This window comes from Carica papaya, chromosome 5, assembly GCF_054855325.1.
Source record: "Carica papaya isolate Zhongbai chromosome 5, ASM5485532v1, whole genome shotgun sequence".
Lineage (NCBI taxonomy): Eukaryota > Viridiplantae > Streptophyta > Magnoliopsida > Brassicales > Caricaceae > Carica > Carica papaya.
In genome coordinates, this window is record NC_142313.1 from 13,381,058 (window position 1) to 13,453,146 (window position 72,089).

Here is a 72,089-nt window from a genome sequence, read left to right on the forward strand (position 1 = left end):
GGCAAGAACAACGTCCACATCATCGAACCTAACACCAATGCACAAAGGGCTCTTTACATAAGCCTCCCTTTTTGCTGCCTTCAATTCCTCCACTGACCTTAACATTGTGACCATCTCTGCATTTCCCCACGCATTTGCACCCAACAACGCCGCCTTCTACTCCAACCTTGTTCTTGAATTCTTTCAGGAGTAAATTTGCTCCCAGTATCTTGCACTTACCACCCATGCAAATTTGAATCATCTGCTTTACATCATCACTACAACTTTCAATCTTTTTCTCTGTAATTATATATTTTTCATCACTACAGCACCCATTTGAATTGCAACATTTACTCACTGTTCTAGAGCAAAAAACTTCTTTCCTAAACCCCCCATTTAAATTTTATTCTTCAAGAGGAGGAATGCTGGGTTGTTTAGAAGATGGTGATGCTATTGAGATTTTCTCTCATCAAATCTCTCTCTCCTTCTATCTTTCTTTCTTTCCTATATTAGAAATTGTACAATTATTATAAATCTTTTCTTATTTAATTTAGAGATAATTAGTCTTTTCTAATTAGTCTCCTTAGTTTTTCTTCGTTTTTTACCTCCTAGTTTCTAACTCAATTGTATTATAAATTCTCTTTGTATGCTGGTTAAATGATATATTTTTAAGAGGAATAAAACCTTTCTCTTTTCAAGTTGGTGTCAGAGCCAAACCTTTTAAATTCTGAAACAAAAAAAAATGAGTGAGAAAAGTGTTGCATCATCTGGAAATAAATCAATTCTTGTAATTGTGCAATTTAAAGGTGCTTTCAATGCATGAATAATTCTTGATGAATCGAACTATGATGTTTGGTCTCAGCTAATGGAGATGCATATTGCTGAAAGAGAAAAACTCTCTTACATTCGTGGCAAGATGAAACAACCAGTCGAGTTTGACGATGGATATGAAAAATGGTACGCTGAAAACTAAAAAGTGAAACGATGGTTATTGATGTCCATGAAGCCTGAAATCATGAAAATGTATTTACGTCTACCTACTACTCATGAGATATGGAATGCATTATCAAAAGCTTTTTATGATGGAAGTGATGAATTACAAGTATTTTCCTTGAACCAAAAGGTTTTTCCATCCAAATAAAATGGGAAATCTCTCTCTGCATACTATGGAGAACTAGTTGAGATTTTTCGAGAATTGGACCACCGTGATAAAGTGGTCATAAAAGATCCCAATGATGTAATAGCATATAAAAAATCTATTGAACGATTACGAGTGCATATATTTCTTACTGGCTTGGATAGCGATTTTGAACAAGTTTGTGGGGAAATTTTGCGCAAAGAGCCAGTTCTAGGTTTAGAAAACTGTTATTCATTAATTCGACAAAAAGCAGTACGTCGTGTGACATTTAACACCGAGATTGAAAACACTGAAGTTGCAGTAATGATAACTCGAAATCGACCCAAGACCACCAAAGGTACTGAAAAATCTAAATACAAGTGTACGCATTGTGATCAAATTGGACATATAAAGGAGCATTGCTATGAACTTGTGGGATACCCAGAATGGTGGGATCATAGTAGAGCATCTCGGAGAAAGAACCCCAAGAAATCAGTTACTACTATTGCTGGAACTAATGATGATACTACTAAAGTAGGTTCGGTGTTGATTACAACTACTGACACTCATGGTAAGGCCTTAAATGTTTCTGCACCTGTTTTTAATAATGCGTGGATAATTGATTCTGGTGCTTCGGATCATGTGACATTTGATTCAAGACAAATTACAAATCTTAGAACCTCTTCACAAAAAAATATTTTTACTGCTGATGGTAATGAATCCTCAGTTATTGGGGAAAGTTCTTTATCACTCACTAACACTTTAAACCTTAAGTCTGTGTTGGTTGTTCCATCTTTGAATTATAACCTCTTATTTGTTTCTCAAGTAACCAAAGTATTATCTTGTGTTGTAATTTTTTGGCCTGACCCTTGTGTGTTTAACGACATCCAAACAAAGCATATGATTGGTTGTGGTCTTAGGCGAGGAAAATTGTACTAATTAGACTTGATATCGAAAAGCTCTAACAAGTTGCATGAAGTTTTAGCAGTAGAAGGCAGTAAAGAGAAGAAAAATGAATATGAAATTCGGCTTTGGCATCGAAGCTTGGGGCATCCATCTTTTGGGTACCTTAAAAGATTATTCCCTAGTTTGTTTGAACATGTTGATCTTTCTAAATTTTGTTGTGATGTATGTGCACTTGCAAAAAGTCATCGCACTACATTTCCATTGAGATTAAATAAAAGTCCTTTCCCGTTTATGGTTGTTCACTCTGATGTGTGGGGTCCATCCAAAATTCCAACCTTAGGTGGTTCACGTTGGTTTGTTACTTTTATTGATGACTGTACTTGGATGACTTGGTTGTGGTTAATGAAGTCTAAAAGTGAAGTAAACTTGTTATTTCAGAAATTTCATAAAATGGTCAAAACTCAGTATAATTGACATATTCAGGGTCTGCGAAGTGATAATGGCGGGGAGTATCAAAGTTATGAACTTCAACAATTTTTAAAAGTGCAAGGAATTGTTAACCAAACAACTTGTGCTAATATCGCTCAACAAAACAGAGTTTCAGAGCAAAAAAGTTGTCATTTACTAGAAGTTGTTCGAGCTATTTTAATTGAAGTGCATATGCCATTGCTCTATTGGGGAGAAGCGCTCATGTTTGCAGTTCACTCAATTAATCAAACTCCTTCAAGCTCTATTAACTTTCACACACCATTTAAAGTGCTTACTGATGTTGTGGTTCCAAGAATTCCTGATTTACTTCCTCATGTTTTTGGGTGTGTTGTATTTATCCATTTTCACAAACATCAGCGAAATAAATTAGACCCACGAGCTTTACGTTGTGTTTTCCTCGGCTATGCCATGCATCAGAAAGGTTACAAGTGTTATCATCCTCCGACACAATGTATGTTTGTAATAATGGATGTTGTTTTTCATAAAGATTTAATGTATTTTTCTGCAGATTCTGAATTTCAGGGGGAATATCATAAAGAAATTCAGAATCTTGATTATCCTGATTATAGTAGTGATGTTGCTTTAGACTTGGAAGTTGTTGAATCACATAATACAGGTTCTCCAATTGAAGAGATTGAAGTTCCTGCTGATACACCACACCAATCACGTACCGAGGATGTTTCTATTCCTGAAGCTGAGTTACCCAGAAAACAACTACCAAATCGTATCAATAGAGGTATTCATAAACTCACATATGAACCTGAACTCTCTAGCAAAGTTAAATATCCTATGAGTCATTTTGTGTGTAACCAAAACCTATCTGAATCAAATCAGTCATTTGTGAATCAATTATCTACTGTATATATTCCTAACAGTGTGCAGGAAGCATTAGCTGATCCAAGATGGAAAGACGCTATGAATGAGGAAATGAGTTCTTTGTAAAAGAATAAAACTTGGGATTTGGTTGATTGCCCAAAAGGAAAGAAACCAGTGGGTTGTAAATGGATTTATACTGTGAAATATAAAGTATATGACACTGTTGAACGATTCAACGCGAGATTGGTGGCAAAGGGATATACACAAGCGTATGGTATTGATTATACAGAAACTTTTGCACCGGTAGCTAAAATCAATACTGTACGAGCATTGTTGTCTCTAGCTGCAAACTTGGATTGACCACTACAACAATTTGATGTCAAAAATGCCTTTTTACATGGAGAATTATCTGAAGAAGTTTATATGGAACTTCCCCAGGATGTATGATACCAGAAAGACATAGCAAAAGGGTGTGCAGATTGAAGAAATCATTATATAGGCTGAACAAACTCCAAGAGCATGGTTTGAAAGATTCATAAAGTTTATGAAAGCATTCGGATACCACCAATGCAACTCAGACCATACTTTGTTTTTGAAGAAACGACATGGCAAAATCACTGCCTTATTGTATATGTAGATGACATGATAGTCACTGGAAATGATGCAGAAGAAAGAAAGGCACTACAGGAATACTTGTAAAAAGAATTTGAAATGAAAGACCTTGGATCCTTGAAATATTTTCTTGGAATTAAAGTCTCTAGATATAAAAATGGTATTCTTTTATCTCAGAGAAAATATACATTAGATTTATTATAAGAAACTGGTATGTCAGCATGTCAACCAGTTAATTCTCCAGTAGAAGAAGGCTTGAAGTTATGTATTGAAACAGATTAAGTGCCAATTGACAAAGAAAAATATCAGAGACTTGTAGGACGGTTGATGTACTTAGCACACACGAGACCAGATCTTGTCAATGCATTGAGTGTTGTAAGTCAATATATGCACAATCTTAGTGAACAACATATGAATGCTGTCATGCATATTTTGAGATATATAAAATCTACTCCTGGAAAAGGAACATTGTTCACTAAAACTACGAACTATCAAGATATTGTGGTATACACAGACGCTGATTGGGCAGGAGTAAAAGATGATAGGAGATCGACTTCAGGTTACTTCACATTTGTATGAGGTAATCTAGTTACTTGGAGGAGTAAAAAATAAAACATTATTGCTCGCTCAAGTGCAGAAACTGAATGTAGGGGTATGGCATTTGGACTTTGTGAAGATTCGTGGCTGAAGCTCCTTCTACAAGAGTTGGGTTATTCGACTCAGTGACCAATTTAATTGTACTGTGACAATAGAGCTGCATGTGACATTGCTCACAATCAAGTCCAACATGACCGAACAAAATATGTTGAGGTGGATAGATTTTTCATCAAGGAGAAGTCAGAAGATAAAACTTTTGAATTGCCAAAGATTCGATCTGAAGATCAATTGGCTAATATTCTAACTAAGATGGTCTCAACTAAAGTATTCTCAAAATATCTGGACAAGTTGGGCATGTATGATATCTATGCACCAACTTGAGGGGGAGTGTTGAAATTTTCTCTCCTCAAATCTCTCTCTCCTTCCATCTTTCTTTCTTTCCTATGTTAGAGATTGTACAATTATTGTAAATCTTTTCTTATTTAGTTTATAGCTAATTAGTCTCTCTTAATTAGTCTCCTTATTTTTTCTTCCTTTTTTACCTTCTAGTTTCTAGCTCAATTGTATTATAAATTCTCTTTGTATACTGGTTGAATGATATATTTTTGAGAGGAATAAAACCTTTCTCTTTTCAAGTGATGCTTCATTGTTTCATGTCCATCACCTCCCCATCTTCACTGTCATATGAGGAGAAGCTCGAGGATGATGACGAGTCCGATGATTCTTCTTTTAAGTTGGCTTTCATCCTTCTCTTCAGTTCCTTTTGTTCTATTTTCATATTCTTCAACTGTGCAATGATAATATCTGCTGCTTCCTATATGGAAAAGAAAGATCAAGTCAGTCTTCTAATTAATTTCCTATTCTTTTCTTGGAACTCTTTTATCAGACAACAATTATTGACTACATTATTTACAAAGTTGAAAGATAAATCTCCATTAAGAACAGAACACAAAACTGTCTGGTAGTAAACCACATCAATTCAAATCCAAAAACAAATTCTCATAATAATAGTTAACTAAATTGGAAAAGAAAACACAAGAAGCAAGATCTAGTTTCTTACCAAAATCATCTTCACCCTAACTCCACCGACCAAACTATCACCAATCTTCTGGTCGTAAACCAAGTCAGAAATCGTGGATAGATTCTTGGACAACCTCTAAATAAGTTTCAAATTCTTCTTCACTCTTTTATTCTCCAAATTATTCTCTTCTCTTTTTTCTTGGTATCACATCTGGGTGATGCATAATACTGCACATGCGCAAAATCTAAGAATTGATGCCTTATTTCCCTAAAACAATTTATGGGTCTCATTGAAACTCTAAAATCTCTGACACCCACATGCACATTGTTGTTGGCGGTCTTGATTTTAGTGCCAGTGATGCGTATAAAAGACCAGCTAACAATTCTAGTGACTTCCATATATTAAATCTCGAGAGATGATGAACGGGATAAGAGATTTTACGGCTACAAAGTTGAGAGTTATTGAGGCAAAAAGATTATTTTTTCTTCAAAAACTTTGCAGAATACAGGAGAGTTGTTGAAGCAAATAGTAATTTTCTTTATATCTTGAACAGGGTAGCAATTTACATGCATTGCTCTCCCCTTCTGAGTAGGAAAGTTCAGTTTAGTAATCCTGGTACGAGGAGGAAGGAAAAAGTATCCATTTAGGACATGTGGCGGGTAAGTAGTGGTTGATGGATATCTAATGTTTACATGGAAGATTTTGAGGTTTTGATATTACAACCTCGTGGATGTTTACCATTATGCCAGAGTCCTCACGTCTTTGTCTCGCGTCAGTATTTTAATGAGAGACGTCTGATGATCTCTTCCTAAAGATGGACAGCTGAGATTAAGCCAAATAAACAAAGACCTCTTCCCACGTGGCTAGCCTTTTCAGCCTCCTATTTCCTTTCCCTTTCAATCCTTTGTTTTCCAAATTAAAGTAGAGATTAGAATCCATAATGAAGGTAAAACAAAATTGGAAACCATACGTTATATGCAATTCTTTAATCAAACAACTTTCCTGTAACGTAGAATAAAGGAAGAGAAATGGCGTCACCTCATGGCTGTGATAAGACTAGGTAATTGGGTAACTAATGCAACCAAATTGTAAGTTTTTTAAAAAGTAGTCAATATTTACTTTTTCTTAATTTTTTTCCAACAAATTATTTAAAATACAAGCAAAAAGTAGTGTATAAAAAAATATCATCATAAATATATAGATCAAAATATGTTTACTTAATCGTAAAAAAAATTGATTAGAATAATTGTTTATAAATTAAGTTGGTGTTTTTGGACTGTTATATTTTGTAAATGTATTGTTAAAATAATTATTTACTAAAAATAATTTTAATAAAAAAATATTTATTATTTAGTAAAAATAATTGTAAACAATATTATTAATATAAAAAATTGAAAATTGAATATCTAATGAAATTGATTTTTTAAATTTTAAGTATAAATTTTTAATAAAAATTAAAATTATTTTTTAAAAAACTACACGTTATAACTTCTGAATTTAAACTTATCAAAAATATATTTTGATACATACAACAATATAATTTTAAATTAAAAAATCGATATAAGGTAGCATCTGAGTTTTTTGAAGAAAAATAATAATAAAATTATAATTATTGAGTAAAAAGATAAATATTTGACAAAATTATTAGTAAAAAAGTTGTTGGACTTAAAAAGATCAACTAAATTGGTGGTTATAAATGAATTTATCATATAGGATACAAACAAGTTTCAATTCAAACCATTATGAAGAGGATCTACCACAAATTATAATATATTAAATGTTAAAAACTGTAAGACCATGAAACAAAAATATTTTACCTAATAGCAATATTAAGTGATAAAAATTGACTAGTGACTAATCATAATATTCTATTATGATAATAAAGACAGCCAATTTTTTATTACACTAAATATTTTAGATTCACCTATGGTAATTTTATGTTAGCAAAAAAATGTCATTATCTATTATATAATGAATATTTATCTAGAAATTTTAGTTATCTCTTATTATATTATAATTAAAAAAGTAAACAATTTTATTTTATTTTATAAGAAACAATAAAATTTACTTAATATGCAATTAATACACTCAATTCACAAAAAACTATAACGAATCATAAAATATATAATGGACGAAAATCTATGCGAGAAATAAATTAAAATATTATGAGACAATATCTAATATTTTGATTCATTATAATGGTTTCTAATAAAACTATATAGTAATAAAAATGTTATTATATGTAAGATGAACAGCTAAAGAGTACCACTTCATCATGATGTATATGACAATATCTATTTTTACTGTTTTATTTTGTACGTATGTGTGAGTGATGTTTTTATAAGTAAGTTTCAATGAATTTAAAAGTTGAATATTGTATTTTATTTTTTTTATATTATTAAAAAAATAAAAAATAATAATTATAGTAGTAACTGAGATTAAACCATTCAATGTAGGGGGGAATCCCAAATTTGTTAAAATATGGACTCTATTAATTTTAATTGGAAAGCTATTGTTATTAGTAGAAACTATTTCAAACGCAGGAGTTGCAGTCAAACAGCCCATTAAACTACCTTTTTGCATCAGAGCTAAAGGCTTGTGTTTACATGCCCAATAAAACACTATTAATCCACTTCTAGAAATCTCGTGATGGCCCAAGGCCCAGTTGGTGCAAATGCAATCTGATAATTTCGTCGTCCCCAAGCCAAAAATCCTGGCGTTCCGGACGCTGAAGGTGCAGCCCCGATGAGTAACATGCTTCCGCTCATGTACTATTTGATTTCCGTCTTGTTAATTAAAAGCAGTGATTAAAGACCCGTTTGATTTTGAGGCGTGAAAGTGCAGAGCAAAGATGGCTGAAGAATCAAGCCAGCCTATCAGGTTAATGAATTTCGTTTCCGAGGAGCAGGTAGTTCTTTCTTGACTGTTTTTTTACTTTTTATTTTCTCCCCTAATCGTTAAGCCCTAAATTTCAGTATATTTTAATTAATCTTGTTTTTAACGTCGTCCATGGCAGTTAGATGAAGCTAAGAGAACGAGAGGGGCGCGGGTAGAAGATGGCACTCTACAGAGGGATAGGACTCTCTATGAGGTTTTTGCCTCTCTTTTTTCTTTTTACTTGAAAAAATTAATCTTCTTTATCGTTCTTGGGTTTGAGCAAGTTTATCTGATGTTAATAACATTTTAGTCGAATGATGCTTCAACTCAATGTTTCCGCAATTCAATGTTCCCGCATGTTTCATTGAGACTTTTCCAATTTTATTGAATATCTCGTTCAGGTGCATTTTGCATTTACTGAGAATTAATTTTTTTGGCATATAGATGATTCTTTTGTCAGTTTTTTCACTCATCAGTAGCATGTGAATGTGAAGTAATACTATCGTTTTGTACTTCTTCAGTTAACTGAAGTTTAGGTTTTGCCCATTGAATTTCTAGAAAGTTTCCTTTTGATTCGTAAGATTTCAATAATTTTACTTCTTAAAAAGGTTTCCCCTCAATGCAGATTCTAAAGGAGAATAAAGACAAGAAGGATGCAGAATTTAATGAACGATTCAAGCACAGTGAGTTTTGAAATCTGTAGTATGACCAGTATTCTTTTGTTCCACTGTTCTTATATTGCAAAGTTTGTGGGGGGGGGGGGGGGGGGGGTATTGATGAGCGCCTTAGTTCATGGCACTTAATCATTATGGTACTTAATCTTGCTCACAAGGTGTTAAAAGATAACTGAAACTTCCACTTTTTCCTTCTTTCATAATGCATACAACAACCTGTTTCTAAGGATTAAAAGACACCTTTTCTATTATTTCTGCTTTGTTATCACGCCACACGATTGTGCTAGTTGTGCGCTGGGATTTCTTGCTGCAAAGGGACATTTTCACTGCTCATTTTTGGCTTGACTCAGTATAAAGGAATTTGCCTTCCCTGGTTACTAGTGGGGATAAATCATTGGTCACTTAAAAGACTTTTTGGACCACTTCCTTCATTGCAGGGCCACCAAAAGCTTTGGATGAAGATGAGACTGAGTTTCTCGATAAATTAGAGTTGGTGAGGCCATTATGATATAATTAAATATCTGACTTTATTTCTAGCATTTGAAACATTTTGAATTTGAGTTTAATTAACTAGATTTTTAAATGTCAATAGAATGTTTGTTGGGCACGTAATTCGTGTCAATTTTTAGTTTTTCTTTTCTTTTTTTTCCCTGATGTATCCTGAACTGCAAATATTTTTTGAGAAGAAATCAAACTGTTTTAGCACAACTGTTTAAATGCTTAAGGAAATAGTTGTGCCTTGTTTCTTCCGCCCTTTATGAAAAGAATGTTATTATTTGCTTGTGCTCATTATCAGAAATTGTTTATGTTACTCTCTTATCATGTTTTTGTTGTTCATTAGTCAAGGAGGGAATATGAACAACAAGTGGCAGATGAAGAAGCTGAACAGCTACGAAGTTTCCAGGTAACTTTTCTGTTGAATCTGGAAAAATTGAAATTTCTCTTAGATTGAAAATTTCATAACATGGGCTATTACTCCTTTCCTTTCCTCCAATAAGGTAAAAACTGATTGGTGAAACAGTTCTGAGTTTTTCTTTGACTTTGTAATTCACTTAATTGTTATTGTAGGTTTTGTAGTTTGCAATTTCTCAATGTATGCAATAGACTGTCTTGTTTGAATACTCTACGATATTAGAATGTGTCCCTTTGTGGTTTGAGAATCTTAAAAGAGCACTTGAAAAGGCTGCATTTGCTTCATCAAGAAAGAGACAGTAACAAGTTTGATCTTCTTTTTCTTTTTATTCTTGTATAGCAATTTAATCTTTGGTGAGAATATTGTGTGTTACGTATAACTGTATATGTTATCACTTTGTGTTATTGCTAAAACAATAAAATACTAGGTTCATTGCGTATGAAGTTATTTTCTACTTAGTGCTAGATTCTGCAGGGTACAGAGATGTCTTCATAGCAATAGGATATTACATAATTATGTTAAAAGTTACTTGTTCTCATGGTTCACTTTCTGATTTATATCTATTGGTATTTGTGGGGTTTTCTTCTTCAGGCAGCAGTGACAGCACAGTCAACTATTGTGCAAGAACTGAAGGAAAACCCGGCACCTCCTGCAGTCAAGGTGAGTTTCCTATTAAGCTTATTTATATTCTTGTACTTAGAAAAAATTCATGTATGTCCTGTTTCCAGACCTTGTGATCTACGTTAAGTCCATGTTTGTTGAGTTCGTACACTAATCCTATATTGTCTTCGGGAAGCTTGGCAGGGAGGATAGTGAACTACCCTACAAAATGTGGATTCCATATCAAATAGGGTAGTTGATGTAGGAAAAGAGAGTTGTGTACAAACTCAGGAAAGGTTAACAAGGAACCCAAAGCAGTGATCTTGAATCTTTGTATCAACATAATATCTCGATAACAATCATAACAGTCTTTGAGTTTTGTGAGTTTCTCTTTCTTATCTGCGGGCATTTCTTTCTTCTGCTCTTCGTGGTGTTTATAGGACAAAGAAGGTTAAGTCTTTTTGGTGCAAAGCTTTTTCTGTTGGGTTGTGGGTGAATTGGTTGGAGAGGAAGTCTAGACTTTTAGGGACCATTTCTCTCCCTTTTGCTTCTTTTGGATAGATTGTTTTTTTTTTTGGCATGTCTTTGGGCTAAGACACACGGGCACTTTGAAGATTATTTTTTGTGATCTAGAAAAAAGTATGGTTAATTTTCCAACTTTAAAATTTGAAGATAATCCTAGATATCACACGTAAGAACTCTTAAACATGATACTTGAGAATTTGATTGTAGCACACAACCAGAAAGATCAAGAAGTTCTTAAGAAGTTGAAACTAATGGAAGTTCTAAAACAATAAAGAAAGTGTTGACATGTTCTTAGCTGCTGTTTATTTTTAGGATAAATTATTAGTTTTATTCTTCAATTATTGCTTATGTTGTAGTTAAGTTCAGAAATTTTTTTTTTTTTGTTACAGTTTGGACATTGAAGTTGTGAAATCATTTTAAAACTTGATTTTTCAATGAAACTTTTTAATAGAGACAATCAAAGTTATTTCCATCTTGAGTGACGGAAGGCCCTACTTTTCTTGTAATAATTCTCTTGCTTTAATAAAATTGTCCAAGTCACCCTTCAAAAAAATGTATTTAACATGAAATTTTGAAAAAAGAATTTCTAGAAAATGGTTGCAGGCATTCTCTTTTTCCTTATTGTCTATTATCATCACTAGTATGTTTAAAATAAAACAAAATTAGTTTCTTATTGAGTTTATCAAGGCCTCAATTGTTATAACTTTTAAACTTTACAGAAATAAAATACTGGCAAACAAAAGCAAATTTTGTCAATATTTTTACAATTGTAGTAAAAAATTGAATTAATTTTTTTTTTCAAAATAAGTAAACAATTGGATTAAAATAGTTTTACAAGTTCAAAGACCAAAATATAATGAAAAAGTTTTTGGGACCTCTTTGTGATATAATCAATGATTAAAATAGTAATTTTTCTTATTTTTCTTATAGCCCATAGCATATTTCTCTCCTTTAAAATGTGCTTGTCCTCCTCAAGTGTCTATTGGAAAACGTGACTGAATTTTTAGGCTTGATTTGCTGTTAATCTTCGAATCGGCCAATTCCTCCAACAAAAGCAGCTTCTTTATTCATTGATGTCCAACCATCTAGCTTCATCACAGTGAAAGCACAATCCTTCAGTCTACAATCTCCCATCAATACCCTAGACAACATTTTCACAAGCTGACATGGGTTAGAAGAGAATCTAGGTAAAGAGTGCCAAAAACTCGTTGAATTGTGAATGCTGCGATCTCCCATGCTCAAATGCAGATGCACCAACCTCACATTGCTGGTTAGATGCGGAGGATGACCTTTACTGTGAACCAATCCTGCAACCCACTCAAGAAAATCTTAACTTGATCAGGAATGAGAGACCTAGCCACCAACTGCTTAAATTGCTGCCTGTATTTTTCCACGACCCATTCTGTCTTGTCTTCGCCAACTCTTTTGATTTGGTGCTCCAGATGGATGGGCCAAACCTTAAAGTGCGTTACCGTTGAAATGTTTCCATGGAATATTCGTCAATCTCCTCCTGGAGAAGAGTTGACATATCAAGCGACAACTCCATATGACATGATAATTTGTGATACTACACTGAGCATTGCAATCTTTCCCTCTTTTTAGATGGTCTTGCACTGTGTCAGCCTAATACAATTTGAGGAAGACTCAAATCGTTTTCGAAAAGAACGCAAAGCACCCAGAGCCAGACACTGCTACCATTTTGTTTGTTCCTTAGTTCTGGATCTGGTTATAGGTTTGAAACTGAAAAATCATAAAGATATTTGTAGAATACTGCATCTGGAGTTTTCTTTTTGGTTTGGGCTTGTTGTGGGAGCATGCAACATTATCTTTGAGTAAGAATACTTGAAAATTTAATAATTTTTCATAATGCTTTTATTGCCTGAACTGATTATAATGCATTTTCAGCATAAGATAAGAGTATAAAACTACTCCTAAGGTTTCTCATAAATGAACAACTCCATATAAAACTAAATATAAAATAGAGACTTCCTTGTAGCCAATTAGACTTTATTCTAACTGAATCTTTCATATGTCTAATTTCTTGATCTGTTTGATATGTCTGATCTGTTTTTGTAACTCAAAACTTACAGAGTACAAAAATACTCATGATGTCTAAATTTTGTTATAGTCTATAACATTGATCCTTGTTGGCTCCTACCTACTCTTGATTGGGCTTACCTCAGGCCACCACAAACTAATATCATTCTACCAGTCATTGCCCAGCTCTGGGCAAATCTCTGGCTACCTCTATCATTGTCCACTAAACACTGCTGGTCACTGTCGGCGCCTGCTGAGGGCTACCCTGCAGTTGACCACCTCTGTTATCACATTGACTACCATTATCCTATTGACTAAATTGTCAATATACATTTCAGAAAAAAAAAATCAATATAGCTAAGACCTCAAACTTTTCCATTTCTTGTACAAAATTCTTTCTTAGGTTAACTAAAAGACTGTATTCATATTATCATAAAGAATATATTGACTTCATATGAATTTTTACGTGAAATTAGATTTATATATTCCAAATGGCATCAATATGGGCTTTAGAATGCATTATTTCAATTCTGTATGAGTTCTATGTGGTCATTTTTTGTCATTTTAAGTTAAGAGTTTCATCATTTTCTACTTGAATTAAGTTGGATTTACGAATGGATTTGATAAAGATTCAAGGTTTATTCTAGTAATTGTCTCATATATTTGGGCAATCAAGTTGACTTATCAGGTTAATTCTCATATTGACCTTTGTTTGAGCAGTTAAGCGTGATGTGGCTTTTGCTTTTGATGTCCACCACCAATGACTAGTGCTATCATTTTTATTATCTCAAAATAATTTATTTCTAAGTGCTGCTTTGTTCTGCCTTTTTGCATGTACAGTCACAAATTTCTGTTGCGAAGAAGCATCCGGCCGCTGCTCCATTGAATATGATTATAAAAGTTAAGCCGCAGAGAAAAAAAGCAAAGATGGATCAGGAAAGTGTTCAAGAACCTTCAGACACAGCAAAAGAACTCGATAGTAGTACCAAGAAATCTTCAGATTCCACAAAAACTCCTAATGGCGATACTAATAAATCCCATGATGTTGTTACCTCAGGTTTAGTTTCATACAGTGATGAAAGTGAGGACGATGACTAGCAATTTTATGTGTAATCTCTCATGAAGGGTTGTAATTGATTAATTCAATTTCTTAAATTCTGTTCTCTGTATACAGTGCATGCACAATTATTTGTAAAGGCCTGAAGCTAGGGCCTTTTGTGTAGCAAGCATCACTCTACCTTCTACATGTTTGACACTTGTACAAGTAGGTTGTTTACTAGTTATTTATAAACAGCCCCGTGAGGGAAAAAAGTGCTTCTCTCCCAACTCTATATGTAGTAACTTGAAGTGTTTATATTTTATTATGATTTTTTAAGGAAAATTTATTTTATTATTTTCTTTTTCAGAAGAAAACAAGTCTTCGTTCTCTCTTTTCAATGAACATTTTTATTTCTATGATGTAACTTTTCTTAAAAATAGAAGTGAAAATCTCGTAAGTTTTTTCTCTTAGTTGCAGTGGTTTGTGAGGCTGAATTCCTTTAAATTGGTTGAACATTTCCTTTTTCCTTTTTCCTTTTCCCATATGTTTCAGTGGATATTCATACTTGATCTACTATGAATTTTATGGAGGCCTGTAAGTTTGGTGTATCACTGCATTGGACTCATGACTTGTTTTCTCGGTAATCAAACAGAGCACTCTACCCGAAAAGGAAGGGGATCTGATCTCCCATTGGACTATTGGATGCTATTTTTGTAGCTGAGTCTGGTAAATCCTGAACTCAAAACTTCTTATTTGTTTCTTCCTTTTCTTATTTGTTGGGAAATAGTAAATTGTCAATTGTGTAATGTCAATGCAAGTAGTAGGGCCCTGGACCTTGGTGAACATGAGTCTTCTGTGATGATAGGAAGAAATCTGGGTGGTTGGAAAATAAAGGTCTGGGGTACGTGTGCATTTTGTTTTAGGCTTATAGTAGTTAATGAAGTTTCTGGGTGATGTCTTACGTATAGGAAGATTTTGCCTTTTGAGGATAAGAAAATTTTATTTTATTTAGTTAAATCTAAAAGAAAAGAAAAACTGTTCTCTTTACAATATGAACTAGAACATAAAATAATCAATGAAGCCCATCGTAAGTCATATACTAATTGTAGCCTTTGACATACAATTTCTTTTTTTTTTTTTTTTTGTTGACCTAACAAAAAATAAACAACTCTTGAGAAATCTGAGTCAGGGACTGCAAACATCTGACTTCTTGGGTGGGTATGTAGTGAGCAGTGTATCTATCTAGAGTTGTATTTTATATATCTTCTTGTCTTTCTCAGAATGTCAGATTCTCGTTGGTGATTTAAAAAAAAAAATTTGAATTAATATTGTCTGGTGGGTATTTATGTAATTCAAGTAGACCTGTGGCTCTATTTTCTTATTATAGTAAAAGGGCAGAGTGTCACACGTGTTGTAGTGTTTGTTGGTTGAGGTAAGCACATCAGTCACGATAGCTTGTTAGACTAATTAATTAATGTGATTAGGTAAATTGTTGAATTGTCAAGTTAATTAATTAGTTTTCTACAATTAATAAACACTGTCTGATATGATCCGTACCCTTTGTCGTTTCTTTGGAAACGAGGTTGTGATACTTGGTGTCGTTTCGTCATGCATGACGTTTTTACATATTAATAAATTCATAATTGAAGGATTTCTTTGGTAAAACTCCAATTAAAACCCTTATATAAATTTTAGATATTTTAAGGGTATAGATTTGTGTTTAATAAAATACAGAATCACTTAAGACTGGAATTAATTAGTTACCTGAAGTAAATGTCAATTATCAGAAAACAACAAATATAACTAGTTTCTTGAACTGTTCATATGAAGTGCTACCAAAGAGGCATAAAATCTGTCTTTCTCTACAATAACTCCATTTTTAACAACGGCTATAACATCTGCATTCTTGATAGTAGATAACCGATGAGCCACTACTATTGTTGTCCGATTCACCATCACCCGATCCAACGCGTCTTGAACCACACGCTCTGATTCGGCGTCAAGGGCGCTGGTTGCTTCATCTAATAACAATATCTTCGGATTTTTTATTATAGCTCTAGCTATAGCTACACGTTGCTTTTGCCCACCTGACAATTGCACACCTCTTTCTCCAACTACTGTATCATATCCCTGTAATTTTTCTTATTAGAATTAGAATCTATGCATAATATAACTCTTCCAAGTAATTGTTTGGCCCTAGCTTGTGGAATTGAAAACAGAGGTTGGCGCATATAAATATAGCACAGGCATGCCACGCAAATTAAATGTCTGAAACTTCTGCTTTTTCTTGCTATTGTCATAATTGATATTTTTGGAATCGACATTCTGCCAGTCTCATTAATGATTATATATATTGCCAAAAATAATTTCCCTACCCTTGGTCATGGTAGATCTCCTGAAAAATTTTGAGCTTCTTTGTTGATTATGAGTAAATAGATTACACATTCCAACTCATTTTCTTGTAGGGCAATCAACCAAAAACAAAGATATAACCAACAAAATAAATTAACAGAGTAGTTGAATGCATATAAATTTTAAGAGTGCAGTAAAAGCATGATGTTCTAACCTGTTGCGAGCTACTAATGAATTTGTGAGCATTGGCCAATTCTGAAGCAGCTAATATCTCTGCCTCGCTTGCATTTCCTTCCTTTCCATACGTAATGTTGGCACGAATTGTGTCATTGAACAAAACTGGTTCTTGGCCAACAAGACCCATCTGCTGCCTCAACCACTTAAGCTGTAGCTTCTGAATTTCAACTCCATCAAGTGTAATATGACCAGAATCAGGATCATAGAATCTTTGCAACAATGATATCACTGTTGATTTTCCACTCCCACTTTCTCCAACCAGAGCAACTGTCTGAAAGATATTGATAGGAATATAATCTGTAGACTTCAAAACTATGTTGGACTAAAAATGAAATGTCACCGTTGGATTTTTAAGTCATGTTTGTTTTGCTTGAAAGATAAGTAAAACACAGATTTGTGTAGCTTGATTATTACCTTTCCTGAACGAATTGTCAAGCTAAGATCTTGGAAAATTTGAATATCTGGCCTGGATGGATACTTAAAGCTTACATGATGAAGCTCAATGTCTCCCTTGACATTTTGTAATGTTTTTCCAGATTCATCACTAGGATCAATCAATGATTTCCTGTCAATAATTGAAAATATTGATGCCGCTGAAGTCTCAGCTTTGCTAGAATCAGGAGCTAAGGAACTTGACTGAGAAATTCCAACAGTTGCCATTGTTAAAGCAAAAAAAACCTGTGAAACATAAAATATTTAGTCGTTAGCAAGTCAAAAAAACTTTTATATGGGAGAACATGTTAATGGAGCTAATAGATGACTCACTAGGAAAACATCTGAGAATTTTGTTTTCCCGGCCTCAACCAGACGAGCTCCTGCATAGAAACTGGCTGCATACACTGAAAACAATAAGAAGAAAGATATTCCAAAACCAATTCCACTGATAAACCCTTGCTTTATCCCTGTTTTAATGGGGCCTTCACATTTCTTTTTGTATAATTGCATCACTTTCTCCTCAGCACAGAAAGAAGCAACTGTTCTTATACTTCCAACTGCATCATTAGCAACTTGGCTTGCCTCCTCATACATCATCTGCAAAAATTTAATGATTTGCAAAATTTAAAAACACAATGAGCTTTAAAATTCTAAAGGTTTTTAAATGTTTGGTACTTAACATGTGAGCATTGACGTACCTTTGCATCAGCACTGAATCCTTTCATGAATTTTACCTGAATGAATCCATTGATGCCTATGAGAGGAATCAGTGCAAGGATAATGAAAGCCAACTGCCAACTTGCTACAAAAGCAATCACCAGTCCTGCAACTGCTGATGCAATATTTTGAACCATTTGAGATAATGCATCTCCGACTAGAGAACGAATAGTAGCTGCATCTGAAGAGAGTCTTGCACCAATTGCTCCGCTCGAGTGTTCAATCTCATCAAACCAACCAATCTCCATGTGAACTACCTTCTCAAAACACATTGATCTAATCCGTTGTATCAGTTTACAGCCAGCTACGGAGAATAAGTATTTTTGCGCCGGAGAAGCCAATAGTGATGCTATTCCAAGCACCAGAAAAATTATTGACCAGAATTTTGAATCTTTTCTCAGTTCATGAGGTGGTTTAAAGAATATCTCAATTACACTGGAGATTAGTATGCCAAAAATAGGAAGTATTACTCCATTGGCTACTGCAGCTACTGTGCCAAGTAGAAGAACTGGAATCTCTGGCTTATTGAGGGCAGCAAGGCGACGGATGGAGATCTTTGGAGGTTGTTCTATTGAAGGGACATGTTGGTCTACTGGTACAGTATCGGTAACATTAAATCCTGTAGGTACCCCATATGAGACTGAGAATGAGTGGCGACTGCTGCTTCCTATTCCAGATGATCCTCGACTAATGGATCGTCCCAACGACCCTCTCAGACTTGATTGTTTAAAAGATTCTGATCTATTTTGGTCATCTGCTGCATTTCCTGATTCTTCATTTATTTCTTGTAAACGTATAAGTTGAGAGTATGCTCCATCAGGATCGTTGAGCAGTTGCGAATGTGAACCTGATTGATTGACAAAAAAGAAAGAGGTTGTATGATCAACTAATTGATAGGACAAAGTACTAAACCTGATTGATTGACAAAAAAGAAAGAGGTTGTATGACCAACTAATTGATAGGACAAAGTACTAAACCATGGAAAATATAGGCAGAAGTTAATATTCATATATAATTTGCTCTCCATGTAAATTGAACAATAACAATGATATACCTTTTTCAACCATCTTTCCTCGATGAATGACAGCAATCATATCAGTATTTCTCACAGTGCTCAAGCGATGGGCAACAATGAGAGTTGTTCGATTGACCATAATCCTGTCTAATGCTTCCTGAACTATCCTCTCGGATTCTGCATCAAGTGCACTTGTAGCTTCATCTAGAAGCAAAATACGTGGATCTTTCAATATGGCTCTTGCTATCGCAATTCTTTGTTTTTGTCCACCAGAGAGCTGAGTTCCATGCTCTCCAACCATTGTGTCTAGACCCTATTAATATCATTAAAAGCTTTAAAAAAAAAAAAATTTATACAAATGTCTTTGGAAATAGCTAGATTTGAAACTGAAAGCTGACCTGAGGTAGTTTATCAATAAACTTAGCAGCATTTGCTAGCTCTGCAGCAGTTCTTATCTCTTCAATAGTTGCATTAGCCTTCCCGTATGCAATGTTATCTTTTATAGTGAATGTAAAGAGCACAGGTTCTTGGCTCACCAAACCAATTTTGCTTCTAATCCATTTAAGTTGGAACTCTTTCAGGTTGATTCCATCTATTAGAACTTCACCAGCTTGTGGATCAAAAAATCTCTCTATCAGACTAATCACTGTAGACTTCCCACTTCCACTTTGCCCAACCAAAGCTGCAGTTGTGCCACTTGGGATGGAAAGAGAGAAACCATTAAATATTTGTTCATCTGGTCTAGCTGGGTAACTGAAATATACATCCTTCAGCTCTATATCGCCTCGTATATCATCATCCAATATCTTTCCTTTTATGTCAGAAGCATCTATTTCTGGTTTTCTTTCAATTGTCTCAAACATTTTATATGCTGCTGCTTGACCAGCAGCGAATGCACTAATGCAGGGAGATGCTTGTCCAAGAGACCTGAAGCAAATGATAATAACTTCATATCCGATAAAATTTAATAAAAGAAATTCATATTTGTCTGCTTCAAAATGAAACTCACAATGAACCAGTGGTCACAACGATGATCACATTAAGGACTTCACCCCCAGTATATCCTTTCTCCAGAATCATCTTTGCACCAAACCATATAGCCAAAGCATAACTGCAGAAAAATATCAACATCACCATTCCAATACCTAATCCAGCACCCAACCCTTCATAAACACCTGATTTATAAGAAGTAACAAGAAACTTGTTGTAGTTGTTTATCGCTTGCTTCTCTCCAGTAAATGATGCAACCTGAATAGGAATAAATAGAATCATGTTTGAGGAATAAAACCAACAAAGTTGACGAGTAAATCAAGTACTTCGCAGTCTTTTGACATGCGCTCTGTAATATACCGTTCTTATAGAACCAATTGTCTGTTCAACTACATTGGCTGCATTTGCGTAAGCAATTTGTCCTCGAGATGCCATCTTCGAAATTATGAGGGCCATGGCTCCACCAGCCATCACAAGAAGAGGTATAGAAGATAACATGACGAGGGTAAGAAGCCATCCTTTAATAAATGCTATCACAAATCCTCCAATGAATGTTGATATCAGCTGTAGAAATTTTCCAACCTGCACAAAATTAGCTAAGACCAAGTTAATAAGAGGATTTCATATTAAGAACAATCAGACACAAAGAAATTATTTAGTTTCAGTTTAGTTTAATTATTTGAATTGTATTATAGTACCTTCTCGCCCATGGCATCTTGTATGAGGACAGTATCACCGGACATTCTCCCTACAACCTCTCCTGTATTTGTCTCAACATCAAAGAAAGCAACATCTTGTCTTAATATAGTTTTTAGATACAATCCCCTGATTCGAGCAGCCTGTCTCTCTCCAGTAACCATCCAACAAGTTACCTCTGAAAGAAACATTATCAGTTTTCTCAACTCTCAAAATTCAGATCAACCAAAACTTTCAGGGCATGAGATTACTTACGAAGAAAGGCTGCCACAGCAATCCCTAATCCCAGATATACAAATTTCAAAGCCACCTAAGATAAATATACATATATATATATATATATATATGTACCAAGAAACTATAAGTAACCTCTCAAAAGACATTTCTTCACATCCAAGAAACCAAGAATTTGTGTTATTACCTTGGAGACCACACCGACAACTTCACCGTTACTCTGATTCTGACCAAAAGAATCAACCAAATCACCAAATAGTATTGTCATAATGGGTGTACCGATCCCATTCCCAATGGCACCTATTGAGCCGATGATCATTAAGAGGATGTCAAGTGAATCTGCAAAACTGAACAACTTGTAAAATGGAACCCTCTTAGTTTTCTCATCTCTTTTCTTCTTCTCTGATTCTTTGTCCCCATCCTTGCTGACCTCTAGCCCTTTTGATGTGCTGGCTTCATGTGAAGGTATAGCACCATTCAACCCATCCTCCAAGCTCATTGTGATGCTGCTACAGTATTTTATAGCAACTACTTTCTGTATACGTAGTCTAGTTATATCACAGCTGCAGAAGACAGTCAATTAATGAATCCAGTAAATTATAAACAAAGCTTCAATTTTATAGTAGCTATATGTATATATACATATAATAACGACATAAAATCATATTATGAAGTAAACCCACAAAAATAGAAGAGAAACGTGAGAAAAAAAAAAGTAGGAACGATTTACCCGACAAAAGAATAAAAGGCAAGCCAAGATGAGGAGCTTCTTCAATTTCTCTAATCAATTCAGGAACAATTTATATTGGCTCATTCCTTAAAGAGCAAGCATTATGAGTCTCACTTCACGCTTTCCGCAGCACAGACTGGTTCAAAAGTCTTCAGCCCCCATTTGTTTATTTCTTTTTTCCAATAAGATTTTGTACGTCCCTACATTATAATACATGTCCTCTGTCTCTCTCTATCTCTCTCTCTCTCTATATATATATATATTGTGTGTGTATATGCCTCGTCATCAGAAAGAAACCATGTTCTTTAATTTATGCGCTTCAATAGAAAAACTGACGAGCACTGCCGCTTGCATTTTGTATTCGTTATTCGGCAGAATCGCTGAACATCTAGAAGGCTGGTAATTTTAAAATGTTTTGTCCATCCAATTCACTATTTTAGTTTCTATCCATAATACGATATCCTTTAAGATTGACGATATAATCTATGTATATACATATGTATAATTTCATTAATTTTAAAATTTTACAATTATTATTATTCAACTCATAGTTATTGTTTTTTCTTAACTTAACTTAATAAAATTACTGCAGCGTTACTGCAATGTAATGAATAAAAATAATATTTTAATCAAATTAAAATTGAATTCGTGTTCAAAAAAATGTAAGGCTCAAGATTTGAGAAAAATATATTAAATTAAATTAAATTAAATTAAGAAATAATAAATTTCTTAATTTTTTTTTGTTCTTTAGCTTAATTCATTTAAGAATAATTATTTGACATTAATTTCATAGTTTGAGTTTAATAATCATTTGATTTGCAATGATTATTTTTAATTTAATTTAATATATTTTTTGAAGTTTCTTTTTCTGAAACTTTGAAATTGATTTTCTTATAATTATTAAATTAATAATTCAAACTTTTTGCATCATCTTCTTGATCTCTTTAACCATCTAAATAATGGTTTATCATTTTTCTTCTAATTTAGTGTAAATTTGCATTACTCGTGAAGAAAATAATTATTATTTCCAAAAAATTTTATTGTGATTTTTATTAATAACATTTTATTTGCATTACTCATGAATGAAGATGTAAGAAGATATAAAAAGTACTTGGTAAGAATGATTAAAACTTTATTTATTATGTTTTATAATTTAATTTAATTTAATTAAATATAGGAAAGTATCCTTATTCTGATACAACAATGCAAATTGAATTACTACAGTTATTTAATTATCAAATATTGAGTATATAAAATAATTTCAATAATCAAGAGATTTTTGGAATAATTTGTATAATATCAAAATTATATAAATAAAATTTAAATTAAAATATAATCAAACTAATCATATGAACATATTTTTAAACAAATTAACTACACAGTGTTATTATAATAACTAAGAATGTAACACCCATTAATTTTATCATTATTATTATTATTATTATTAATTATTAATTTATTTTATTTAGTTTATTTTATAATTTTAGAATTTTAATTGATTTATTTAATTTAATTTAATTTAATAAAAATAAAAATAATAATAATGATAAAATTGGGTAAAAATATTGTTTGGATTTAATTGAAATTGATTTTGAGAAAAATGGGTGAAAATTTGGATTCTGGGGGTATTTTTGAAAAGAAAATCGAAAACCGGTGGTCAAAACGCAATTAAAAGAAATTGTGCACAGTCAGCGCCACGTCAGCAGCCACGTCAGCGGCCCAGTCAGCAGCCCTGGCCAACCAGGACTTGCCGCGTGACAAGGCCACGCCGACCCGGGAACGGGCCACGTGGGCGATCCGCGTGCGCGCGATCGGACGGCCCAGATGCGTCCCCGCGCGCACGGACGGCCCAGATCAAGCGTGCGCACGGACGGCCCAGATGCACGCGCACGGACGGTCCAGATTCAATCAAGTACGGACGGCCCAGATTTAATCGCGATGGACGGCCCAAATTTAATCCAAATTAAATCGCGATCAAACGACCCAAATTAAATCAAGATGGACGACTGTGATTAAAAGGCAAAGGGTATAAATAAACCCCCCACATCTGACCACAAAAACCCTAGCCGCCAGCCCTCGCCGGAGAAGACGAACCAGACGCCGGCCGCCGCCACCCGCCGCCGCACCGGGGAGTTTCTCGACCGCCGATTGAGGTAAATTTCATACCCCCAGCTCGTTTTTCAATGCTGAGTTCCCCTGTGGCCAAATCAGAGCCAAACTCCCGGCCAAAAGGCCGAAAAACACGGCCGAAACCCAGCGCCGCCGCCGCGCCCCTCCTCGGTTTTTGCCTCCGATGAGGCCCTTCCCGGCCTCCGTTTGATACAATTTTTATATCACCGTGATCCCCATTCTTTTCTCTACAGGTTGATTGGAGCCAAATCACCAAAACATGAACCACACCGGAGAGCCGCCGCACCCGAGAGCACCACTGCCGGTAAGCTTCGGTTTTTCGTAATTTTTTGGCCCCCCGAGGGTCTTAGGGTTGTTTTATCGCAGGGACTGATGCAAGTATGGCCGAATTCGGCCAGAAACGGCCGAAAACGGCCAACCCGAGGCGAATCGCCGCCGCTTGAGGCGGCACCGTCGCCGGAGCCACCGTGCCAGAATTGCGATATTGGCCGAAAGGGGTCCCGGGTCTAATTTGGGATTTTTTGCGACACGTGCAGGTACCAGTAGTGTGTTTCAGTTCCCCGGAAAAAATTCAGAGAAAATTAGGGACAGCCTGTAGGCGCACTGTAGAGCCGTATTCAGACCCCGAAAACAAGTAAGGACCCCTCACCCTATTTTCTATCACGGTATTAAAGTTCAATAAATGCTAAAACGGTATTTCATGAATCAATTGATGTGTGAGATTGTTTAAGGTCGCTAATGGAGTCCGAGTCTGGTGTGTTTGTCGGTCAGCTGTTGTTTGGCCTATTTTACAGTTTTAAATGCAGTATGAGGTCTGATGTTTTCATTTCATAGTTTCGTGTGCATATATCACTGTTTTATTGATTATGGGTTGAATGACTGAGAACCCGATGTTGTATGTTGTCTTGTTTGGCATAAATTACTGATTTGCTTGTTTGTGTGTGATTTGATGATGCTGACTGAGGAAAAGGGAAATGAAAGGTTATGTAAATTGATAATTGTATAATGTGGTCAGCCTGACTAGATATCCTGGGAGATGGTGGACGGACCGGGTCCGTAGGGAACCCTACCGGGATTGTGGTCTCTCATACCGGACAGGGTATGGAGACCTTATGTGTTTTGGCGCCAATACCGGACGGGGTATGGGGACGGCCCGTTTCACCCTCATACCGGATGTGGTATTGAGGTTTATAGTTTTGGCGCCCATACCGGACGGGGTATGGGGACGGCCCTGGAATCTGATTACAAATGTTAAGGGTTCACGGGTAGCGGGACCCCTATGGATCCCCATGGATACTAGTAGGCTGGTAAATGAGGAAAAATATGTTGTGTAATGATTAAAATGCAAAAGGCGTGATAAGTATTATGTTATACAGTTCATATGATTTCATGATGATGATAATGTTATTGCTTTCGTATGTTATTTTATGAACTTCACCGAGGTAAGTGGATAGTAAAGGATTTTATTATTGATAAAAGAAATTGTTGTAAATTATTCTCCATTGGTCTTTTTGTGTTTTCTACCCACCTTTACCTCCGTGCGGTGAGATAGTGTGATGTCTTTACTGGACTGGTGTAGCTTATTCCTTATTTAATCATTTCAGATCAGGAAGACATTGTTCCCGAACCCGTTCCGCAGGAAGACGGCGAAGGGGACACCTGAAGACTCCGTAGTTATATTTATAGCTTTTATTTTCGAGTTTCTCTTTTAGTTAGTTTGTTCTTTTATACTTTGAGCACGTTTTTGGTTTTAGTGTAAGAAATGTTAATCAAAATTTTTATTACGCTTCCGCATTTGACCTTTTTAATACACATATTTTATTTTAAAATTTCGGGGCCGTTACAGTTGGTATCAGAGCCAAGTTTCCTTGGACCCATCCCTTACACAATAGTGCCTTAGAGAAATACTCACCGATAGATCGTTACTCAACCATTCCTTGTGAATGCAGGTACAAGGAAATGTGGAGAGGAAGGCCCCCACTAAACCGAGCGGCCCAAGATAATTCACTTCGGGAGGATTTGGACAGACTATTTGAGATGGTGGAAGCTCTCGTAACTGCCCAGAAAAGGCGAGAGGAGAGAAAGGAGTTACCCGGACCTCCTCCGCTATCGCAGGTTGAGCCCCCGCTACAGCAGGCTGATCCCGAGCCACCCCGGCAGGAGCCTGCTCCTCTACAGTACCACTCGGCACCACAGCCACGGTACGACCCGGTACCACAGCCACAGTACCACCAGGCACCGCCACAACACATTCCAGTACCCCCACCACATCAGCAGGTGCCACCACAGGGCCCCCAAGTTCACCCTCAGCCAGCCCCAGTCCTTCTACCTCGGGACCCCGCTCCTTCCTTGATCGACCCCGGCTTCATAGAGAGGTACAAAAGACTGAACCCTTCTACTTTTATAGGGGGATCCTCTTTTGAAGAGGCCCAATACTGGCTGGCAGAGACTGAGAGAGCTTTCGAGACCTTGGGAGTAGTTCCTGAGCAGAGGGCTGCCATTGCCTCCTACATGCTGATAGGGGAAGCAGTACACTGGTGGGAGCTCAAGCGGACCACCCTGCCTACACCAGCTACTTGGGAGTAGTTCTTAGCGGCCTTCCACGCGGAGTATCTCCCTAAACACATCCGACACCTAAAGGAAATGAAGTTTGCTCAATTGGTCCAGGGAAACATGACAGTGTCGGAGTATGCCCGTAAGTTCCTGGAGCTGAGCCGATATGCCCCAGAGACATTGATGGATGAGGGCCGAAAGGCCAGGAAATTCCAGTGGGGTCTCCGCCCGGAGATCAAACAGCACTTACTGGTAATGGAGCTCGAGACATATTCAGCAGTCCTAGCAAAGGCGCAGATCATAGAAAGGAGTTTCGACACCCACCCTCAGCTAGCGGGGAGTTCCCGACCCTCAGTCTCGCTCCGCAGGCCAGCACCTACCGCGCCTGTCCAACCCAGTAAGAGGCCCAGACCCGCCATCCAGGCCCCTCCTCAGGCTACGGGGGCAGCATGTGGGAAGATCTGCCAGCACTGCGGCAGGGATCACGAAGACCGACCCTGCTACCGCCTCAGCAACACCTGTCGCATATGCGGCAGTGCCCAGCACTATGCAAGGGAATGCCCGAGGAACCAGAATCAAAGAAGGCCTCCAATCCAGAGCAGAGTTTACAAGCTTACCCAGAAGGATGCCGACGCAGACCCGGACGTGGTACATGGTATGTATACTATATCTGGCCACATTGCTCATGTTTTGTTTGACACTGGTGCATCACATTCTTTTGTTTCACATGTTCTTGCTTCCAAAATTTGTGTATCACCTGATAGACTTGATTCATTGTTGCTTGTATCTACCGCTGGGGGGGAAACATTGCTAGGAGAGGTTATCTACAGGGCATGTGCCGTGGAGATAGCAGATAGGAAACTGAGGGTAGACCTGATAGGGTTAGACACGGGGGATTTTGATGTAATCCTAGGAATGGATTGGCTAGCGACGTATCACGCCACTATAGACTGCTTTAACAAAAAGGTTGTATTTAATCCTCCCAACGAGGAGCCATTTACAAGTTAATAAAATCATTTAGTACTGATTTTCCCTGATGGCAAGTTTTCTTAATTCCCAGTGCCTTAATCTTGTATTTTCTCTAACTAGGTAAGCCCAAGAAAGAAGTTTGTATCCAAGAGATTCCAGTAGTCTGAGACTTTGCAGACGTATTTCTGGATGAACTGTCTGGTCTACCAGTGGACAGAGAGGTCGAGTTCACCATAGACTTACAGCCAGGTACCCAGCCCATCTCGGTTGCTCCTTACCGAATGAGCCACATTGAGATGGAAGAACTAAGGAAACAGATCACTGAGTTACAAGACAGTGGTTTCATTAGACACAGCGTTTCCCCTTGGGGTGCCGGAGTTACTTTTGCAAGGAAGGGAGATGGAACGTTGAGACTGTGCATTGATTACAGAGGGATAAACAAGGTAACAATTAAGAACAAATATCCTCTTCCCCGGATTGATGACCTTTTCGATCAGTTGCAGGGTGCACAGGTCTTTTCTAAAATAGATCTACGATCAGGTTACCATCAGGTAAAGATAAGAACAGAAGACATCCCCAAGACGGCCTTCCGAACCAGGTACGGACACTATGAGTTCCTAGTCATGCCATTCGGGCTAACCAATGCCCCGGCAATCTTTATGGATATGGTGAACAGAGTTTTCAGAGAGTTCTTGGATCAGTTTGTCATCGTGTTCATCGATGATATCTTAGTCTACTAAAAAAGTAGAGAAGAGCATGCTCACCATCTGGCCCAAGTTTTGCAGGTCCTTAGAAACAAGAGGCTATATGCGAAGTTGAGTAAGTGTGGATTCTGGCTTGAGCAGACTGCCTTCCTAGGACACATCATATTGAAGGAAGGGGTATCAGTGAATCATGAAAAGGTTGAAGCGGTACTTGGTTGGGAGAAACTGACATCAGTTAAGGAAATCCGTAGCTTCCTGGGAATGGCAGGTTATTACCGCAGGTTCGTTGAAGGATTCACCAGTCTAGCAGCTCTTCTAACCCGACTCACAAAGAAGAATGCCAAGTTCGAGTGGAATGAAGACTGCGAAAGAAGTTTTTCAGAATTAAAGAAGCGGTTGACCACTGCACCCGTGCTAGCCTTACCGAGTGGATCGAGAGGATATACAGTTTATAGTGATGCCTCCTATCTGGGCCTGGGTTGTGTCCTGATGCAGCATGGAAAGGTTATAGCATACGGGTCCAGACAGTTAAAGAATCATGAGAAGAACTATCCCACCCATGACTTGGAACTTGCCGCAATCATTCATGCCTTGAAAACCTGGCGCCATTATTTGTACGGAGAGACCATTCAGATCTATACCGATCACAAGAGTTTAAAACACATATTCACTCAGAAGGATCTCAACATGCGTCAGAGAAGGTGGATGAAACTCCTTAAGGACTATGATTGTGACATCTTATACCATCCGGGTAAGGGCAACGTGGTAGCAGATGCCCTTAGCAGGAAAAGTGCAGGTATCTTAGCCCATTTGATGGTTTCAGAATGCAGACCAATTGGGGCCACACAACAGGTTCGACTTCATGATCTGAAGAGAGTCACATGTTTGGGCCGCCTGACAGTCCAGCCCGAGTTAATTTAGAGGATAAGGGAAGCCCAGACAGTTGACCCCGCCCTGGTAGCCCGCAAGAAGGATGCAGAACAGGGAGGGAGCTCAGAATTCCGAATATCTGCCGATGGACTACTTCGTTTCCAAGACAGGGTGTGTGTCCCAGATGACAGTGAGTTAAAAAGGGACATCATGACAGAGTCCCATGGCTCGAAGTTTACCATGCATCCAGGAAGCACCAAAATGTACCAAAGCATGCGACCCCAGTTTTGGTGGCATGGGATGAAGAAAGACATAGCCGACTTTGTATCTAAATGTTTGGTATATCAGCAGGTCAAGGCAGAGCATTAGTGCCCAGGTGGGTTAGTTCAGCCTTTACCGATCCCGGAATGGAAGTGAGAACATATCACCATGGACTTCGTATCGGGGCTACCCAAGGCGCGTTCAGGACACGATGCCATATGGGTAATCGTTGACCGACTTACCAAGTCTTCCCACTTCCTAGCCATCAGGATGACCGATTCATTGGACAAGTTGGCAAAGATGTATATCCGGGAGATAGTCAGATTGCATGGGGTTCCAGTAACAGTAGTGTCCGACAGGGATCCCAGGTTCACCTCTCGATTTTGGAGTAGCTTCCAGCAAGCTATGGGAACAAAGCTGTCTCTTAGTACTGCCTTCCACCCCCAGACTGATGGACAATCAGATAGGACAATTCGTACACTTGAGGATATGCTCCGAGCTTGTGTCCTTGACTCCGGGGGCCATTGGGACGACCATCTACCCCTGATAGAGTTTGCCTACAACAACAGCTACCAAGCAAGTATCGGCATGGCTCCATATGAGGCACTATATGGGCGCCCGTGCAGGTCACCGATTTGTTGGGAGGAAGTGGGCGATAGAAGATTGTTCGGCCCGGAGTTGGTAGAGGAGACCACATCCAAGATAGTTAAAATCAAGAAGAACATTCAGACAGCTCAGAGTAGGCAGAAGAGTTATGCAGATATCCGGAGGAGAGACCTAGCGTTTGAGAAAGGCGACCGTGTGTTTCTTAAGGTCACTCCTTTCAAGGGAATTAGTAGGTTCGGCAGGAGGAAAAAATTAAACCCCCGATATATTGGACCCTTTGAAATCTTAGACAAGATTGGTACCGCTGCCTACATACTAGCACTGCCTCCCGAGCTCTTCCGAGTTCACAACGTGTTTCACGTATCTATGCTACGTAAGTACAACCCGGACCCTTCTCATGTCTTGGCTCATGAACCGCTTCCACTCCAAGAGGACTTATCTTATGAAGAAGTACCGGTCGGTATCACGGACCGAGAGAGCAGAATACTCCGCAACCGGGAAATATCATTTGTAAAGGTCGTGTGGCAGAACCACACGCCCAGAGAGGCTACTTGGGAACTGGAATCAGAATTTAGAGCTCAATATCCCCATTTGTTCGACCAAAGAGTAAGAGCAAATTTGGGGGACCAAATTTCTTTAAGGGGGGGGGGGAGAGTTGTAACACCCATTAATTTTATCATTTTTATTATTATTATTAATTATTAATTTATTTTATTTAGTTTATTTTATAATTTTAGAATTTTAATTGATTTATTTAATTTAATTTAATTTAATAAAAATAAAAATAAAAATAATAATAATAATAAAATTGGGTAAAAATATTATCTGGATTTAATTGAAATTGATTTTGGAAAAATGGGTGAAATTTTGGATTCTGGTGGTATTTTTGAAAAGAAAATCGAAAATCGGGGGTCAAAACGCAATTTAAAAAAATTGTGCCCCGTCAGCGCCACGTCAGCAGCCACGTCAGCGGCCCAGTCAGCAGCCCTGGCCAACCAGGACCTGCCACGTGGCAAGGCTACGCCGACCCGGGAACGGGCCACGTGAGCGATCTGCGTGCGCGCGATCGGACGGCCCAGATGCGTCCCCGCGCGCACGGACGGCCCAAATCAAGCGTGCGCACGGACGGTCCAGATTCAATCAAGTACGGATGGCCGAGATTTAATCGCGATGGACGACCCAAATTTAATCCAAATTAAATCGCGATCGAACGGCCCAGATTAAATCAAGATGGACGGCTGTGATTAAAAGGCAAAGGGTATGAATAAACCCCCCACACCTGACCACAAAAACCCTAGCCGCCAGCCCTTGCCGAAGAAGACGAACCAGACGCCGAAGGAGTCGGCCTCCGCCACCCACCGCCGCACCGGGGAGTTTTTCGACCGCCGATCGAGGTAAATTTCATACTCCCGGCTCGTTTTTCAATGCTGAGTTCCCCTGTGGCCAAATCGGAGCCAAACTCTCGGCCAAATGGCCGAAAAACACGGCCGAAACCCAGCGGCGCCGCCGCGCCCCTCCTCGATTTTTGCCTCCGATGAGGCCCTTCCCAGCCTCCATTTGATACAATTTTTATATCACCGTGATCCCCATTCTTTTCTCTACAGGTTGATCGGAGCCAAATCACCAAAACACGAACCACGCTGGAGAGCCGCCGCACCCGAGAGCACCACCGCCGGTAAGCTTTGGTTTTTCGTAATTTTTTGGCCCCCCGAGGGTCCTAGGGTTGTTTTATCGCAGGGACCGATGCAAGTGTGGCCGAATTCGGCCGGAAACGGCCGAAAACGGCCAACCCGAGGCGAATCGCCGCCGCAAGCGGCGGAGCCGCCGTGCCGGAATTGTGATATTGGCCGAAAGGGGTCCCGGGTCTAATTTGGGATTTTTTGGGACACGTGCAGATACCAGTAGTGCGTTTCAGTTCCCAGGAAAAAATTCAGGAAAAATTAGGGACAGCCTGTAGGCGCACTGTAGAGCCGTATTCAGACCCCGAAAATAAGTAAGGACCCTTCACCCTATTTCCTATCACGGTATTAAAGTTCAATAAATGCTAAAACGATATTTCATGAATCAATAGATGTGTGAGATTGTTTAAGGTCGTTAATGGAGCCCGAGTCTGGTGTATTTGTCGGTCAGCTGTTGTTTGGCCTATTTTACAGTTTTAAATGCAGTATGAGGTCTGATGTTTTCATTTCATAGTTTCGTGTGCATATATCACTGTTTTATTGATTATGGGTTGAATGACTGAGAACCCGATGTTGTATGTTGTCTTATTTGGCATAAATTACTAGTTTGCTTGTTTGTGTGTGATTTGATGATGCTGACTGAGGAAAAGGGGAATGAAATGTTATGTAAATTGATAATTGTATAATGTGGTCAGCCTGACTAGATATTCTGGGAGATGGTGGACGGACCGGGTTCGTAGGGAACCCTACCGGGATTGTGATCTCTCATACCGGACGGGGTATGGAGACCTTATGTGTTTTGGCGCCCATACCGGACGGGGTATTGAGGTTTATAGTTTTGGCGCCCATACCGGACGGGGTATGGGGACGGCTCTGGAATCTGATTACAAGTGTTAAGGGTTCACGGGTAGCGGGACCCCTATGAATCCCTATGGATACTAGTAGGCTCGTAAATGAGGAAAAATATGTTGTGTAATGATTGAAATGCAAAAGGCGTGATAAGTATTATGTTATACAGTTCATATGATTTCATGATAATGATAATGTTATCGCTTTCGTATGTTGTTTTATGAACTTCACCGAGGTAAGTGGATAGTAAATGATTTTATTATTGATAAAAGAAATTGTTGTAAATTATGCTTCATTGGTTTTTTTGTGTTTTCTACCCACCTTTACCTCCGTGACGGTGAGATAATGTGATGTCTTTACTGGGCTGGTGTAACTCATTCCTTATTTAATCATTTCAGATCAGGAAGACATTGTTCCCGAGCCCGTTCCGCAGGAAGACGGCGAAGGGGACGCCTGAAGACTCCGTAGTTATATTTATAGCTTTTATTTTCGAGTTTCTCTTTTAGTTAGTTTGTTCTTTTATAGTTTGAGCACGCTTTTTGATTTAGTATAAGGGATGTTAATCAAAATTTTTATTACGCTTCCGCATTTGACATTTTTAATACACATAGTTCATTTTAAAATTCCGAGGCCGTTACAAAAAATTTGTTACAATTTTCTTTAAATTTTTAAGATTTATTATTTCTTGATAATCAACATTTGTTAAGCTTCAAATCATATACAGAGACTAATTGCCAATAATTATTTCATTCAGCATATAACAATATCAAATTTAATCAAATTCAAAATCTTATTACTCTTTAATCTGAATACGTACTTCATATTGGTTTTGACATCACTCCCACTAAGTATCAAATAGAAAATACGAACAATCAATCTGATATGTGAAATTTTTTTTTTACAATCAAGCTATATAGTTGAAGCACTCGTATGGAGTGCCACCAAGGAAGCATAAGAGCCATCTTTGATGTTGATCAAACTCTCATGCTTTCCTTTCTCTACGATAACTCCATTTTTAACAACAGCTATAACATCCGCATTCTTAATGGTGGATAACCGATGAGCCACCACCACTGTTGTCCGGCTCACCATCACTCGGTCTAATGCATCTTGAACCACCCGCTCTGACTCTGCGTCAAGTGCACTGGTTGCCTCATCTAATAACAGTATCTTTGGATTCTTGATTATGGCTCTAGCTATAGCTACTCGTTGCTTTTGCCCACCTGATAACTGCACACCTCTTTCTCCAGTTACTGTCTCGTACCCCTGTGCAAATTCTTTCTCGCATTAAACTGATCTTCTTCTTGTAGTGATAAAAAATAGAAAGAATTAACCAAAAAAAAATGAAGTTTTGAATTACGATGGTCTAACCTGTTGCAAGCTACTAATGAATTTGTGAGCATTGGCCAATTCTGAAGCAGCTAAGATTTCTGCCTCGCTCGCATTTCCTTCCTTCCCATATGCGATGTTGGCACGAATTGTGTCATTGAACAAAACTGGTTCTTGGCCAACAAGACCCATCTGCTGCCTCAGCCACTTCAGCTGTAGTTTCTGAATTTCAACTCCATCTATTGTAATATGACCTGAATCAGGATCGTAGAATCTTTGCAACAATGCGATCACCGTTGATTTTCCACTACCACTTTCTCCGACTAGAGCAACAGTCTGAAAGAAGATGTTTATATAAATATAGCTTAGACTTCAATTCTATGTTTTTACCGAAAAGGAAATTTCACCACTGGTTTTTTAATCCAGGTTTGGCCTGCACTGATTGCTTGGAGGAAAATAAATATAGTGTAGTTCAATTAGTTACCTTCCCAGAACGAATTGTCAAGCTGAGATCTCGGAAAATTTGAATATCTGGCCTACATGGATACTTAAAGCTTATGTGACGAAGCTCAATATCTCCCTTCACATTCTGTAATGTCAAGCCAGACTCATCACTAGAGTCTATCAAGGATTTCCTGTCAATAATTGCAAATATGGAAGCAGCTGCACTCTTTGCTTTGCTGGAATCAGGAGCAAAGGAGCTTGATTGAGAAATTCCAATGGCTGCCATTGTCAAAGCAAAGAAAACCTGCAAAACATAAAATATTTTATTGTTAGCAACTCAAAGAAACCTTTCCAGAAGAACCTTGATAGATGGGAGATTTGCTCACTTGAAAAACATCTGAGAATGTTGTTTTTCCAGCTTCAACCAGACGAGCTCCTGCATAGAAACTGGTTGCATAGACAGCAAACAGTAAGAAGAAAGATAATCCAAATCCTATTCCACTGATAAACCCCTGCCTTATCCCTGTTTTAACAGGGCCTTCGCATTTCTTTTTGTATAATTGCATCACTTTCTCCTCAGCACAGAAAGAAGCAACTGTTCTTATACTTCCTACTGCGTCATTAGCAACTTGGCTTGCCTCCTCATACATCATCTGCAAAAATTTTCATAATGAACTTTTTATATTTATTGAGAACTGAAAACAAGAAAACATTAAGCCTATGTTAAATCAGAGAACTAGTACCAATGCATTACAAGAACCTAGCATCAAAGCAGGAGCATACCTTTGCATCAGCACTGAATCCTTTCATGAACTTTATTTGAATAAATCCATTAACGCCAATGAGAGGAATCAGTGCAAGGATAATAAATGCCAGCTGCCAACTTGCTACAAAAGCAATGACCAGACCTGCAACTGCTGATGCGAGGTTCTGGACCATTTGAGCTAATGCATCTCCAACAAGAGCACGAATTGTTGCCGCATCAGCAGAGAGCCTTGCACCAATTGCTCCACTGGAATGCTCAGTCAGATCAAACCAACCAACCTCCATGTGAACCACCTTCTCAAAACAGATTGATCTAATCCGTTGTATCAGCTTACAGCCAGCTACAGAAAATAAATACGTTCGAGCTGGATATGCCAATAATGATGCTATTCCAAGGACCACAAAAATCACCGACCAAAATTTTGAATCTTTTCTCATTTCATGAGGTGGTTTGAAAAATGTCTGAATTACACTTGAGATCAATATGGCAAATATTGGAAGTATCACTCCATTGGCAATTGCAGCTAGAGTTCCAAGTAGAAGCACTGGAACCTCTGGCTTGTTGAGAGCAGCAAGACGACGGATGGAGACCTTTGGAAGTTCTTCTGGTGAAGGCACTTCTTGATCTAATGTTACAGTATCAGTGACATTAAGTCCAGTAGGTAAGCCAAATGAGACAGAGAATGAGTGGCGGCTGCTGTTTCCTATTCCAGATGAGCCTCGACTGATGGATCGTTTCAGCGATCCTTTTAGACTTGACTGTCTAAAAGATTCCGATGTAATTTCTGATCTTTGTTCATCTGCTGAATTTTCTGATTCCTTATTTGCTTCTTGTAAACGTATAAGTTGAGAGTATGCTCCCTCAGGATCCTTCAACAGTTCTGAGTGTGAACCTGATTAATTGACAAAAACTTTAGTTGTATCACCAAATAACTTACAAGATCTAACAAACTGAATGTGGAAAATCTATAAAGAGGTCGACATACATATGGAACCTGCTCTGCTTATAAATCCTAAACAATGAAAATAACATACTATACCTTTTTCAACCATCTTTCCTCGATGAATAACAGCGATCATATCAGCATTTCTCACCGTGCTCAAGCGATGGGCGACAATAACAGTAGTCCGGTTGACCATTATCCTGTCTAATGCTTCCTGAACTACCCTTTCAGATTCTGCATCAAGTGCACTTGTAGCTTCATCTAGAAGCAATATACGTGGATCTTTCAATATGGCTCTCGCTATAGCGATTCGCTGCTTCTGTCCACCAGAGAGCTGAGTTCCATGCTCACCAACCATTGTGTCTAGTCCCTACACATAACATTAAAAGGCTCCCAATAATTAGATATACCTAGAGATAAAAATGAAATTATTCAGGAAATAATCAAAAGTAGACACGAAATTGAAACCTGAGGTAGTTTATCAATAAACTTAGCAGCATTTGCAAGCTCAGCAGCAGCTCTTATCTCTTCAGTAGTTGCACCATCCTTCCCATATGCAATGTTATCTTTTATGGTGGATGTAAACAAGACAGGTTCCTGGCTAACCAAACCAATTTTGCTTCTAATCCATTTAAGTTGAAACTCTTTCAGGTTGATTCCATCTACAAGAACTTCTCCAGCATGTGGATCATAAAATCTCTCTATCAGACTAATCACTGTAGACTTCCCGCTTCCACTTTGCCCAACCAAAGCTGCAGTTGAGCCACTTGGGATGGAAAGAGAGAAACCATTGAATATCTGTTCATCTGGCCTGGCTGGATAACTGAAATACACATCCCTCAGCTCTATATCTCCACGTATATCTTCCAATATCTTTCCCTTTGTGTCATATGCGTCTATTGCTGGCTTTCTTTCAATTGTCTCAAACATCTTATATGCTGCTGCTTGACCAGCAGCAAATGCACTCATGCAGGGAGATGCTTGACCAAGAGACCTAAAGCATCCAGCAGTAAATTCAAAAGTTAAATAAATAATTACCCAAAAAGATAATAGCATATGTATGATTACCTAGAAAACAAAAAGAAATAATTTATAAGGGAACTCACATGGAACCAGTCAATACAGCAATAATCACATTAAGGACAGCACCCCCAGTATATCCTTTTTCTAGAATCATCTTTGCACCAAACCATACAGCCAAAGCATAACTGGAGAAAATGATTAACATGACTACTCCAAGACCTAATCCAGCAGCCAAGCCTTCATGAACACCTGACTTGTAAGAAGTAACAAGAAACTTGTTATAGCTGCTTATCGCTTGCTTCTCTCCAGTAAATGATGCAACCTGAATAGGAATAAATAAAGTCATGTTTGAGGAATAAAACCAACAAAATTGAAGATGAAATCTGAATACTTCACAGGCTCATGATATTTGCCCTGTAAAATACCGTTCTTATAGCACCAATTGTCTGTTCAACTACAATTGCTGCTTTCGCATAAGCATTCTGTCCTCTGGATGCCATCTTAGAAATTATGAGGGCCATGGCTCCACCAGCCATCACAAGAAGGGGAATAGCAGATAACATGACAACGGTAAGAAGCCATCCTTTAACAAATGCTATTACAAATCCTCCAATGAACGTAGATATCAGCTGTAGAAACTTCCCAACCTGCATAAAATGATCAGTGAAACTCGTAAAATATTTTAATTCACAGATGACTGGTAGGCTTTAATTAATGAAGCAGCCCAGTACCTTCTCACCCATGGCGTCTTGTATGAGAACAGTATCACCAGACATCCTCCCTACAACCTCTCCTGTATTTGTTTCAACATCAAAAAAAGTAACATCTTGCCTTAAGATGGTTTTCAGATACAATCCCCTTATTCGAGCAGCCTGCCTCTCCCCAGTAACCATCCAACAAGTTACCTCTGATAAGAAAAACATTATCAGTTTTTTCAACTCTCCAAAATCAGATAACCAGAAATAGTAAAATTCCAAAGCATGATATTACTTACGAAGGAATGCTGCCACAGCAGTTCCCACTCCCAGATAAACAAATTTCAAAGCCACCTAACATCATATCCAAGAAAGTAGTGACATCTTCATATGAACAATCCAATATAGCATAAGCGCAATATAGAGGTCCCTAGGAAATTAGAGATAAGATCTTTATCTCATAAACGTTACTAACAAAAGTTTAACAATTCATCAGATTATTACCTCGGACACTATATCGACAACTTCATCCGTACTCTGGTTTTGACCAAAAGAATCAACCAAATCTCCAAACAATATTGTCATAATAGGCATACCAACCCCATTTCCAAGGGCACCAATTGAACCAAAGATCATTAAGAGGATATCAAGAGAATCTGCAAAAGCAAACAACTTGTAAAATGGAACCGTGTTAGTTTTCTCATCTCCTTTGCTCTTATCTGAGTCTTTGTCCCCATCCCTACTGCTTATAGGGACTTCCTCTACTTCTAGGCCATTTGATGTGCTGGGTTCTTGGAAATTTGTATCACCGTTCAAGCCATCCTCCAAGCCCATTGCACTGGCACTTGATACTTCCCCAAAATCCTCAATAACTTTCCCTATGTATAGTAGTTATATTCAGCTGCAGAAAACAAGTAATCTCAATAAAATCAGCAGCGTACAAAAGAAGCCTGAATAGCATTAACAAGCGACAGACGTGCAAACCATAGCAGACACGAAATCATTTATACTGTTATTAGTTTAATAGAAAAGCCTGAATCTATGAGAGATACATTGGTAGGTAGATTTATAATGTTGTGTTGTTTAAATTAAGTAGCTTTCCAGCAAACGAAGGAAAATAGAAAGAGTTGTTAAATCTCCGAATGCCATAAGGAGTCCAAGATTTTTGCCAACTTCACAAGAAAAATTCATGTAAAGCAGATCAGAAAGTTAAAAAAAAAAAAGAGATTTTCCTGGAAAATCAGCTATATGATGAAAGAAAAATGAATAGTAAAAATCGGATGAAAATTGAAATGCCCCACCCTGATCCTTGTTTTTATGAAACAAACAGCATCTAAGTTGTTATGCTTAAAATAAATGCATTTATGAAACAATCGCATCCAAGTTGTAAAACTTAAAAGTAAGAGTACTGGCGAAAATTAATTGCGCAGAGTAGGAATTTAATAAGTTTATAGAATCAAACGAAACCTTGGGTCAGAAACCCCGGACTTAAGAACGAAAAAGACATTCATAAAAGTTCCTACGATCACTGATAGGAAACAAAAATCCTCTCGAAACAAAGACATGAAACTTGGGAATCCCGAGATTGGATGCTCATTGAGACCAAGAACCAAGGAAGGGAAAAAAGGAAGAAGAAGAATAAACAGATGGAGGAAAAATGAAATTGGAAGAAATGAGTGAAAACCTGTTTTCTTGATAGACGCCAATCTCTGCAAGAATCCCGTGTGTTCATTCAAGTAAAAAACACAACTCCCCAAAAACTTTTTGACCTTTACAAATCCAAATCTTCATCATCCCCATTATAAGTCAATAAAAAAACGCCGCAGATATACGACACTCACCTGAACCATATTATGAATCCAACCCACGTACCAAAAACGACGAAAAATATTGTTAAAAAAGAAAAAAAAAAAAGACAAAAAAAAGAAACAGGGGGTAGGGGCATTAAGTAAGCAAGAAGCATTTACCTAACAAAAGATGAAAAGGGTAGGAAAGATGAACAGTTGAGGAAGAACCGGGATTTACAAGCTTTGTAGGTGTGTCAACCTGTGCCTAGTTTTATATGGCCTTATTACTTGAGGAACAAGCATTACGAACAGTATCAGCCTGGCTGTATTTCTATATGTAAACTTGAGAGAAGAATCACATGAATGTACCCACAGACTGGTCAAAAGGGATGATAATTTTTTATTTGTTCTTGTCAAATCCAATCCATTTGTTTACTATTATTAATACTATTATTTTTGGTAGTTTATATTATTCGAGGGTAGATTTGCATGTATGCATATCGTCTTGAGAAAAGCAACATTGTTGTTTAATCGATGTAATTAAGAAAGAAATTAATAAGCAGCTTGGATTTTTCACCCTGCAAAATTATATTCTTTAAAAAGATTTGTTTTTTTTTTATTTAAAGAAAAAAAAAAGAAAAGGAAATGGGAAAAAGGTTTTTCCATTTGGAAGGGATTTGCGTGTACTTCTAGAAGTAGAGAATGGACAAAAAGGAAATTAAGAAGGAATCTGGGGAGGAAGCGAATATTGAGGAGGAGATAAAGAGAAAAGGAGAGAAGAGAGGACGAAGCAGCCTCCTCCATTTGCTAAACTACATTCAATTCTAACGAAAAAACTTTTTCTATTTTAATATTAAATATTATAATGAGTTTCTAGATGTTGAAATATCTCAAAAAAAAAATTAAAGAGATTTTCTTTTTATCAGGAAGATTTTTTATGGTTAATTTTTTTAACAAATTTATTATATTTCAATACATACATAAAATAAAATAATAGAATGCTCATTCACAGAAAATATATTTCAAAATTTATTTAATGTAATAGAATTTTTAAATATATTATTTCAGCTGTACCTAAATAAAATTAAAAAAAAAAATACCATATAATATGATCACCAATAAATACAAAAATTAAATCTATTTTTCCCCAAATTGAAGGTAATTATTGTAAGAGGATAATTGTTTTTTTTCTTTTGTTTTAATTATTACTAATAGTCGCAATAATGTAATCCCACCAAATTTGTTACTTTTGCACTTTAAAGAAACTAAATAACAATTAATTTACATTTCCTGAGTAACTTATATTAAATTATTTAAATTTTACGGTGTAAGAGTCTAATGACCAAATAAGATTACAATTTTCTCCTATTTATTGTTGGTATAAAAATAAAATTCTCATATTTTCCATATAATTTTTTCTCCCACTCCCACTCCCACTAGAAGGAGTTGAATTTAACTATTACTTGTCAAAAACAAGAACAAAAAAAAAAAAAAAAAAAAAAAAAAAAAAAAGGACTTGCGGAGAGAGTAGACTTTTTGGCGTTATGACCTGTCAAATACGAAAGAGACATCCATAAACCCAAGTATTAATTTCAACTACTTTAATAATTTTCACCATTAAAATTAAATAAATCACCGAATGGGTCACCACTATTCTTTTTTTTTCTTCAATAATAATAATTTACAAAAATTACTCTGCTTTTAATTGAAATAATAATCTACACAATTTTAAAATGTCAATATTTTTAAATTTTAATAATTAAAATGATTAATGTTATAAATTTTTTTTTTTCTTTTTAAAGAAAAAGTTAGGTTTAATATGGACTATTTTGTGGGGTTGTTTGTGGCCAACATCATGATTATCAGAAAAATGCACAAAGACATATTTAACGTGTGAACAAATAGTGATGTGCACAAACACAAGACAACCTTTTTTTTTTAAAAAAAAAAAATAATAATAATAATAATAAAAAGATTAGATTGGATATCTTTTTTTAATTAAAAAAATAAAATTATTACGATATATTTTTCTTACTTTAAAAACATAATATATTTATTGAAATTTATTAGACAAAGTCTTATTAATAATAAGTTAAATATTAAATTATATTAAAGTAAATATTGTAATCAATCTATAATATATTACGTTTTAGATGAGATTTAAACTTATAATTTTAAATAAAACACAAAAATTTTAACTATTATGTTATTGTTGTGAAACTTTAACTAAACAAAACTATCGGTCACATATATTATAACTCATCGGGATTAATAATTTTGTCTTTACAATTTCACTAACACACAAATAAATTAAAATTTTAATTTTATTTAATCATTCATTATATATTAAATATTATTAGTTCGTAATGCATTTAAAAAGTTGTTATTTGTACGTCATTAATAAAGTTGGAAGTTATAACCTTTAAAATATATATATATTTTTTTTTTAGTAGTGTAAAGGAATTGTACTAAAAAAAACTATGTTTTGAAGAGTAAGAACTAAAGATATTTTATTATGTTAATTAGGCCAATGTTTTTATGGATTAAATGAAATCTGACATATGTCTTCCAAACAAAATTGATATCATGAGAGTAATAAGTATTTTGTACTAATATATTAAATTAATTATCAATAGTTGGGAATATAATTATGTAATTTTTTATTTATCCTAACTACTTCAAATAAATAAAAATGTACCAAAGAGTATGTTTACCAAAACTTAGCACTAGTCTAAAGAAAACCTCGCTCACATCCTTTTGTGGTGTAATCCCACGCCCTTTTGTATTTTGAAGATTTCTATATCATAAGCTTGCTTTGAAAAAGGCATTTTGGATTATTAAACTTTAATCAAACTAAAAATAAATATTCTTTATTTTTATTTAATTATTTGTATTATCTATAAATGAATAAGATTATTTTTTGTAAATCTAATACTTAGTATATATACATATATATATTTATAATACTAATTCACAATGTTAATTATTTGAAAATAATTTATTAAGGTCTAATTATACACCAACCTCAAGCACGTGCATGTGATTTATTGTAGATATATGTGTGTGTGTGTGTGTGTATAATATAAGTTAATTTTATCAGTTGAGTCAAGAATTGTTGAGGTTAATTGCATGACACTCAATGGGTATAATTTTAAAATGTTAATTGGATTCTAATGGTTGTATAAATTAGAATAAAAAATCAGACTAGTCTTATAAGACTTGTTGCAAAAATGCTCTACGGCAAGTAATAGGATTTTCAATGTCAATTCCTTAACCTCCAAGATGCATTGAATTAAAATATAACGAGAAGAAAGATTGAAATTTCAACTTTTCTAATATTAATCTTAATTTAGTTGATACCCAGTTTACTTTTAAATTAATCTAATTTTTTAATATTTAAATACTATATACCAATTTAATTAATTTATTTATTATCAATAAGCATATGATAAAATATTTTGAATTGTATTACATTTAATTTGGTTGATTAAATATAGATCTTTGAAATAATTTATATTTTTCCGTGATAGCTTCTCGTCAAAATTTTATTTAAACAATATATATAAATAAATTGGTTTAAGTTGTCTACGACCAATAAATATAAACAAAATATTTTTAATGCTTTTATAAATTTTAATTTAATATAAGTTTATTTACTCGTTTATTTTTAAGGAAATAAAAAAATTAAATTAACTAATAACTTAATTAGAGTGACGTTGTACGTACACATATTGTGTTAACTAATAATTTTTAATAATATTAAGTATGTGTTATGATAATCATTTAATTAAATGCAAGTATTTGCTTCGACCAATTACCTAACACAGTAAACTATATCATTCATAATTACGTTTTTACAAACAACTAGTCAATATATATATCTTTTGTAACGGTCCCAGAAATTAAAATGAAATGTATAAATTTATTATAAGTGCGGAAGCGAAATAAAATAAATTATGATTAACATCCCTTACACAATAATCAAAACGAATTAAACGTATGAAAGAATAAACTAATTAAAGGAAATACTATGAATAAATACTATAAGAAAAACTAATAAATTCTTAGGCTTCTACTCGTCGTCTTCCTGCAGAACGGGCTCGGGAATTAAGTCTTCCTGATATGAAATGGTTAAGTAAGGAATGAGCTACACTACCCCAGTAAAGACATCACACTATCTCACTGTCACAGAAGTAAATGTTGGTAGAAAACAAAAACGACAAATGGAGCATAATTTATAATAAACTCATTTATCAATAATAAAAACCTTTACTGTCCACCACCTCGGTGAGATTCATGAAAACAACTTATGAAAAATCATAACATCATAAGATCATGCACACTCTGTAACATAACATATATCATACTTTTATATTTCAATCATCATGCAACAAATTTCCTCTTTTATCAGCCTACTAGTATCCATGGGGGTTCATAGGGGGTCCCCGCTATACGTGAACCATTCACATTAATAACTTAATACCAGGGCCATTCCCATACCCTGTCCGGTACAGGCACCAAAATCATAAACCTCAATACCTCGTCCGGTATGAGGGTGAAACGGGCCGTCCCCATACCCCGTTCGGTATGGGCGCCAAAACACATAAAGTCTCCATACCCCGTCCGATATGAGAGACCACGTTCCCGGTAACCCTATGGACCCGGTTCGTCCACCATCTCCCAGGATATCTAGTCAGACTGTCGACATTATCTGTTTATCAATTCACATACATTTTCTATTTTTTTCTTAATCTCAATTATCCAATCAAACATAAACACGTAAACTAGTAATGGACACCAAACAAGACAACACAACATCGGGTTCACAATAATTCAAACCATAATAAATGAAACCGTGATTCATGCATACGAAACCATAGAATAAACACATCAGGCACCATACTGCATTCAAAACTGTAAAATAAATCAAACAACACCTGACCGAAAAATACATCAGATTCGGGCTCCATTAGCAGTCTTAATTAATTATACATATCTATTAATTCATAAAATACCGTTTTATCATTTATTAAGCTTTAATACCGTGATAGGAAATAGGGTGAGAGATCCTTACTTGTTTTGGAGTCTGAAATCAGATTCTCACTGTGCTTACGGGCAGTCCCTAGATTCCTTGAATTTTTTTTTTGGAAACTGAATCACACTTCCGGTACCTACACATGTCCCCAAAAACTCCCAAATAAGACCCACGGCCTTTTCGGCCAATTTTAGAATTCCAGCACGGTGGCTCCGCCGTGCTCTGGCGACGGCGCCGCCGCCCACGATGCGATCCACCTCGGGTTGGCCGTTTTCGGTCGAATTCAACCAAACTTGCATTGGTTCCTGTGATAAAATACCCCTAGGGCCCTCAATGGGCCAAAAAATTACAGAAAATCGAGACTTATTGACGGCGAAGCTCTCGGGTACGGCGGCTCCTCCGGCGCGAGTTGCGATTTGGTGTTTTACTCCGGTCAACCTGTAGAAAAAAGGACGGTGGTCATAGTGGTATAAAACTTACATCGAACGGGAACCGGGAAGGGCCTCATCGGAGACAAAAACTGAGGAAACCCGCAGTGACGCCGTTGGACTTCGGCGGTGTTTTTCGGCCAATCGGCCGGTGGTTTGGCTCCGATTTGGCCAGATGGAGGTTCAGCATCAAAAAACAAGCCAAGGGGAGAAATTTTACCTAATTTGGCGGCCGAAAAATCCTCCGGTGCGGTGGCGGGTGGCGGCGGCCGATTCCTCCGGTGGCTGGGTCGTCTTCTCCGGCGAGGGTTCTAGCGACTAGGGTTTGGGGTTGGGTGTGGATGCGATTATTTATAACATTCCTCTTTTAATCTGAGCCGTCCATCATGATTTAATCTGGGTCGTCCGATCGCGATTAAATTAGAAATAAATATAGACCATCCATCGCGATGCGATCTAGGCCGTCCGCATGCGTGAGATCTGGGCCGTCCATGCGAGCTTTTGATCTGGGCCGTCCGTGCACGCAGGAACGGATCTGGGCCGTCCGATCGCGCGCCGCGTGTCTCCATCCCGCGTGGCTTCCCGCGTCAGCGTCCCTGCCACGCGGCGTGTCCTGGTTGGCCGGGGCTACTGACTGGGCTGCTGACGCGGCTACTGACGTGGTGCTATTTTTTTAAATTACGTTTTGACCCCTGATTTTCGATTTTTTTTCAAAAACACTCACAGAATCCAAATTTTCACCCTTTTTTTCCAAAATCAATTTCAATTAAATCCCAAAAATAATTTTACCCAATTTTATTATTATTATTATTATTATTATTTCTATTAAATAAATTAAATTAAATTAAAATCTTATGAATTAATTATTAAAATAAAATTAAAAAAAAAACAAAATAAAATAAAAGAAAAAATTTGAGTGTTACAACTCTCCCCCCCTAAAGAAATTTGGTCCTCCAAATTTGCCTCTTACTCTTGGTCGAACAAATGGGGATACTGGGCTCTAAAGTCTGATTCTAGCTCCCAGGTAGCCTCCCTTGGCGAGTGGTTGTGCTACATTACCTTTACAAATGATATTTTCCGGTTGGGGAGTATTATGCTCTTTTGTTCCGTAATACTGACTGGTACTTCCTCATAAGATAAGTCCTCTTGGAGTGGAAGCGGTTCATGAGCCAAGACATGAGAAGGGTCTGGGTTGTACTTACGTAGCATGGATACATGGAACACATTGTGGACCTTGGAGAGCTTTGGAGGCAGTGCTAGTCTGTAGACGGCAGTACCAATCCTGTCTAAGACTTTATATGGTCCAATAAATCGGGGGTTCAGTTTTTTCCTCCTGCCGAACCTACTAATTTCTTTGAAATGAGTGACCTTAAGGAACACCCGGTTGCCTTGTTCAAACGCTAAATCTCTCCTCCGGGTATCCGCATAACTCTTCTGCCTGCTTTGAGCCGTATGAATATTCTTTCTGATTTTAACTATTTTAGACGTGGTCTCCTCCACCAACTCCGGGCCGAACAATTTTCTGTCGCCCACTTCTTCCCAACAAATCGGTGATCGACATGAGCACCTATATAACGCCTCATATGGAGCCATGCCAATGCTCGCTTGGTAGCTGTTGTTGTAGGCAAATTCTATCAGGGATAGATGGTCGTCCCAGTGACCCCCAGAGTCAAGGACGCAAGCTCGAAGCATATCCTCAAGTGTACGGATTGTCCTTTTTGATTGTCCATCAGTTTGAGGATGGAAAGCAGTACAGAGAGACAACTTTGTTCCCATGGCCTGCTGAAAGCTACTCCAAAACCAAGAAGTGAACCTGGAGTCCCTGTCGGATACCACTGTCACTGGAACTCCATGCAATCTGACTATTTCTCGGATATACATTCTTGTCAACTTGTCCAAGGGATCGGTCATCCTGATGGTTAGGAAGTGGAAAGACTTGATAAGCCGGTCAACAATTACCCAGATGGCATCATGCCCTGAACATGCCTTGGGTAATCTCGTTACGAAGTCCATGGCGATATGTTCCCACTTCTACTCCGGGATCGGTAAAGGCTGAAGTAACCCTCTTGGGCGTTGATGCTCTGCCTTGACCTGCTGACATACCAAGCATTTAGATACAAAGTCAGCTATGTCCATCTTCATCCCATTCTACCAAAATCGGGATCGCATGCTTTGGTATATTTTGGTGCTTTCGGGATGCATGGAAAACTTCGAGCTGTGGGATTCTGTCATGATGTCTCTCTTCAACTCACTGTTGTTTGGAACACACACCCTGTCCTTTAACCGGAATAACCCATCAGCAGAGATTCAGAATTCTGAACTCACTCCCTGTTCTGCATCATTCTTGCGGGCTACTAGGGCGTGGTCGACTGACTGGGCTTCCCTTATTCTCTGCATTAACTCGGGCTGGACGGTTAGACGGCCTAAACATGCGACTCTTTTCAGGTCCTGAAGCTGAACCTGCTGTGTGGCTCCAATTTGCCTGCGTTCTGAAATCATTAAATGGGCTAAGATACTTGCATTTTTCCTGCTGATGGCATCTGCCACCATGTTGCCCTTATCCGGATGATACAAGATATCACAATCATAGTCTTTAAGGAGTTCTATCCACATTCTCTGACGCATGTTGAGATCCTTTTAAGTGAATATATGCTTCAGACTCTTATGATCGGTATAGATCTGGAAGGTCTCTCCGTATAAATAATGGCCCCAGGTTTTCAAGGCGTGTATGATTGCGACAAGTTCCAAGTCATGGGTGTGGTAATTCTTCTCATGATTCTTTAACTATGTGGACCAATAGGCTATGACCTTCCCATGCTGCATCAGGACATAACCCAGGCCTAGATAGGAGACATCACTATAAACTGTATATCCCCCCGATCCACTCGGTAAAGCCAGTACGGGTGCAGTGGTCAGCCGCTCCTTTAATTCCGAAAAACTTCTCTCACAGTTCTCATTCCACTCAAACTTGGCATTCCTCTTTGTGAGTCGGGTTAGGGGAGCTGCTAGACTAGAGAATCCTTCGACAAACCTACGGTAATAACCTACCATTCCCAGGAAGCTACGGATCTCTTTAACTGATGTAAAATTTTTCCAGCCAAGTACCGCTTCAACCTTTTCGGGATTTATTGATACTCCTTGCTTCGATATGATGTGTCCTAGGAAGGCGGTTTGCTCAAGCCAGAATCCACACTTACTCAACTTTGCATATAACTTTTTTTTTCTGAGGACCTGCAAAACTTGGGCCAGATGATGAGCATGCTCTTCTCTACTTTTTGAGTATACCAAGATGTCATCGATAAACACAATAACAAATTGATCCAAGAATTCTTTGAAGACCCTGTTCATTAGATCCATAAAGATGGTCGGGCATTGGTTAGCCCAAATGGCATGACCAGGAACTCATAGTATCCGTACCTGGTTTGAAAGGCCGTTTTGAGGATGTCTTCTGTTCTTATTTTTACCTGATGGTAACCTAATCTCAGGTTTATTTTGGAGAAGACATGCGCACCCTGCAACTGATCGAAGAGATCGTCAATTCTGGGAAGGGGATATTTATTCTTGATTGTGACATTGTTCAATCCTCTGTAATCAATACACAGTCTCAACATTCCATCTTCTTTTCTGGCAAACGTGACTTCGGCACCCCAAGGAGACATACTGTGTCTAATAAAACCACTGTCTTGCAATTCAGTGATCTGTTTCCTCAGCTCTTCCATCTCAACGCGGCTCATGCGGTAAGGAGCAACCAAAATAGGCTGGGTGCCTGGTTGTAGGTCTATAGTGAACTCAACTTCTCTGTTCACTGGTAGTCCGGACAGTTCGTCCGGAAATACATCTGGAAAGTCTCGGACTACCGGAATCTCTTGGATACAAATTTTCTTCTTGGGCTTTCCTAGTTAGAGAAAATAGCAAGGTTAAAGTACTTGAAAATTAAGGAAACTTGCCATAAAGGAATAAGTATCAAATGGTTTTATTAATTTGTAAATGGCTCCTCATTAGGAGGATTGAATACAATCTTCTTATTAAAGCAATCTATGGTAGCGTGATACGCCGCTAGCCAATCCATCCCTAAAATTACATCAAAATCCCCCGTGTCTAACCCTATTAGGTCTACACTCAGTTTTTTATTTGCTATCTCCACGGCACAAGCCCGTAGACAACTTTCCCTAATAGTGTTTCACCCCCAACAGTAGACACAAACAACATTGAATCAAGTTTATCAGGTGATATATTAAATTTGGATACAAAAACATGTGAAACAAATGAATGCGATGCACTAGTGTCAAATAAAACATGATCAATATGATCACAGATAGTGTACATACCCTGTACCACGTCCGGGTCGGCATTGGCATCATGCTGTGTGAGGTTGTAAACTCTGCCCAAAAAAAGGAGGTCTTCCTTGGTTCTGGTTCCTCGGGCACTCTCTCGCATAGTGGTGGGCATTACCACATATGCGACATGTGTTGTTGAGGCGTTAATATGGTCGGTCCCTGTGATCCCTGCCGTAGTGCTGACAGATCTTATCACGTGCTACCCCTGGAACCTGAGGGGGAGGCTGGATCGCCGATCGGGGCCTCTTATTTTGTTGGACAGGCGCAGTAGGTGCTGGTCTGCGGGGTGGAGCTGAGGGTCTGTGACTCCCTTCTGACTGGGAAAGGGTGTTGAAACTCCTTTCCACGATCTACGCTTTTGTCAGAACGACTGAATATGTCTTGAGCTCTAGTACTAATAAGTGTCACTTGATCTCTGGGCGGAGGCCCCACTGGAACCTCCCGGCCTTTTTGCCCTCGTCCTTCAATGTCTCAGGGGAGTATCGGCCCAGCTCTAGGAACTTACGAGAATATTCCGACACCGTCATGTTTTCTTGGACCAGCTGAACAAACTCCGTCTCTTTTAAATGTTGGATGTGCTCGGGGAGGTACTCAGCATGAAAGGCTGCTAGGAACTGCTCCCAAGTGACAGGCGTAGGCAGGGTGGTCTGCTTGAGCTCCCACCAAAGATCTGCTTCCCCTACTAGCATGTAGGAAGCAAGAGTAACCCTCTGCTCAGGAACCACTCCTAAGGTCTTGAAAGCATTCTCTGTCTCCGCCAACCAGTACTGGGCATCTTCGAAAGAGGACTCCCCTGCAAAAGTGGAAGGGTTTAGTCTTCTGTACCTCTCTACGTAGCTCGGGTCAATCAAGGAAGGAGCTGGGTCCCATGGAAGAGGGACTGGGCCGGGCTGAGGATAGACTAGGGGGCCCTGTGGTGGCACCTGCTGATATAGTGGGGGCATGAGATTATACTGTGGCTGAGGCACCGGATTATACTGCAGCGGTGGTGCCGGGTGGTACTGTGGAGGAGTAGGCTCTTGTCGGGGTGGCTCTGGATCCATTCGCTGCAACGGTGGCTCAAATTGTGGTAGTGGGGGAGGGTCGGGTAATTTCCTTCTCTCATCTCGACCTTGCTGAGCAGCAATGATCTTTTTGAGCATCTCAAATATTCTGTTAATATCTTCCCGAAGCGAATCATACTGGGCTGCTCGGTGTAGTAGGGGTCTCCCTCTCCTTATCTCTTTGCACCTGCATTTCACAAGGAAGGGTTGAGTAATAATTCTCAGTTTGGTATTCCTCTAAGTATTATTATGTAAGGGATGTGTCCGTGGAACGCGGCTCTGATACCAACTGTAACGGCCCCAGAAATTAAAATGAAATGTATAAATTTATTCCAAGTGCGGAAGCGAAATAAAATAGATTATGATTAACATCCCTTACACAACAACCAAAACGAATTAAACGTATGAAAGAATAAACTAACTAAAGGAAATACTGTGAATGAATACTATAAGGAAAACTAATAAATTCTTAGGCTTTTACTCGCCGTCTTCCTGCAGAACGGGTTCGGTAACCAAGTCCTCCTAATCTGAAATGGTTAAGTAAGGAATGAGCTACATTACCCCAGTCAAGACATCACACTATCTCACTGTCAGAGAAGTAAAGGTTGGTAGAAAACAAAAATAACCAATGGAGCATAATTTATAACAAACTCATTTATCAATAATAAAAACCTTTACTGTCCACTACCTCGGTGAGATTCATGAAAATAACTTATGAGAAACCATAACATCATAAACATCATAAGATCATGCACACTCTGTAACATAACACATATCATACTTTTGTATTTCAAGCATCAGACAACAAATTTCATCTTTTATCAGCCTACTAGTATCCATGGGAGTCCATAGGGGGTCCCCACTATACGTAAACCATTCACATTAATAACTTAATTCAGGGCCGTCCCCATACCTCGTCTGGTATGGGCGCCAAAACCATAAACCTCAATACCCCGTCCGGTATTGAGGACCACGTTCCCGGTAGGGTTCTCTATGGATCCGGTCTGTCCACCATCTCCCAGGATATCTAATCAGGCTGTCGACATTATCCATTTATCAATTCACATACATTTTCTATTTTTTTCTTAATCTCAATTATCCAATCAAACATAAACACGTAAACCAGTAATTGACACCAAATAAGGCAACACAACATCGGGTTCACAATAATTCAAACCATAATAAATAAAACCGTGATTCATGCATACGAAACCATAGAATAAACACATCAGATACCATACTGCATTCAAAATTGTAAAATAAATCAAACAACACCTGACCGAAAAATACATCAGATTCGGGCTCCATTAACAGTCTTAATTAATTATACATATCTATTAATTCATAAAATATCATTTTATCATTTATTAAGCTTTAATACCGTGATAGAAAATAGGGTGAAAGATCCTTACTTGTTTCGGAGTCTGAAATCAAATTCTCACTGTGCCTACGGGCAATTCTTAGATTATCTGAATTTTTTTTTTCGAAAACTGAAACACACTTCCGGTACCTGTACATGTCCCCAGAATCCCCCAGATCAGACCTAGGGCATTTTTGGCCAATTTCAGAATTCTGGCATGGCGGCTCCACCGTGCTCTGGCGACGGCACCACTGTCCTATCGCGCGCACGCGGATCGCCCATGTGTCTCCGTCCCGCGTGGCTTCCTGCGTCAGCGTCCCTGCCATGCGGCGTGTCCTGGTTGGCCGGGACTGCTGACCAAGCTGCTGACGTGGCGCTATTTTTCTAAATTGCGTTTTTACCGCCCGGTTTTCGATTTTCTTTTCAAAAACACCTCCAGAATTCAAATTTTTATCATTTTTTCCAAAATCAATTTCAATTAAGTCCCAAAAATAATTTTATTCCATTTTATTATTATTATTATTATTATTTCTATTAAATTAAATTAAATTAAAATCTTATGAATTAATTATTAAAATAAAATTAAAACCAAAAAAAAAATAAAATAAAAGAAAAATTTTGGGTGTTACACCTTTATAAAGATTAGGATACATACCTAGAATAGATACTTTACATATACATGTCATATCTTGAAATGCCATACATTGACATTTGATTGGTATGTGTTTGTATGTGTCTTATATTCATACTCTATTTTAACTAGTGTGGTCGGCAAGAGAATATTTTAAAAACAATAAGATTTTTTTTTTTTTATATATCATATGATTATTCCTTTTTTTTTTTTTTTACTTTACGATTTTAGTTTAATTAGTATAAAAAACAATTTAAAAATAAAATTAAATCAGGCAAGTACTCTTTGAAATCACCAATAAAATAAATGGTCGTTGTATAATTCTAAACACAAAAAGCAGGAAAATACGTTATGTGACTGCTCATATATATATATATATATATATATATATATATATACACACACACACACACACACGCCCGCATATTACTTTTCTTCTCTTTTTGTTTGAAAAATATAATATTTTTCTATACTCACTCAATAATGTTTTAGATTTTCAAGTATAATTTAGGTTAGGCAATGAGGACCAATAGTTTTCACAAATAATTGGACATCTCTCGTACATATTTAACTATAACATATGTAAAATATAAGCTCTCTTTTTAAGTTTAGGGGTTTCTTTTATCTGCTTTAATAGTTTGAAAATAAAGAAGAAAATTAAAAGAAAATGAAGGTTTTATTAAACTATAAAATCTAAGTCGTACTCATTAATTAATTTAGTTAAAGTAGATAAGATTAATCATAATCATTTAGCATAAAAATATTAATATTTATATTGTATAAACCAACTAAGGCATAATTAAATCAAATGACTAAATATCACATTATGTAAGTAAGCAAAAACTTGTGGAAGTATAATTATACATCCTTTTCTAATTGCATCAAATGGTGAGTAAAGGGTTAATCCATTCCATAACTACTATTTTTTTCCCAGAGGTAAAATACAGATTTATTCCACCAACTCAAAACAAAAATCTGTACAAAATAATATCAACAGTAGGGGAGAGAGAGGTAGAGCCATGAAAATAGAATATAGATACAACAAATGTAAAAGAAAGATATAAAAAAGTAAACTACCTTTAAAATTGTAGTTGGTAGGAAGCCTTCTAAGTTGAAAACTGTAGTAATTACAAAAATATCAAAATGTTCACCAAACTACTTATAAATATTTAAAATTATTCATAAATTATTATTCTATTTAAAATTTTTTCTAAACTTTTTACAACATGATAACATTTCTTCTCTATGTTAACTCTCTTTAACAACATTGACTCGACCCACTCAGCAAATTACGTCGATTTATCCACATCATTTCTGTTTTAAATTTGTTAATGTGACATTCATGATGACAGCCACATAAATGCTATATCAGTAATCATTTTAACCCTTTTTACCTCATCTGATCAAGCTTTTTTTTTTTTTTGTAAAATTGATAAAATTGTTCTTAGTTTTGCAAAATTCATGAGAGAATATGATGATTATGAAGTGTGAAGAAAAAGTTTTTTGGAGTGTCCTAATACATCTTGGTGATAGTCGGAGGTTTTTGTTCATTGAAGTTTTGCCTTCACGCCCTCATCTATCACTTAACAGAGGTGAGGAAAGTTATTTGGCAAATAAAATGCTCTACAAAGAAGAAGATATAAAAAGAAAACATGAGATGAACAAGGTGGAGAAAATGGTGTTAAAAGGTTGCTGACACCAAGTCTATGTAGGCACCAAGGTGAGTATCACGTTAGCAAATTTGAAATAGACGTGGAGAAAATGGTGTTAAAAGGTTGTTCATCTCATGTTTTAAAAAGAAAACATGAGATGAACAAGGTGGAGAAAATGGTGTTAAAAGGTTGCTGACACCAAGTCTATGTAGGCACCAAGGTGAGTATCACGTTAGCAAATTTGAAATAGACGTGATGTGTATAATTTATATGTCATTTACTGATTTGTTCGTGTCTACATAATTAAGAAAACTTATCAAAGGTGAAATATTCTCACTTTTTTCGAAAGTTACAGAGAACTTTAAACAAACAATAATTCAGAAATTTTTTTGAATAATTAAATGTGTAACAACCCAAAAGAATTGGACGGGCAGGATTTGATGTTGAGATCCAACAGTCTAAAATCACTAAGAAGCCCTATATATAAACTCCCTCTTCAACCCACCTTAAAAAGAAAACCTAGCCTCCATTAGGAAAAAAAAAATAAAGAAGAGAGAGAGAAAGCCATTTGAAAGAGGGGAAGAAGAAGAAGAAGGTTAATGGCGTGACAAATGACAAGAGTGGGTGACGATGACCTGAGCAGATGGCAGTCGCATGAGGGTGGTAGATTGCAGTGATGAAGGAGTCACCGAAGGGAGGAAATAAAACTATGTTTCTTTAGGTCAAGAGTTCGAATCTGATACCAATTTTGAAAAATCTTTTTCCATTTTATATTTGATTATTCATCTTTTAAATCAAACCCTTAATTGCATGTATATAGATCTTTAAAAATAGAGAGTAGAAAATTAAAAAGAAAGTCGAACAAGGTGAAAACCGAATCTATTCATATTTACTAATTCATTCGTTTGCTTGAGATTCAGGTAAGTGTTAGGGATATAATTGTTATGTTCAAGATCTAATTATTCGTGTAATATATTGAATATATTTTTATTTGACAATTTTTTTAATATATAGTAATAATACTTTTATTATCATATTTATTATTTTGTTATTTAATTCATATAACAAAGTACTTAATTAAATTTAAAAACTTTACATCAAGATAGAGATCTTGATAATGAGAATAAAATCTTTTATGATTTAATATAAAATATTTTTAGTCGTTGGATAATCAAAATAGGATATTAATGATTCGATAAAACTAATATATATGTGATGATTTCTATAAGATAAAGATTAGTTGATATTATTAACTAAATCATATATATAAATGATGTATATAGAGATATGATCATTGAATATTCTCTTAAAATGATGAAATATAAGAATTTCTTTTGATATGAGATTATCATAGTAATTAACAAGTCATTTATCATACTTTAATTTTACACACATATAGTCATAAAACTATAATTGAAATGATATTAAGTGTGATTAAATATTTGTATAATTAGTGATTGACTAAGACGGAATCTGACAACTTTGCTAATAAATTTAAGTTCTATCTTATCATTTATTTTAAGACTATATTAAGATCTTGAACAAGACAATTGAATAAAAGAAGAAAGAATTTTTTTATGTTATTCATTAGTCAGTTATAATTGATATGAAACGTAATTGGTTATCTATTGGATTTAATAGTTAAACCATATCCTAGAGTTAAACCAGAACAATAATGATGGAAGGAAATATTACATCATTCTTTGGCAAGTTCTTAAAAATAATTGTATACTTCATGTTATCCGATTATTAAGAAATATTGTTAAATGCCAATCTTGATTAGTAAATTAGTTTGACTAATTTATTATCAGTTTAGTATTAAACCTATGAGGTCGCACATTAACGAGTGTGTAACGGCCCCGAAAATTTAAATGAAATATATGTATTAAAAATCTCAAATGCGAAAGCGTAATAAAAATTTTGATTAACATCCCTTACACAATAACTAAAACGTACTCAAAACATGAAGGAACAAACTAACTAAAAGAGATACTCGAAATAAAAACTATAAATATAACTATGAAGTCTTTAGGCGTCCCCTTTGCCGTCTTCCTACGGAACGGGCTTGGGAACAACGTCTTCCTGATCTGAAATGGTTAAATAAGGGATGAGCTACACCAGCCCAGTAAAGACATCACACTATCTCACCGCCACGGAAATAAAGGTGGGTAGAAAACAAAAATAACCAATGAAGCATAATTTATAACGAACTCGTTTATTAACATAAAAATCTTTACTGTCCACTTACCTCGGTGAGATCCATGAAAACAACATATGAAAATAACAACCTTATAATATCATGAAGTCATACACACTTTATAACATAACACATATCATACCTTTACATTTCAATCATAAAAAAACAGATTTCCTCTTTTACCAGCCTACTAGTATCCCTGGGGATCCATAGGGGGTCCCCGCTAAACGTGAACCATTAACATTTACAACCTGATTCAAGGGCCGTCCCCATACCCCGTCCGGTATGGGTGCCAAAACCACAAACCTCAATACCCCGTCCGGTATGAGGGTGAAACGGGTCGTCCCCATACCTCGTCCGGTATGGGCGACAAAACACATAAGGTCTCCATACCTCGTCCGGTATGAGAGACCACGTTCCTAGTAGGGTTCCCTACGGACCCGGTCCGTCCACCATCTCTCAGGATATCTAGTCAGGCTGTCCACATTATCCACTCATCAATTCACATAACCTTTTTGCCTTTTTTCTTGATCTCAATCATCCAATCATACACAACATGTAAACCAGTAATTAACACCAAACAAGACAATACAGTATCGGGTTCACCATAATACAAACTATAATAAAAGAAATCATGATTCATGCATACGAGACCATAACATAGTTACATCAAACATCATACTGCATTTAATACTGAAAATTAGATCAAACAACAACTGACCAACACTATATCAGACTCGGGCTCCATTGGCAACCTCAATCAATTATACATCCATAAAGTCTCAAAATACCGTTTAATTATTTATTAACCTTTAATACCGTGATAGAAAATAGGGTGAGGGGTCCTTACTTATTTCGGGGTCTGAATTCGACTCTACAGTGTGCCCACAGGCTGTCCCTAATTTTCCTGAATTTTTTTCAAAAAACTGAAACGCACTACCGATACATGCACGTGTCCCAAAAAATCTCAAATCAGACCTAGGGCCCCTTTCGGCCAATATCGGAATTCCAACACGGCGGCTCCTCCGTGCTCCAGCGACGGCGCTGCTGCTTGTGGCGGCGATCCGCCTCGGGTTGGCCGTTTTCGGTCGAATTCGACCACACTTGCATCGATCCCTGCAATAAAACAACCCTAGGGCCCTCGGTGGGCCAAAAAATCACGAAAAACCGAGACTTACCGGCGGCGGTGCTTTCGGGTGCAGCTGCTCCTCCGGCGTGAGTCGTGTTTTAATGTTTGGCTCCGATCAACCTGTAGAGAAAAGAACGGTGATCACAGTGGTATAAAATTTGCATCGAACGGAGGCCGGGAAGGGCCTCATCGGAGGCAAAAACAGAGGGGGGTCACGGCGGCACCACTAGACTTCAGCTGGGTTTTTCGGCCGTTTGGTCGGTGGTTTGGCTCCGGTTTGGCCATAGGCATACTCAACATCGAAAAACGAGCCAGGAGGAGAAAATTTACCTCGATCGGCGGTCAGAAACTTCCCCGGTGTGGCGGCGGGTGGCGGCGGCCGGCTCCTCCGGCGTCTGGTTCTTCTTCTCCGGCGAGGCACTAGCGGCTAGGGTTTTGTGGTCAGGTGTGGATGGGGTTATTTATACCCTTTGCATTTTAATCTCAACCATCTATCAAGATTAAATTTGGACCATTCGATCGCGATTTAATTGGGATTAAATCTGGGTCGTCCATTGCGATGCAATCTGGCCCGTTCGTGCTTTATTGAATCTGGGCCGTCCGTACGTGTGAATCTGGGTCGTCCGTGCGCACGTTTGATCTGGGCCATCCGTGCGTGCTGGAACGGATCTGGGCCGTCCGATCGTGCGCACGCGGATCGCCCACATGGCCCGTCCCGTGTCAGCGTTTCCTTGCCACGCGGCGTGGCTTGGTTGGCCGGGGCTGCTGACCGGGCCGCTGACGTGACACAACTTTTCTAAATTACGTTTTGATCTCCGGTTTTGATTTTCTTTTCAAAAACACTCCCATAATCCAAAATTTCACCATTTTTTTTCAAAATCAATTTCAATTAAATCCAAATAATATTTTTACCTAATTTTATCATTATTATTATTTTTATTTTTATTAAATTAAATTAAATTAAATTAAATAAAAATCTAAAAAATTCAAATAAATAAAAAATAAAAATAATAAGATAAAATATGAAAAAAAAACACTTGGGTGTTACAGAGTGTTCCACCTTTTGCTAAATTGATTAATTATTTTAATTATTTGATAATTAAATTAAAAATTTTAATTTAATCAAATAAATAAAATTTTGATTTAAATAAAATATTATTATATTTTTTGCTAACACAAAAGATATAATTAATATTGTAGACAAATTAAATTTTTTATTTTAAAAATAAAAAATTAATATTTATATTTTTTTATTATTATATTATTAACATAATAATATAATATGTGTGACTATTATAATAAAAAAGATTATTGTAAAATTCAATTTAAAATTGGACTGATTTATAAAATTATTTTATTAAATAATAATAATAATAAAAAAAGGCAAAATAAATATATGAGATTTATATTTAATTGGGTGTTGAAAAAAAAAAAGTTCAAATTGATTTAGACGTGTACAAGAAGAAGTTGGACTTTATATATGATATACATATATATAGTTGGGTGAAAGAAAAAAAAGGGGGATAAGTCCAATCCAGGAAGAAGTCCAAAAGGACTTGACAACTGCCCATGCCACCTATATTTATATATGTGATATATATATAAGAAAGGGATTGTTAAAACCTAAGAAGAAAAAGAAAACCCTATAGGCACACGTACATCAAAAGAAAAAAGGAAAATTAAAGGAATTTTTCTTTCAATTGTGTTAAAATTTTGTGAGAAATTTTTAATACAAATATTATTCAATTTTTTTTGCATGTTCCATTGATCAAAGAGTTGATTAGTAAAGATCAATATCATTGTAGATACACACAGAGTCTTCCTATTTTCGAAAAATTTTAATTTGAGAACCCACTACTAAATATATTTTAAATTTGATCTTTAACTTATTATACAATTTTTGAAGTACAAATAAATCAGATTGAATTGTTTTATATCTTTTGCTGCGTGTTGTGAACATATTACAATCCTTCAGTAAAAATACCTAAATCCTTCCTTTGTGATGGTTTAATTGAAGCCCTAACTAAAAATAAATAAAAAATCAATTTAACCCGCATTGTATTGTTAATCTGATTCGATGTTGTTGATGGAGCTAATTAATTATGATCTTTGTTCATTTTATCCATTTTGGTTTTATTTTTTTATTCATATTTTATTTTATATATTTATTTATATTGTTATTTTTTATCTATTAATTAATTTATTTTATTTTTTATTTTTTTTACAATTTATAATTATCGATATGTAGGTTATATATATATATGAAAACAATTTCGATGTATAGATAGTGAATATATTTATTGACGATTATAGAAGTGTAAGTTATATCTATGCGTATGTTTGCTGGTGGATTATGTTGACTATGAATTGCATGGATATGCACTGCTAGTAATGTTGCTATATGCATGTGTTGATTGAGATGGTTGTTGACAATGTAAGTGGGGACATAAATTAATATTATAGTTTGGATGTAAATTTTTCTTTGTATTAAAATGTAAATATGATATTTGAGCAATGAAAGAATAAAATATTAAGACTGTTTAAATTTTTGAGGTTGAGATATAAAATAAAAATAATTTTTAGAAAGGAAAATTTACTGTATATCATGGGAGAGAGTGTATGACATTGGTACATAGGATGAACCCTACAGTGGATGTGTCCTCAGTCATACGGGGTTAGGAAGTCCCATATCGGACGGATTTGAGAGATATTTTAATGACACTCGTATCGTACGGGGTATGGAGATGTCTGATAAGAGTGGCGCCCATTACTAGACGGGTATGAGATCGACTAATGAATTATAAAAAAAATATTTGTGTATTCACGTATAGCGGGGATCCCTGTAGATGTAAAAGCCTAAACCCCTATAATGTATTTCAAGTGTTTAACCTAGTAATAATAATATAAATAACACTGAAATTTTCATTTAGCAGAAGAATTAAAGGGCCAAAGATTACATTCTTTGCATTTTTACTTAGAATGCCCAAATAGGGGCGAAAGAATTATTCCATACTAAAACAAGAATAATACTACAAAGTACTCAATAACCTCAATTTGAGATAGGTGGAGCGAAAAGAGATGATTGCTTAGCTAGTTTTTTGCTGTTCCGAGTCTGAGTCTTATCATCTTGATAGGAATGGTTAATAAGAAGAGGGTGAGCTACGCTACCTCAGTAAAAATATCAACACCTTACCACTGATATAGAAAATCAAAGGGTTGTAAAAAATATAAAACGACTAATAGAGCATAACTTAAATGAAATCCAAATGGTAATGCACCCTTATTTGTTTTACTGAAAACATTATTGTTACCTTCCTTAGCTAGTAGTCCTCTAAACATATCACACCAAAATGAAGTAAATATGACAAATTAGGAACAATAAGTATACATGTAATATTGGATTCTTAACCATTCATCCGAAGTCAAGTTATTTATTATATCCATTTTCGTCATACCATTCCATTTTCCTTACCGGTATCGCTGGGGGTCCATAAGGATCCCCACTATATGTGGAATCCAAACATTTCTTTCATTTCATCGGCTGTCCCCATACCCTATCCAGTAATGGGTTCCATAATTTAAAAACTGTCTCAATACCCCGTCCGGTATGAACAAAATTAATTACTCTCAATTCCGTCCAGTATGGAACTTTCCAGTCTCGTACGACTGAGGATACGTGCACGGTAGGGTTCACCCTATGTACCAAGTCCATTCACTCTCTCATATGATACCCACTAGGCTCTTTTTATCTATTTACACATGAATATTTTCTTTTGTATTTAAACTACGTAAGACTCGTACTTTAATTGATACTCGAATATAAAATTCAAGTTTCAGAACCCGTTAAGAAAATAAAAAAAACGTAATTAGAAACAAAGTAAAACATCATGATAGGATGATGTTTTCTATTTGCAATAACATGAATAACAAAATAAAATAAATAGGTCACGAAAAAATTAACAAGGCAGAATATGATAGATAAGTAGAACGGAATAAATAAACAACGCGGAATGAAAACAAAATGAAACAAATACAACGATTCAAGATGCCTAACTAATGCATGAGTTTTAGATAGACATTGAGAGATAAGGGTAAAAACAGGTTAGACCAATAGAAAGGAATTAGACAACTATATGACAAGTAAATTAGTAAATAAAAACAAATAAGAATAAAATGAGAATCAAACAATAAACAACATAAGATAAGAATTGAGACAAAATAACAAATAGATAGCACACAATAAAATTGCAGTGAATATAGACAATAGTTTAACCAACTCCATCGGCAACCTGTATTTAATTATCAAGGATTTACAGAACAGTTTAAAAATTGCATTTTATTACTTATTAAATTTAATTTAACCGTAACAGGGAAAATGTTGAGGGATCCTTACACTGGGTCGGAGTCCAAAACACCTTCTTTTTTAACTATAGTTCGCAGCGATCCCCGACTCTCGAATTTCTTGGATTTTCTGGTAAAATTTTGAAACACATATCAAAACAGCGTGAAAATACGTAAGGAATGGTGAAAAGGGGTAGAAAAACTCATTAAGGTCGGTTAGGGTTCTGGCTTGGTGATACCGAGCTCCGCCGCCTGGTTCTCCTTCTCTAGTTTTTCTCCCTCTCGGTCAAACTGATTCCAGTGGTTACCTGATGAAAATTTTCTTAAACCATAGAAGGGGAGTGTTTTACAGAGAGAGGAAAATTTTAGCCTTACCGGTGTCGGTTCGATCTCTAGTATGGCAGCACAGCCGAGCTCCGCTGTCTCTCTCTCTCTCTTGGGTTACGAATTTTCTTGGGTATGCTGTATTGGAAATGGTTCAAATAGCTTAGGACAGTAAAACAAGAAGAATAGGAAGAAAATTTAGGCTTACGGACTCATTTCGGGTCTTCAACACAGTGGCAACGTCGTTCCTCCAGTGGCTGAGGTTCTCCTCCAGCCGCGCTTGTTCTTCTTCTCCGATCAGGCTATCGGTTAGGGTTTGGGAGCTAACTGAAGAGGGGTTTAAATACATTTTCCCCTTCCATCTGGGTCGTCTGTTCGGGTCCATGCCGAGCAACGAGAGCCATTCGATTAAGCTTATTCAAAAAAGTGATCTGAGCCGCTCGTTTGGGTTCGCATGGGGCAATGGGAGCCGTTCGATCAGGCTTATTAGGAAAATTGATCTGGGGCGTTCGTGTATGTAGGAGTGGCCACGAGCCATCTGATCTTCCTAGCACGCGGATTGCCAGCATGAGCTTCCTGTGTAGAGTCCGTGTCGACGCGGCCGCCATGAAGCATGTGGCAATTTTTTGCGCTGCTGACTGGGCATCCACGTGGCCCATTTCTTCCCTTTTGCGAACTGACCCATGTTTTCTAAATTTTCTTTCCAATATACCCCCCTTTATTTTACAGATTGACCCTAATTTTTGAAATTTGTTTCAAATGTGTCTAAAATACATATATTCTTTTTAATAATTATTTTTGCATCTTTTTAGTAACAAAAAGAGAAATTCAACTAGTATTATTATTTAAGAAAATTAAAATTTTGAATATTACGAGACTAATTTTTTTTGAACTCGAGATGTTACAACTCTCTTTTCCTTAAAAAAAATTTAGTCCCACAAATTGCTACCCCTAGTCGAACAAATGAGGATAGCTACTCTTGAATTCTGATTCTAACTCCCAAGTAGCCTCGTCCTACAAGTGATTCTGCTATGAGACCTTGACAAAAGGGATTTTTCTATTGCAAAGCACCCTACTCTTTCGATCCAAAATGTTAATGGGTACTTCTTTGTAAGAAAGATCATCTCGGAGTGGAAGAGGTTTGTAGGACAAAATATGTAAAGGGTCAGAGTTATACTTATGCAACATTGACACATAGAAGACATCATGAACCCTGGATAATTCTAGTGACAGTGCTAATCTGTAGGCAAATGTTCTAATTCTATCTAAAATTTTGAATGGTCCGATAAACTGAGAATTCAGTTTTCCTCTCTTCCCAAATCTAGTGATGCCCTTCGAGAGAGTGACTTTAAGGAAGACTCGATCACCTATCTAAAATTCTAAATCCCTCATTCGTGTGTCTACATAACTTTTTTGTCTACTTTGGGCTGTTTGGATGTTTTTTCTAATTTTGACAATCTTTACTGTGGTATCCTCCACAAGGTTTGAGCCCATCAATTTCCTGTTACCTACTTCTTCCTAACAGATTGGTGATCTACATGGTCGACCATATAATACTTCATACGGAGCCATACCAATATTTTTCTGGTAATTTTTGTTGTAGGTGAACTCTATCAGGGATGAATGATCATCGTAATGTCCTCCGAAATCTAGGGTACAAGCCTTGAGCATGTATTCTAATGTTCAAATAGATCTCTGATTGTCCGTCCGTTTGAGGGTGGAATGCTGTACTGAGTGACAATTTGGTCCCTAACGCTTGTTGAAAACTAGTCTAAAACCTGAAGGTAAACCTAGGATCTTTATTTGATACCACTGTTACTAGAATTTCATCCAGCCTTACTATCTCTCGAATGTAAATTCTAGCTAACTTGTTCAAGGGGTCTGTTACTCTAATGGTTAGAAAGTGGGAGGACTTAGTGAGTCGATCGACTATTACCCAAATCGCATCATGACCAAAACGTACCTTGGGCAATCCCATTATAAAATCTATGGTGATATGCTCTCATTTTCATTCTAGGATTGACAACGGTTAGAGTAGACTGTCTGGGCATTGATGCTCAGCCTTAACTTGTTGGCATGTGAGACATTTTGAGACAAAAGAAGTAATATTCCTCTTCATCCCATTCCACCAAAATTGGGGCCGCATACTTTGGTACATCTTGGTACTTCCTGGGTGTATAGTGAACTTCAAACTGTGAGCCTCTATCATGATATTTTTTTTTAAATCGACATCACTTGGAATACACAACTTGTCTTGGAACTTAAGTAATCCATCAGCAGAAACTCAGAACCTTGGATTCAACCCCAGTTCTGTATCCTTTCTGAGGGCTGTTAAAGTAGGATCAGCTAGCTAGGCCTCCTTGATCATCTGGATTAACTCGGGTTGGACTGTTAAGTGGGCTAAACATGTGGTCCATTCTAAGTCTTGGAGTTGTATTCGTTGCGTGGCCTTTATTATTCTACACTCGAAGATCATCATATGAGATAACAAACTTGCATTCTTCCTGCTGAGAGTATTAGCCACCACGTTGCCCTTATCTGGGTGGTACAAGATCTTACAATCATAATTCTTGAGAAGTTCTATTTAACACCTCTAACACGTGTTGAGATCTTTCTATGTGAATATGTACTTCAAGCTCTTATGGTTTGTATAAATGTCAAATGTCTCTCCATACAAGTAATAACTTTAGGTTTTCAATGCTGAATAATTGTGGCAAACTTCAAATCGTGAGTGGAGTAATTCTTTTCATAGTTTTTTAATTGCCTGGACCCATAAGCTATGACCTTCTCATGTTGCATCAAAAGACAACCCAATCCTTGGTAGGATGCGTTACTATATACTGTATATCCACATGTTTTATTTGGTAGAGTCAATACTAGTGTGATAGTCAATCGTCTTTTGAGTTCTGTAAAACTTATTTTACATTTCTCATTCCATTCAAACTTAATATTTTTCTTAATAAATCTTGTCGGGGAGCTGTTATACTAAAGAATCATTCCACAAACCTGCGGTAATAACCTCCCACACCCAAAAAACTCCTAACTTCCTTAACTATAGTAAGTTGTTTCCTGCCCGTCACTACCTTAATCTTGTCAGAATTCACTGACACTCCTTCTTTCAATATTAGGTGCCCTAGGAAAGAGGTTTGCTCCAGCCAAAATTCACGTTTACTCCACTTTGCATATAGTTTTTTTTCCTTGAAAATATGCAAGATTTGGATCAAATGCTAGGCATGTGTTCTTTCCTATTCTTAGAGTAAACCAGGATATCATTAATAAAAATTATGATAAATTGATTTAAGAATGATCTAAAGATTCTGTTCATTAAATCCATGAAGATTGTGGGTGAGTTAGTCAATCTGAATGACATAACTAGAAACTCATAATGTCCATACTGAGTTCTAAAGGTCGTCTTAGGGATGTCTTCTACTTTGATCTTTATTTGATGATATCCGAAATGCAGATCAATCTTAGAGAAGATCTAGGCACCCTGTAACTGATTAAAAATGTCATCAATCATGGAGAGGGAGTACTTATTCTTAATTGTGAATCCGTTTAATTCCTTGTAGTTTATGTACAATCTCAAGGTCTCATCACTCTTCCTTGTGAACGTAACTCTGACACCTCAATGAGATATATTATGTTGGATAAATCCGTTGTCTTGTAGCTCTTTGATATGTTTTCTCAGTTTTTTCATTTCAACACAACTCATCTAATATGGGATAACCGAGATGGGTTGGGTGCCAGGTTGAAGATCAATGAAGAATTCCACTTCTTGATCTACTGGCAGCCCTGGTAGTTCATCAGGGAATACGTCAAGAAAGTTTCGGATAATATGAATATCTTGGATGCAAATTTCTTCCTTCAGTTTGCCTATCGCGGAAAAAAGAATAGTTATGTTAATGACATACGATTGAATTCAATATATTACCACCATGTACTAACAATATTTGAAATTTTATTAATTAGTAATTGTTAGGGATATTGAATACAAGCCTCTTGTGGTAATAGTCAACAGTAGCATGATACATTGCTAACCAGTTCATCCATAGGATTACATCAAAGTCTCTTGTATCTAGTATTATTAGATTTACGCTCAGTTTCTTACCTACTATTTCTATGATACAAGATTCATATATAATATTTTCTAGTAATATTTCATTCTCAGGTGTAGACACTAACAGTATAGAATCAAAACGTTTAGATAATACATTTAAATATTGAGTAAAAGCATGTAAAGCAAAAGAATGCGAAGCACCAGTGTCAATCAAAATATGTATAAGATATTTGCAGATAGTATACATACCATGAATCATATCTAGGTTGGCTTGAGCATCCTGCTGGGTGAGACTGTAGACTCTGCCTTGGACTGCGGGCCTGGCCTGGTTCTGATTCCTTGGACATTCTTTAGCATAGTATTGAGCACTCCCGTATATGCGACAAGTGTTGTTAAGGTGATAATAAGGTCGGTGCCCATGATACTTGCCATAGTGCTGGTAAATTTTACCACGTCCTACCATCAGGGCCTGAGGTGCGAGCCTTGGCCTTTTATTCTGCTAGTTTTGGACAGTGGGTGCTGGTCTGCATTGTGAAATAGGGGGCTTAGAATTGCTCATTGTTGAGGGAAAATACTGATATTCCTCTCGATCAACTGTGCATTGGCCAAGATTGCTGAATATGTGTCAAGCTCAAACACATACAATTGTTGTTTGATTTAAGGGTGAAGACCACATTCAAACCTTCTTGCCTTCTTGCATTCATCTGTCATATTTTTAGGGGAGTATTGACCTAACTCCAGAAATTTTTGAGCGTACTCTAATATTGACAAATCTACTTGAACTAGTTGTGCAAACTCCATTTCTTCCAGATGTCAGAGATGTTTTGGAAGGTACTCAGTATTGAAGGCTGCCAAAAGCTGTTCCCAAGTGATCGAAGTGGGTAGAGTAGCCTGTTTGAGTTGGCACTAATGTCTACCTCACCTACTATCATATACGTGGCAATGATAACCTTTTGTTTAGGAATCACCCAAAGTGTCACAAAAGCCTTCTCTATCTCTGCCAACCAGTACTCAACTTCCTCAAAAGTGGATACCCCTGCAAAAGTAGATGAGTTAAGTCTCTTATACCTTTCGATGTAGTCTAGGTCCATCGTAGGCAGAATTGAGTCCTGTTGGAGGGGAACTGGATTATCCTAGGGTGGAACTGAGTGGCCCTGTGACAGCACCGAATTGTATGGTGGAGGTACTGGATTGTATTCTGAAGGTGCTGGATGGTATTGTAGAGGAACAGGATTGTACTGTAGAGGTACAAGATCCTCTCGATGAGGAGGTGGCTCATACTGCGGTAAAGGTGGAGGGGGATCAGATAGTTCCCTTTTCTCCTCCCTTGCCTGCTGGGTAGAAACCAATCTTTCAAGCATTTTGAAGAGACGATCAATATCCTCTCGCAGTGATCCCTCATGGGCTACTCTGTTTAGTGGGGGCCCTTCTTCTCCTCATGTTTCCTTACCTACATTATACGACAATAGTTTGAGACTCAAATTGCATCAAATTTTTTCTAACCCTACATGCAATGAATGTTTCCGAGGAATGCGACTCTGATACCAACTGTAAAAGTCCAAACCCCTATCATGGATTTCGAGCGTTTAGCCTAGTAATAATAATATAAATAATGTTGAAATTTTCATTTAGTGAAAAAATTAAAGGATCAAAGGTTACATTTCTTGCATTTATACTTAGAATGCCCAAATAGGGGCTAAAGAAATGTTCATAACTAAAATGAGAATAATACTACAAAGAATTAAATAACCTCAATTTGAGATTGGGGAAGCTGAAAAAGATGATTGCTTAGCTAGTTTGTTGCTGTTCCAAGTCCGGGTCTTGATCATACTGATATGAAATGATTAATAATAAGGGGATGAGGTATACTAACTCAGTAAGAATATCAACACTTTATCACTGACACAAAAAATCAAAGGGTTGTAGAAAATATAAAACGATTGATGGAGCATAATGTAAATAAAATCCAAATGGTAATGCACCCCTTATTTGTTTTACCAAAAACATTATTGTTACCTTCCTTAGTTACTATTCCTCTAAATATATTACACCAAAATAAAGTAAATATGATAAATTAGGAACAATAAGTATACATGTAATATTGAGTTCTTCATCATTCATCCAAAGTCAAGTTATTTATTATATTCATTTTCGTCAAACCATTCCATTTTTCCTGACGGCATCGCTGAGAGCCCATAGGGATCCCCGTTACACATGGAATCCAAACACATTTTCATTTCATTGGTCGTCCCCATATCTCGTCTGGTAATGGGTGCCATAATTTAAAAACTATCTCAATACCTCATTTGATATGAGCCAAATTAATTACTCCTACCCCGTCCGGTATGGGACTTCCCAGTCTCGTACGGCTGAGAATACGTTCATGGTAGGGTTCATCTTATGTACCAAGTCTGTACTCTCTCTTCCATGATACCCAATAGGCTATTTTTATCTATTTACGCATGCATATTTTCTATTGTATTTAACCCACATAAGACCCGTACTTTAATTAATAATAGAATATAAAATTCATGTTTCAAAACCTGTTAAGAAAATAAAGAAAACATAATTAGAAACAAAGTAAAACATCATTATAGGATGAGGTTTTCTATATCCAAAAACATGAACAAAATGAAATAAATAGGTCATGATTGTAATACCCGGGCCCGACAAATGATCCGAGATAAATTTTTTATTCTTTAATTATTAATTTAAAATAAATAAATAATTAATTTTATTTTTATTTAAGTAGAATTTTTGAGAAAAAATAAATTAGAGACGAGATTGAAAATAATTTTGAGAAAAATGGGTGAAAATTTGGTTCTGGGGGTATTTTTGAAAGAAAAATTAAAAATAGGAGGTTAAAGTGCAAATAAAAAAAGTTCGACCACGTAGGACCGCCTAGTCAGCAGCCACGACAAACCGGAGCGCACCACGTGACAAGACGCGTTGATGTCGGTGCCACACGGAAGGCCACGCTGGCAATCCGTGCACCCCACAATCAGACAGCTCAGGATCGATCTCGCATGTATGGACGACCCGAATCTGTTTTCCCATTAGGTGCGATCGGATCATTGAGATTAATAGCAATGAATGATGCAGATTCGTTTCCTCCTTAGGCGCGATCAGATAAATGAGATCGATCACGATGGACGGTCCAGATCAACGAGGGACGGTTATAAATACTTCGTATCACACAGGAACCTAAACCTTAGTTGCCAGCCTCCGCCGGAGAAGAAGAACCAGACGCGAGAAAAGGATGCCGACCACTAATCGCCGCCGCACCAGAGCCACTGTCGACCGTCAAAAAAAGTAAAAAAATTTTCTATATGCTTGGAATTCGATTCCGAGTAGCCTTGTGGCCAAATCGGAGTAGGAGGGATGATGAGTGAACTGAAAATCGCGGGTAAAGCCCAGCGGAACCGCCGCAACTAAAATCCCAAAATTCATTCGATGAGCCCATTCTCGATTTTTGTTTTACATCATTTTTTAATCATTGTGTTCACTGTCGTTTTCTGTATAGGGTAGCCAAAGAAAAAATCTAAGCTGTGAAGGAGGACTGGCAGAGCCGCTGCACCCGGAGGTCCCCATACCGGTAGTTTAGTTTTTTTTTTTGTGATTCCCTGACCAACCGAGGCCCCTAACGTATTTTCTCTAAGGATACGGCCAAAATTAGCCAGGCTGAGGCAAATTGTCGCCGTAGGCAGTGGAGCCAGCGTGGAGTACGGCAACGCCACCATGTCGGAACTCTAAAATTGGCTGAAAAGAATTTTGCACATCGATTTTGGATTTTTGGGATATTTTTAGGTATATAACGAGTATTTTAGAACATCGTTAGGAGGCGTAGTAGACAGCGTAACGTCTCAAAATACCGATCCGCATAAGGATCCCCCACCTTATTCTCCGTTACAGTAAATTGAGGCTTAATGATGTACAACTTTGTATTTTTGTGAAAAATTCTAAAAATAATTACAAGTTACTAGTGGAGTAAGAACCGGTTAGTTCACAATTATCTTGATTTTTTGTTTATTTTCCTATACTGTCCTGCTTGCTTGATTTTTGTATAGTACATGTTCTTAATTTATTGTTCAATAGTCTTATAAACTTATTTGGTTATTTTAATTATATACTGTCAACATGATTGTAGTTTAATTAATCTGTATATGTGATATAAGATATTGGTATGAGTTCGTTGGTTGTTTGTTAATAAAAATCTTTATGTGAAAGACTTGCTAGTTACTCAAGGGAAGGGCGGACAGACTCGGTACATAGGGAACCCTACCGTGAATATTACCTTATTCGAACAGGGTTGGGAAGTCTCTTATCAGAAAGGTTTGGGAGATATAGTTTACCCTCATACTGGACGAGGTATCGAGGTGATGGAATATTTGGTGCCCATTACCGGATAGGGTATGGGAACAGTGGTCAATTGAAAAATTGGATATTAGATTTACGAGTAGGGAAAACACCCTTATGGACTCTCAATGGTACCAATAAGCAAGTAAGAAAAGAAAGTTATTGTTTCTCATTCTATTATGTGTAAAAATAAAAAGTGATATGGATATGGGTCTTTATAGGTTGTCTTTGGAAAACTTGTTATGGTAAGTATTAAATTAATGCCTTCAAGTTTCAAATATATTTAAATAAAGCAGAGTTTCCATTAGTTGTTTTTCTAATTTTTTTTTACTAATTTTTAGTTTTTCGTATTTGTGATCAGTGTGATATTCTTATTCGGTTAGTGTACCTCATCATTTCATTAACTATTTTATATCAAGAGGACCAAAATTCAGATCCCGATCAATAAAAGGGTTATGAGTAGTTCACTATCTGGACTCCCTTCAAGTGCTAGTGAAGGTTGTTTTAGGATGTTTAGTTATTCGCTTTATTTCTTTAATTTTCGTTTGACTTTTAGAATGGACATTTCCGTAGCCCTTTTGGGCATTCAAAATTATTGTGTAATGTAAATCCTAATTCTATTAATTGCTACTACAATTTAAGCTATCCTTGTAGTGGAAAGATCCAGAGCCACCCCGGTACAACCTTGCTCCTCCACCGTACCATCTGGTACCACCAAAGTGCAATCCGGTGCCTTCATTGCATCATCCGGTACCGCCACAGTACAACCTGATGCCTCCACCATATCATCTGGCACCACCATAGGGCCACCCGGTCACTTCCCAGCACAATCCAGTTCTTTTTTCACGGGACTCAGTTCCATCCATGATGGACACAGGATACATTGAAATGTACAAAACACTAAACTCATCTGCCTTTACAGGTGCATCATCTTTTAAAGAAGTCGAGTATTGGTTAATTAAGACAGAAAAGGCATTCGCGACTTTTGGGGTTGTTCTCGAACAGAAGGTTGTACTTGCCACCTACATGCTTGTGGGAGAGGCAGATCGCTGATGACAGCTTAAGTAGGCCACCATACCCGATCTAATTATTTGGGAACGGTTCTTGATGGCCTTCAATGTAGAGTACCTCCTATAGCACCTACGATATTTGAAGAAGATGAAGTTTTCGCACATAGTATAGGGTACGATTACTGTGTTGGAGTATGCTTGAAAGTTCCTAAAGTTGGGATAATATTCCCCGTAGAGCATGATGGATGAGGATGAGGGTAGAGAGATAAAGAATGAGCGGGGTCTTCCCTTGAGATCAGACAGCAGTTGTACATATTTGAGTTTAGTACCTACTCAGCCATTCTGGTCAAGGCACAGCTAGTAGAAAGGAGCCTTCGCATCTTTTCTCTAGTAGTGGAGAATCTTAGACCTCCGGTTTCACACTGCAAACCAGCACTCACTACACCGCTTCAGCAAAAAAAGAGGCCTAGGCCAATGACTTAGGCTCCTCATCAGGATCCAATAACATGACGCAGTAGGACTTGCCAGCACTGTGATAAAGATCATGGAGACTGACCCTGCTATTATCTCAATAATACTTGTCGCATATGTGGGAGTACCCAACATTACGTGAGAGAATGCCCGCAGAATCAGAATCAGGCCAGACCTCCTATTCAGAGCAGAGCTTACAAATTAACTCAGCAGGATGTTGAAGCCAACCCGAACATGATACAAGGTACGTACACTATCTGTAATCACCTTGCACATGTTTTGATTGATACTGGTACTTCATATTCGTTTGTCTCCCACACTTTTATACAAAATTTAAATATATTACTAGAAAGACTTGATTTTATATTGTTTGTATCTACTCTTGGAAGTAGGACACTACTAGAAAATGTTACATACAAAGCTTGTATCATAAACATAGCACATATAAAATTGAGTGTGGAGCTAATAAAAATTGACAGGGGAGACTTTGATGTAATCCTCG

The 72,089-nt window shown here is 36.9% G+C and overlaps 3 protein-coding genes across 3 annotated transcripts; 1 reads left to right on the top strand and 2 right to left on the bottom strand.

Annotated features, from left to right (window-relative positions):
- The first annotated feature begins 8,185 nt into the window (after positions 1-8,185).
- Positions 8,186-14,489, top strand: LOC110814183 (NEFA-interacting nuclear protein). Its single transcript, XM_088219489.1, has 8 exons — positions 8,186-8,305; positions 8,382-8,445; positions 8,554-8,628; positions 9,040-9,097; positions 9,526-9,581; positions 9,930-9,992; positions 10,593-10,661; positions 14,004-14,489. The coding sequence occupies exons 1-8, from the start codon at positions 8,283-8,285 to the stop codon at positions 14,259-14,261; spliced, it is 666 nt and encodes a 221-aa protein (XP_088075615.1). The 5' UTR covers positions 8,186-8,282; the 3' UTR covers positions 14,262-14,489.
- A 1,449-nt stretch (positions 14,490-15,938) lies between these two features.
- Positions 15,939-21,767, bottom strand: LOC110814149 (ABC transporter B family member 11-like). Its single transcript, XM_088219488.1, has 13 exons — positions 21,609-21,767; positions 21,066-21,441; positions 20,900-20,954; positions 20,647-20,822; positions 20,309-20,530; positions 19,968-20,206; positions 19,357-19,885; positions 18,998-19,271; positions 17,925-18,790; positions 17,557-17,823; positions 17,206-17,469; positions 16,769-17,062; positions 15,939-16,332 (listed from the first exon to the last, which is right to left on the bottom strand). The coding sequence occupies exons 2-13, from the start codon at positions 21,375-21,377 to the stop codon at positions 16,006-16,008; spliced, it is 3,825 nt and encodes a 1,274-aa protein (XP_088075614.1). The 5' UTR covers positions 21,378-21,441; positions 21,609-21,767; the 3' UTR covers positions 15,939-16,005.
- An 11,233-nt stretch (positions 21,768-33,000) lies between these two features.
- Positions 33,001-39,685, bottom strand: LOC110814148 (ABC transporter B family member 11-like). Its single transcript, XM_088219599.1, has 13 exons — positions 39,397-39,685; positions 37,934-38,330; positions 37,729-37,783; positions 37,466-37,641; positions 37,160-37,381; positions 36,818-37,056; positions 36,180-36,705; positions 35,808-36,081; positions 34,786-35,660; positions 34,389-34,655; positions 34,043-34,306; positions 33,601-33,894; positions 33,001-33,495 (listed from the first exon to the last, which is right to left on the bottom strand). Exons 2-13 carry the CDS (start codon positions 38,261-38,263, stop codon positions 33,139-33,141), a joined length of 3,879 nt encoding a protein of 1,292 aa, XP_088075725.1. The 5' UTR covers positions 38,264-38,330; positions 39,397-39,685; the 3' UTR covers positions 33,001-33,138.
- Between the last annotated feature and the right edge of the window lie 32,404 nt (positions 39,686-72,089).

Excerpts from the sequence above, each read along its gene's own strand:
- LOC110814149 (XM_088219488.1), bottom strand. The coding sequence starts at position 21,377 with ATGAGCTTGGAGGATGGGTTGAATGGTGCTATACCTTCACATGAAGCC. Across the intron at positions 20,823-20,899 it reads TGCTGTGGCAGCCTTTCTTC|AGGTAACTTGTTGGATGGTT; the intron begins GTAAGTAATCTC and ends TGTTTCTTTCAG. Across the intron at positions 20,207-20,308 it reads CAATTGGTTCTATAAGAACG|GTTGCATCATTTACTGGAGA; the intron begins GTATATTACAGA and ends ATTCCTATTCAG.
- LOC110814183 (XM_088219489.1), top strand. The coding sequence starts at position 8,283 with ATGAGTAACATGCTTCCGCTCAT. Across the intron at positions 8,306-8,381 it reads AGTAACATGCTTCCGCTCAT|AGCAAAGATGGCTGAAGAAT; the intron begins GTACTATTTGAT and ends GTGAAAGTGCAG. Across the intron at positions 9,582-9,929 it reads TTCTCGATAAATTAGAGTTG|TCAAGGAGGGAATATGAACA; the intron begins GTGAGGCCATTA and ends GTTGTTCATTAG.
- LOC110814148 (XM_088219599.1), bottom strand. The coding sequence starts at position 38,263 with ATGGGCTTGGAGGATGGCTTGAACGGTGATACAAATTTCCAAGAACCC. Across the intron at positions 36,082-36,179 it reads TTATTGATAAACTACCTCAG|GGACTAGACACAATGGTTGG; the intron begins GTTTCAATTTCG and ends TGTTATGTGTAG. Across the intron at positions 35,661-35,807 it reads AGGAAAGATGGTTGAAAAAG|GTTCACACTCAGAACTGTTG; the intron begins GTATAGTATGTT and ends TCAATTAATCAG.